At 54.1% G+C, this 58,445-nt stretch overlaps 18 protein-coding genes across 18 annotated transcripts; 12 read left to right on the forward strand and 6 right to left on the reverse strand.

Annotated features, from left to right (window-relative positions):
• Positions 1-841: 841 nt before the first annotated feature.
• On the forward strand, positions 842-2,710 carry M406DRAFT_273357 (uncharacterized protein; the record flags this gene model as incomplete). Its single annotated transcript, XM_040918183.1, has 4 exons — positions 842-925; positions 1,005-1,061; positions 1,152-1,784; positions 1,885-2,710. 4 exons carry the CDS (start codon positions 842-844, stop codon positions 2,488-2,490), a joined length of 1,380 nt encoding a protein of 459 aa, XP_040779820.1. The 3' UTR covers positions 2,491-2,710.
• Positions 2,711-3,242: 532 nt separating this feature from the next.
• On the forward strand, positions 3,243-4,187 carry M406DRAFT_250117 (FSH1-domain-containing protein; the record flags this gene model as incomplete). Its single annotated transcript, XM_040916674.1, has 2 exons — positions 3,243-3,273; positions 3,469-4,187. 2 exons carry the CDS (start codon positions 3,243-3,245, stop codon positions 4,185-4,187), a joined length of 750 nt encoding a protein of 249 aa, XP_040779821.1.
• Positions 4,188-4,690: 503 nt separating this feature from the next.
• M406DRAFT_44491 (uncharacterized protein) lies at positions 4,691-6,200 on the reverse strand (the record flags this gene model as incomplete). Its single annotated transcript, XM_040924251.1, has 3 exons — positions 4,691-4,801; positions 4,856-5,551; positions 5,643-6,200. The coding sequence occupies 3 exons, from the start codon at positions 6,198-6,200 to the stop codon at positions 4,691-4,693; spliced, it is 1,365 nt and encodes a 454-aa protein (XP_040779822.1).
• Positions 6,201-7,555: 1,355 nt separating this feature from the next.
• On the forward strand, positions 7,556-8,294 carry M406DRAFT_29250 (uncharacterized protein; the record flags this gene model as incomplete). Its single annotated transcript, XM_040919033.1, has 2 exons — positions 7,556-7,781; positions 7,895-8,294. Coding segments are annotated over 2 exons (626 nt in total), but the record flags the coding sequence as incomplete, so codon positions are not given.
• A 1,131-nt stretch (positions 8,295-9,425) lies between these two features.
• Positions 9,426-10,203, forward strand: M406DRAFT_327278 (uncharacterized protein; the record flags this gene model as incomplete). The annotated part of the gene is made up of 4 exons (XM_040920188.1): positions 9,426-9,525; positions 9,598-9,618; positions 9,702-9,820; positions 10,123-10,203. 4 exons carry the CDS (start codon positions 9,426-9,428, stop codon positions 10,201-10,203), a joined length of 321 nt encoding a protein of 106 aa, XP_040779824.1.
• Positions 10,204-13,312: 3,109 nt separating this feature from the next.
• Positions 13,313-15,314, forward strand: M406DRAFT_321043 (uncharacterized protein). The gene is made up of 3 exons (XM_040919465.1): positions 13,313-14,265; positions 14,411-14,695; positions 14,751-15,314. The coding sequence occupies exons 1-3, from the start codon at positions 14,173-14,175 to the stop codon at positions 15,258-15,260; spliced, it is 888 nt and encodes a 295-aa protein (XP_040779825.1). The 5' UTR covers positions 13,313-14,172; the 3' UTR covers positions 15,261-15,314.
• A 1,500-nt stretch (positions 15,315-16,814) lies between these two features.
• On the reverse strand, positions 16,815-17,506 carry M406DRAFT_44223 (uncharacterized protein; the record flags this gene model as incomplete). The annotated part of the gene is made up of 3 exons (XM_040924240.1): positions 16,815-16,952; positions 17,019-17,255; positions 17,354-17,506. The coding sequence occupies 3 exons, from the start codon at positions 17,504-17,506 to the stop codon at positions 16,815-16,817; spliced, it is 528 nt and encodes a 175-aa protein (XP_040779826.1).
• A 1,161-nt stretch (positions 17,507-18,667) lies between these two features.
• Positions 18,668-18,916, forward strand: M406DRAFT_243710 (heterokaryon incompatibility; the record flags this gene model as incomplete). Its single annotated transcript, XM_040916226.1, has 1 exon — positions 18,668-18,916. A coding segment is annotated over one exon (249 nt), but the record flags the coding sequence as incomplete, so codon positions are not given.
• A 1,943-nt stretch (positions 18,917-20,859) lies between these two features.
• On the reverse strand, positions 20,860-21,878 carry M406DRAFT_98787 (uncharacterized protein; the record flags this gene model as incomplete). The annotated part of the gene is made up of 3 exons (XM_040926425.1): positions 20,860-21,468; positions 21,550-21,766; positions 21,833-21,878. The coding sequence occupies 3 exons, from the start codon at positions 21,876-21,878 to the stop codon at positions 20,976-20,978; spliced, it is 756 nt and encodes a 251-aa protein (XP_040779828.1). The 3' UTR covers positions 20,860-20,975.
• A 1,082-nt stretch (positions 21,879-22,960) lies between these two features.
• On the forward strand, positions 22,961-24,290 carry M406DRAFT_286871 (4'-phosphopantetheinyl transferase; the record flags this gene model as incomplete). Its single annotated transcript, XM_040918702.1, has 2 exons — positions 22,961-23,068; positions 23,144-24,290. The coding sequence occupies 2 exons, from the start codon at positions 22,961-22,963 to the stop codon at positions 24,020-24,022; spliced, it is 987 nt and encodes a 328-aa protein (XP_040779829.1). The 3' UTR covers positions 24,023-24,290.
• Positions 24,291-25,242: 952 nt separating this feature from the next.
• Positions 25,243-29,320, forward strand: M406DRAFT_273366 (uncharacterized protein). Its single transcript, XM_040918184.1, has 2 exons — positions 25,243-27,786; positions 27,844-29,320. The coding sequence occupies exons 1-2, from the start codon at positions 25,402-25,404 to the stop codon at positions 29,032-29,034; spliced, it is 3,576 nt and encodes a 1,191-aa protein (XP_040779830.1). The 5' UTR covers positions 25,243-25,401; the 3' UTR covers positions 29,035-29,320.
• M406DRAFT_344837 (uncharacterized protein) lies at positions 29,289-32,367 on the reverse strand (the record flags this gene model as incomplete). Its single annotated transcript, XM_040922017.1, has 2 exons — positions 29,289-32,243; positions 32,334-32,367. 2 exons carry the CDS (start codon positions 32,365-32,367, stop codon positions 29,470-29,472), a joined length of 2,808 nt encoding a protein of 935 aa, XP_040779831.1. The 3' UTR covers positions 29,289-29,469.
• Positions 32,368-34,005: 1,638 nt separating this feature from the next.
• On the forward strand, positions 34,006-35,721 carry M406DRAFT_62893 (uncharacterized protein; the record flags this gene model as incomplete). The annotated part of the gene is made up of 8 exons (XM_040924804.1): positions 34,006-34,023; positions 34,078-34,333; positions 34,403-34,492; positions 34,522-34,583; positions 34,771-34,951; positions 35,057-35,275; positions 35,319-35,451; positions 35,517-35,721. The coding sequence occupies 8 exons, from the start codon at positions 34,006-34,008 to the stop codon at positions 35,719-35,721; spliced, it is 1,164 nt and encodes a 387-aa protein (XP_040779832.1).
• A 683-nt stretch (positions 35,722-36,404) lies between these two features.
• Positions 36,405-37,189, reverse strand: M406DRAFT_242058 (uncharacterized protein; the record flags this gene model as incomplete). Its single annotated transcript, XM_040916160.1, has 2 exons — positions 36,405-36,494; positions 36,557-37,189. Coding segments are annotated over 2 exons (723 nt in total), but the record flags the coding sequence as incomplete, so codon positions are not given.
• A 1,126-nt stretch (positions 37,190-38,315) lies between these two features.
• M406DRAFT_321045 (NADH dehydrogenase, alpha subcomplex, subunit 8) lies at positions 38,316-39,294 on the forward strand. The gene is made up of 4 exons (XM_040919466.1): positions 38,316-38,395; positions 38,528-38,755; positions 38,950-39,082; positions 39,143-39,294. The coding sequence occupies exons 1-4, from the start codon at positions 38,376-38,378 to the stop codon at positions 39,269-39,271; spliced, it is 510 nt and encodes a 169-aa protein (XP_040779834.1). The 5' UTR covers positions 38,316-38,375; the 3' UTR covers positions 39,272-39,294.
• A 7,240-nt stretch (positions 39,295-46,534) lies between these two features.
• Positions 46,535-49,213, forward strand: M406DRAFT_355061 (uncharacterized protein). Its single transcript, XM_040923067.1, has 3 exons — positions 46,535-47,019; positions 47,625-48,137; positions 48,235-49,213. The coding sequence occupies exons 2-3, from the start codon at positions 47,674-47,676 to the stop codon at positions 48,617-48,619; spliced, it is 849 nt and encodes a 282-aa protein (XP_040779835.1). The 5' UTR covers positions 46,535-47,019; positions 47,625-47,673; the 3' UTR covers positions 48,620-49,213.
• A 2,180-nt stretch (positions 49,214-51,393) lies between these two features.
• M406DRAFT_71842 (uncharacterized protein) lies at positions 51,394-52,173 on the forward strand (the record flags this gene model as incomplete). Its single annotated transcript, XM_040925505.1, has 1 exon — positions 51,394-52,173. One exon carries the CDS (start codon positions 51,394-51,396, stop codon positions 52,171-52,173), a length of 780 nt encoding a protein of 259 aa, XP_040779836.1.
• Positions 52,174-53,621: 1,448 nt separating this feature from the next.
• Positions 53,622-55,379, reverse strand: M406DRAFT_249085 (longevity assurance proteins LAG1/LAC1; the record flags this gene model as incomplete). The annotated part of the gene is made up of 4 exons (XM_040916585.1): positions 53,622-54,236; positions 54,301-54,588; positions 54,694-55,007; positions 55,262-55,379. The coding sequence occupies 4 exons, from the start codon at positions 55,377-55,379 to the stop codon at positions 53,622-53,624; spliced, it is 1,335 nt and encodes a 444-aa protein (XP_040779837.1).
• Positions 55,380-58,445: the final 3,066 nt, after the last annotated feature.

The raw sequence follows: 58,445 nt of genomic DNA on the forward strand, positions 1-58,445 counted from the left end.
AGCTTGCTGTAACAATGATGAATTTTATGTGTTGTAGTTTGTTGCTGATGTCGATTTTTGGTTGAAAAGGCCAAGTCTGAGTGAGGCTAGGGCGGGCTAGCAAAGACCATCAAGTGTGGAGGTCGGGTATGGCTCTTTCCGACCCGCTACAATCCAAATTCGTTAGTGGATCATCCAGGCTTGAGGTCTGTGCCTTGCACCGGCAATTTGCCCACCTCATCTTTCTCTTCCTGTTCCTTTTCCAGGTGCCAATGTAGAGAGGCATCTAGACGGCTCAAGAACAGGTTCGACTGACTGCTGGTCTCGAGTCAAATTGAGAATGTGCTTGTCATCAAAGAGTGCCCACAACACAAGACTGAAATCAGATCGGAGCTTGCAGCAAGCCTCGATCTCTGAGTTTCCATCTACCGAGAATGCATGACTGCAAGACTGATAGTGCGATGGGGCGGGGAAGACAACGTTCATGGGGAACGCAAGGTACAACAGACCTTGAAGACCCTTGTGGCATTAATTGCTGCTGCGACTTAGCTCATTGGCACTTGGCTTCCTAGAGCCTTGGCAATTTTGTGCAAGAGTACTTGAAGTGCCTAGGGAACTACATTCCCGGATTACCTAAGCATTTCTTACCTATTTGCCTGCCGCCTGCCGGTGGCACCTGCAGCAGGCAGAGCTCCCATTGCGACAGCTTCCAGCATCATCCATCAACACCCAAAAAATCCCCAGCAGCCATCTTCATTTCCACCAACACCCCAGGCCGTACGCATTTTCGTCGATTTCCCTAACCACCGAAGATCGTCCGCTTTCCATCGAACTTCCTCTCCTCACCAATTTATCAGTCAAAATGGCCAACACCTCGTTGAGACCAGACAAGGACTTCACCAAGGAGGTTGACCAGCAGATTCCCCAGGCCGAACTGCTTGCCAAGGTGCGTTGTATTGCGGATGAAGAGGGCCAACGCATTTCCGGACTATACGGAGCGCTAACCATGGGCTCTCGTGCCTCAGACCAACCTACAAGGTGCCATCGAGCAGCTTGGCCTCCTGGAGAAGCAGACACGTCAGGTAAGTCAAGGGTGTACCCTGAGCGACTGTTCTTTTCCCCTTCTCACATGCTTGGTTCGTTCTAATCAAATATATGGTATATTGTATCAGGCCTCCGATCTTGCGTCTACATCCCGCCTTCTTATTGCCATCGTAACACTCTGCAAGACCGCTGGCGACTGGGATCTCCTCACAGACCAGGTCACCATCCTCTCCAAGAAACATGGCCAGCTCAAGCAGGCGACCCAGAAGATGGTGCAGTCTGTCATCGACTTCCTGGGTGACATCTCTAGCATCGACAGGAAAGTTCAGGTCATAGAGACCTTGCGCACAGTCACCGAGGGCAAGATCTTTGTCGAGGTCGAGCGAGCCCGTGTTACCAAGATCCTGTCCGACCTGAAGAAGGACCACTACGGCGATGTCAAGGCCGCCCGCGACATTCTGTGTGAGCTGCAGGTGGAGACATTCGGGTCTATGGACCGCAAGGAGAAGACGGAGTTCATCCTCGACCAGGTTGCCCTCTGCATACAGACACAAGACTGGACCCAGGCAGGCATCCTCAGTAGAAAGATCAGCACCAAGTACCTGCAGAGTGCCGGCGACGCCACACCCTTGAAACTGCGATACTACGAGCAACAGGTCCTCCTGGCCAAGAGCGAAGACAGATACCTGGATGCGTGCAAGCACTACCGAGAGGTTCTCGACATCCCCTCTGTACAGGAAGACCAGACTCTCTTCAAAGCGGTACGTTATTGAAGGCGTGGTTTCCCCTTTGTATCCCCACCACCACCGCCAGCTTGGCTGTGGATTCTGGACAATTGACTGACTGACCGTCGCGGCGCAGACCCTCGCACGCATCATCTACTTTGCAGTCCTGGCTCCTCACGACAATGAGCAGCATGACCTGATGCACCGCATCAAGGCGGACGCGCGCAACTCTCAGGTGCCCCTAGAGGCCAAGCTCCTGGAGGAATTCACAGTGCAGGAACTGATGCGGTGGCCCAACGTCGAGCAGATCTATGGGCCACACCTTTGCCAGACCGACATCTTTGATGCCCAGCTCGGTGCTTCTGGGGACCCCAAGGCCAACCAGCGCTGGCAGGACCTGCGCAAGCGGGTCATCGAGCACAATGTGCGCGTGATCGCCAAGTATTACACCCGCATCCGGATGGACCGCCTCACACAGCACCTGGACCTCAGCGAGGACGAGACAGAGAAGTACATCAGCGAGCTCGTGACGTCTAAGATGGTCCATGCCCGCATCGACCGTCCCGCCCGTGTCGTGAGCTTTGCCAAGCCAAGGAGCGTCGACGACGTCCTAAACGAGTGGAGCTACAATATGAAGGACCTGCTCAACCACCTGGGCAAGATTGAGCACCTCATTACGAAGGACGAGATGATGGCCAGCATACAGCCGTCGGGAAAGAAGGCTGCTCAGAACAAGGCTTAAGGAGAGGATCTGTCAGATGACCTGGGGCTTTGTGTGTGTGGGTTGGTGGGTTATGAATTGGACCAGATGTTAGGCGTTCGGATAGACCTGGGAGCATTTTCTATAGTCTCAGGGGCGGAACTGGCAATTACGAGCAACATGGCATTATCATAATGACATAATGGTTTGACCTTGTAGTAAGAAGTATTACCGTCTGTAAGGGAAAAAGTACTTGCTTCTATGCGGGGTTTGCCTCTGTGGCCCGTGACATGAGACCTTTCGCAAGGAAGACTGTGCCCAGGGCGGATCGTTCTGGCGCGGGTGAATGACAAACGACAAGACGTGATAGCCAGTCAAGCATGAAATAGTTGCAGCACTTATATTCTTCCCCAGGGCCTGCTGCTTTGTCCTTGAAGACCCGGGTAGAAGGCCGTATGGTCGTAGGTCCCTCCGGTGCGGGCCGCTTACGGAGCACGAGTCGCGCGGATGTCGTTCGGCCGGTGGATCCTGGAACATTGGACTCCCCTCCCCGGTGAAACCCGGTCTTTTGCGCGCCTGTTGCGGCTTCATCTCACTCAATCCTTTCTCGACCTCGCTCATCCATTCGACTCACTCAACTCACAGCACGCGCCACCTTGATGTACGCCGTCTCGAGACTTGGGCGGCCCTATCTCAACTCAAGACAGAAATCCTCGTTCTTGTATATTTCCTGCCGGTGTTACACAATCATGGCCGACGTGGGTGCCTCGGCTCAGAAGCCCAAGGACGATGGTATGAGGGAGGTCAGAATACTGATGCTCCATGGTAAGATGAGTCTAGTTCCCTATTCCTCTCTCTCTCTCCGTCCCTCTCTCTTTCTCATTCATCAGCCTTTATGAAGTGTCAACTTCACTTCTTCAACAAGCTCTCAAAACGTCTTATTGCCCTTACAACAACAAGGGAACCGAAAGAAAAAAAAACCCCAAAAAAAAAAACCATCTAACACCACTAATCCCCTAGGATACACTCAATCCGGCCCTCTCTTCCACGCCAAAACCCGCGCCCTCGAGAAACTCCTCATAAAATCCCTCGCCCCTCTCAAGATCAGGCCCACCCTCCTCTACCCCACGGGTCCCAACCGCCTCTCGCCCAGGGACATCCCAGGCTACGCACCCTCCGAGGGCGGGGCCGCCGCAGGCGAGGAGACCGAGACGGACGCATGGGCCTGGTTCCGCAAGGACGAGGCGACGGGGTCGTACCGTCTGCTGCGCGAGGGCATGGACAGCGTGGCGCGCGCGATCCGAGAGGAAGGGGGTGGGCGCGTGGACGGCGTCGTGGGGTTCTCGCAGGGCGGCGCCGTGGCGGCGATGCTGGCGTCTGCGCTGGAGAGGCAGCGCGAGGCGACGACGGCAGAGGCGGAGGAGTGGCTTGCCCCGCTGCGAGAGGCCAACGGCGGGCGCCCTCTCAAGTTCGCGGTCGTGTACAGCGGGTTCTTTGCGCCGCCTGGGGACCTGGCGTGGCTGTATGAGCCGCGCGTGAGGACGCCGACGCTGCACTACATCGGCAGCCTGGACACGGTGGTCGAGGAAGGGCGGAGCCGGGGGCTGGTGGCGCGGTGTGAGGATCCTGTGGTTGTGGTGCACCCTGGGGGTCACTATGTGCCGGTGAGCAAGGAGTGGGTGACGCCGCTGGTTGGGTTCGTGAGGAGGTGGTGTGAGGATGATGCGGATGAGAGCTGAGTGGGGGGTGGTGGTTCGTAAGACCTCGGTCTGCTTCAAGATAACCTGCATAGACTCCCCCCCCCCCCCCAAAATATGATGGGCCTTTTCAGACGAGAGAACTCGAATACATGCATATGAATAAGTATTTTGCCATTGTGTTCGAATTTCTACAAGCTCATGCCCACGGCCAAATCAGTCTTGAAGCTTCATGTCCAGAAGACAAGCTATACATTATCCTCACCAACCTGCCCCTGAAGCCTCACATTCATCAACACCACATCGTGGCGAGCTCGTGTGAAATCCTCCGTCCTCTTAACGCCTACAGCATGTCATCCCGAACCAGCATGTCGTGACAAAGCAAATGTTGGATCCACCTGGTATGACAAAGAGAAAAACGCCAACCCTATGCTTCCAGTGGCTTCCGATCTTCCTCCGCGTGTTCAGTCGCTCTTCGAGACGACAACATACATGGTAAATATGTGTGTGTAAATATACATATGCGTATAGTAATTCACAATGGCTTAGTGAGCCACCGTAAAGAAGGCGTTCAGGATCAAGCACACCACCATGACACAGATACCATAGATGGCCAGACATAATGCCAACTGTCGCAAGAGGCCGTGCTCAATATGCTCTAGATCCCACCTCCACCTCTTCCGCAGCCGCGTCCACCTGGTTTGAAGGACGCTCCTGCTCGACCGGACGCTCCTGGAAGGCTCTAAGACGCCAGAGCCACTGGGCGCAAAGCCTGCATCAGGCTCATCATCGCTCTCGCTGTTTGCGGCATCCACGTCGTCATCCTCCTTGGCGAGCCGCTGATGGTGGATGCTGTCTGGGTCACTGATCTTGTAGTAGAACAGCCCCGGGAGAATAAAGCTGATGGAGGTAGAGCCCGTGGCACCGACGTACGCAAGCACGCGGTCGAGTTGGGACACAGTCAGCGCGGTGATGTACGAGAGCACAATGATGAAGGTGGTGAGCAGGGCGAAACGGAACTCCGAGATGCTTGCCACAGGCGCTCCATGGCTGTCGGTCTGCACCGCGGCGGTGGGGAGCATGCTGTGGCCGTTGGAAGAGTGCTCTCGGTTGTTGGAGCGGTTCGGTCGCCACTTCAGGACCGCGTCGAGGGACGCTCGGCAGGGGTGGACCTGCAGTGGCACGCTGAACATGACGAGAATGACGATGGCGGCTTTGCCGATGGTCGAGGCGATAGATGGCGGGTACATGCTGACGATGTTGCCTAGGACGTCGTTGCCAAATGTAAAATAGCCAGTGATGGCCACCAGGACGTAGATGCTGGCTGCGGAGCCAATACTGGTGGAGATAACGCCAACGATGCTACCTGGTGAGTTATCCTTGATCTCGTTGAGAACGGAGAACATCTACTTTCATGTTAGCCATGCTTAAAAAGAAGAAAAAAATGTAAGAAAAAGAGGAGTCACGTCTGGAGTGTGCAGCAAAGGCCAGACTTACGTTTTGGTGGCATGTATATGCAAACACCACCACTGGCAGACTGCTCAAAAAAGCAATCGGACCGTTCCAATGAATGATGTTGACTTCCCCCCGGTTCTCGATCGAGTCCGAGGCAAAATGATAGACAACCAATATGATCAGATATCCGATAGAAATCAGGGCAATGACGCTTGTGTACTTGAGCGAGTCCAGTCTCCGCAGGAAACTCAACGGTATGATCACCAGCATGAAGGCTGTGATCCAAAAGTGGCGGTCCATCAGGAAGGGATATGCATCCGCATTCGTGTTGAATCCCCTCATGACCCCCGGCATCAGATCCCCAATGATGATCAGGTACGAGACCCCCACCCCGAAACACTTGACAGCAATGGCAGCATCGAAGATAACGGCGGCGTTCGGGTAGGTGAGTTGTGACAGCGCGAAGAAGGAGGAGCTCCCTCTGTCGAGATAGCGGGCGCATCTCGACTGCAGGTAGAGGCCGAAGGCGGATGTGAGGCCCGACCAGATTATTATGATTGTTCCCAATAACATTCCCATCTGTGACATAGCGTGTGGCATGGCGAGCGTCCCGGCGCCAACGATCGTGTTCAGGAGGTTGATATTACTCGAGAGCATGGAGGCCTGGCCACCGCCCCCTTCCTTGGGGCTGCGCCCTCGTCTTGGTCTACCCAGCACACAAAAGAGATAGTCAGTACCAAGTCTTCTCCCCCGCGACAATGCAGAGGCGACTAGAACGACAACATGTTCCTGCAAGAGAAGACACTTTCTCTGGATTGTCGCAACACATATCCTTCTTCAACCAAGAGCAGAGGCAGAGGACATCTAGCATACCGTGCCATATCTCCGGGGTCAGAGCCGGATGCAGTTCCATCAGAGAAAGTCGAGTAGTTCGTCATAGCACTCGTACCGCAGCGCAGGCAGCCAGATACATCCGGCGCAAGGGAAAGTCCAGGTAGAATTTCGCAATGTCAGGTCGGCGTTCGTTGTGGCCTTTTGGAGGGGGGGAGGGGGTTCTCGCTCTGGTCTGTCGCCTGCTTCGGAGGCCTAAGAGAGAGGGGTCGCTTCAAAGGGTCGCGATCGGATGTGGCGATGATGTAGTAAGGCAGTTGTCGACACCGAGGACGAAGGAAGAGGAACAGGAAGACGTCGTTAGGTTGTTGAACAAAGATCCAACAGAGTAAAGTTGGTCGGGACGTGAACCGGCCTTTTGCCCCGGCGCTGGTAAACCGGCAACGCTAGACAGCGAACTTAACGCCTTCCTTATTCCCACACCTGGCCCAGTTGAGGGCCTGGTCGGGTGACGGCTGGCCTAGACCCAGAATTTTGTTGACGTGATATCAAAGCAAGACACAGTCAGCAGTCCAGATAAAGGAAGTAGTATATACGATAACAAAAAAGGAAGAAGCCGCCAAAAAGGGAATCAGAGCAGGCTGATGCTGGTCAGCATGCTTCAGGCAAGCTGCTGACCTGGAAAGAAAATCAGAGAAGAGTCAAGTTGCATGTTGACCTGGCTTTGTGGCCAATTTCAACCGTCAGCCAATGCAGATTGCACCAAAGCAAAAGAAAGACCCTCAAGGTGTAACGCCCCCGTTCTCCCCACACACAAACACACACTATACCCACAGTGAGACGGGGCAGTGGCCAGGGGGCCAGGTTGGCAAAGCTCGGCCCAGGGACCCCCGATCTGACGTAAGGAGAAGCCCTGAGCACTCTCAGGTACTTACAGTACTTGTCAGTGTGTTGTCAATGAACCCTGGCTTCCACTAGCCAATCCACTGCAGACGCGTTAATGGAGGAACAGCTCGCTATCACCACGCGACATCTCCACAACTTGTCGCCATTAGGGACAGCACCTTGAAGCGAAGACCATTGGTCTCATCGAAAGCTCAAACAAGTCTCATTCCAAGGCCGGGATTCAACTCAAAATGGACAATCAGACTCTAGACAAAACCACCCTCACCACCATCTCCCTCCTGGAGGCCCGCCTACTACGGATTGAGCAGCTCCTCTATGGCACGACATCAGCACTCCCCTCACACACGCCCTCCGAATCAGCCCTCAGCTCCCTAGGCGATCTTGAGCGGCGCTTCTCAACCCTCATCTCGCGCTTCCGTGTCTACGCTGACATACTCAAGCTCTGTGCGTCTCCTCTCCTCCCACGCTGACACCCACCTCTCTCTTTCTCTCTCTCTGTGTGTCTATGTCTATGCAAAACTGAGCTGTACTGACAAACAATGACCTTCCCTTCCCAGACCGCGCCCACCCAACCTTCTTCTCCCCACCGCCCGACCCCTCGCAACCCCCCTCCGAGCTCGATGCCCCTGCCCTACGCGCCACCGTCCTCTCCTTCGCCTCCTCTTTCCCCGGCACCGTCTCTGCCCTCACAGCTGTCACCTCCGATACCCCCGTCCCAGACCCGGCCCTCTCCGCCGAGCTCGTCGCCCTGCTGCCCAGGATGAAGGCCGTCGAGGCCACGCAGCTGGCCCAGGAGGCCGAAATTGCCGAGCTGAGGGCGCGGAGCGAAGGCGTGGTGGGCGCGTGGTATGAGCAGAGGGTCGTGGGGTATGGGGGCTTTGTGGCGGATGTTGAGGGACGGGTGGAGAAGGTGGAGCGGCGCGTGAGGAGAGTCGAGGCTGCGAAGGAGAGGGATGAAGTTTGAAAAGAAGTATTTTCCAGAGGATTGAAAGGGGCTCATTTTCGGATACGAGATGATGCTGGACTTCATGGCTAGGTGTAGCCCAATTAGGCGCTACAAGACCAGCCAAGATCCTACCTGATCAGTGAGCATGGCGCCCGTATCTCTTCCACCTGGCCCGGCGTGACTAGGACCCACGAGCTGGTCAGCACGCACTTTGGAGCACAAACCGGCGTGGTGAAGCACCGGGCCATCAAAAATCCGATGCCCGCAGAAGGCAGTCGGGGACTACAGAGGGCGGCACTTGTCGGTACATTGAGGCCGAATGGTACAGCACCAGGCCGGCCTCAACGACGGTGACATGACAAGTGGCAAGCACCTTGAGCTGGCCTACATGTCCTCACGGGTAGGACGTCTAGGATGCAGAACAATGGGCAAGTCTCCTCGACCCCATGACAAGATGGGCGATGACAGAGGTGGCGGTCGCGCCATATTCCAAATGGACTTCATTGTATTAAGGTCTTTGACCAATTGATGTCAGAACGTACTTGAACGTAGTCAAGAAAAAAAAAATTCAAAAAAATCAGAAGCTCAAAAAAACCGATGACGAGGGAAGCTAAATCAAAATGTCCTCGACAACGCCAGGCATGCAGATCAGATTGAGCTTGCGAACAAAATCTATATGCAAGACCAGTAGCCGCCTTCTAGGCCGCCTAGATAAGCGAGCTGTATAGTTTGAGGCTTATGAGCGGTACGTTCGAGTATGTAGAGAGACTTCAACATATCCTTGGTGGTGTTCTTTTCTTTCTTCCAATGAAAGAATGCGGAGGGCAGCAGTGAGAGACAGGGATAATCAGAACTTCTCACGATGTAAAACAAAGTGAGAGATCGATTCTCTCCCAAAACACTATGCAAGTGGTAGCCCCGGAGCAAACGCAACTTAAATCAAAGGCGTTTCTAACCAGACGTGCTCAGATCGTTTCTACAGATTGTATCACATCACGAACATGTCGAGTCCACGCTATCATACCCATCATGACGGGCTGTCCTCAATGCGTCTCAAGCCACTTCTCGGTCCGCATCGCAGCCGGGAAGATGGACCTCCGAGTTTCAGCAGCGCCACGCTGCCAACCTTATTTCATGCAGGAATGGATCGCCTCCGGTCCGAGAAACTCTCTCTCTCTCTCTCTATCTTTCTCAAGCTCGTTTGGAACGAATGGCCGAAAACGGAGAACCCCAGATTTCAAGGTTTGTTCGGTTGTGCTGTTGGCAAGTGAGGCTTGTGTGTGTGTGTGTGTGTGTGTGTGTGTGTGTGACAAGATACGCAGGGTATTCCTCACGGTGGGTCGGGAGGGGGGGGGGGAGTAGATGAGAAGGGAGAAGGGAGTCCTTTCGGGTTCACCCTGCGCCGCCGCCACGTGCAGGTCGTGGTAGCGAGGAGCAAGAAGAGAACCCGCGTGCCAACGTAGAGAAATTAGACGCAACGGGCGCGCGGAGTACAGAGTGGGTGATATTTGAGCCTTGGCAGGGGATCCGGTCCACAGTGCGTCGAGTGGAAGAAAGGATCCTACAGTACTATACAGCCTACACTGCGTTTAATGAACGAATGTTAAACCTTCTCCCGTTGTACGCAGATGAGGAGTATTCCATGGCAGTGGCACCTCATGAGCACATGACCGGCCCGAAACATTTGGTGTAGTTCGCTCTGATGAGACGAACTGCTATGAACTGCTATGAGCTGCCCACGCCAAATCTGGGGGCCTGGGCTTCTTAGACGCCTCTGCTATGACATTGATGTGATTAAAAAAAAAAAAATTTAAATAAAAAAAATTAAAAAAAAAAAAGAAGAAGAAGAAGAAGAAGAAGAAGAAGAAGAAGAAAAAAGTCTCCGGATACATCTTCTTGGTCATACATTCCCTGACCTGACGACTTGATCTGTACGATTTGCCCCGAGTGAAAGCTGGTTATGGTCTCGCCTCGATCGACAGGGCAGACCCACTTGTGTATCCAGCCCTATACTCAGGAACAGACGAAAAAGTCCTTGGCCCAACTGCTTGGGCGGATTCTACAGTCCGGAACTGGCCCGGATTGGCACCGTGGGCTACTGCTGCTGCAGGAGTCGCCTGCTCCCCTTTATGTGTGTGTGCTTGTCTAAATAGCAATCACCTGGTCAAAAATGCCAAGTTCATCTCACGACCAAAAGGCCCAGAACGACCCGATCCCATAGCTACAGTATGAGTACAGGTGTAATCTGCTGTGTCTTGCGTAAGACCCCACGGTCCCAATCAAGCCATCGGTGGAGAGCGAAGGAGCCGTCGCATTGGCAAGGTTATTTTTATGAACCACCTAATGCGAAGACACAATGTAGCATAGTAGAAATATCGAGACTCCGAGCCAAGAGAGAAGAGAGAGATAGGAAGGCCATGTTGAGGTGTGTAGATAAGCCAGTTTCTAGGGCCGGGCGCTTTGATGTCTGGCTCGCTGGTGATATGGTTTCGCACGCGCCGCCAACGGGACAGACGTGGGAGAATATCTAGTCAACGGGCAGCGATCCGAAAAAAGAAAAAGGATAAAAAGGCCGAGATGCTCGCTTCGACGAGGTCTAATACTGGGTCGGCTGGTCAGCTGGTCAGCACTATGTTGGGTGAGATTTTTGACGAGACCTGTTGGCTTGCGGGTGACGAGCAGGCATGGCCTGCAGGGACACTTTGTATGTAGTCCGTGTGATAAAAAAAAAAAAAACAAAGATCCTTTGACATGATTCCAAGCGAGAAAGTGTGATCGAGGAGGAACCTGACCGCTATGGGCAGCATGCGACGCTAGACTGGCGCTGACGCAGGAACGGCTTCAATGTGGGCCAAAAATCTGCCCCAAAAAAATTGTTGGTTCGGTATTCCACACGGTGCTCGTTGCTGAGACGATTCCCGCTGCGCTGCTTTGGAATGTGCCCAAATGGCAATGATGGACTGGCGAGCCGCCTTCGTTTCAACCTTTTTTGGCGAGAACCTATTCTCTTGCATAGTGCGTGGTGCTCGAATTGGGGAACCCTGTCAACCTTGTCGAACCGACTGCGTGTGGAATAATAATACCCTTGGCTCGGGCCCCCGCTGGGTGCGGTTGCGCCAAAGCCCAGATGACTGACGACAAAAGCTTACTCAAAAGGCGATGGTACAGCAGTAGCTGCCAAGTCGGGCAGCCGGGGCGTCAGACTTGTGCCGCTGTAGAGCGGAGGATTGCCTCGGTGTTGGACGATCTTCAAGGTTTCTGTGGTTGGCGGTGCGTCCACTGTGTATGCAGAGCAACGGGGCTACGGCATGCAGGAGCACGCAGTAGCGGCTCACACCTCTTCGCTGCCGTTCGTCCAATGAAACAGCGCGCGGTGATCGAAACCGTAACCCTTCTCCTCACGGGTTCCAGCAGCCCACGACCAGAAGAAGAAGCTCGCCAGTCCACAATCGTTTCCATCAGCTGCTCCCTCCCCCCCCCCCCCCAAAATGGTAGAGCCTGCTCATCCATGCTACTACTATGGTAAATACAGTAGATCAGAGTTTCGTCGCATCGCATGCTGTGACTGAGCCGACCGTGGAAACCTGGCGGGATGTTGAGGGTTCGTCCTGAAACCAAGACAGCTTTCGTCGCCGCCTCCCCTCCCCCCTGCATTGTCACATCCGAACCACGAGGACTACTAGGTCATGATGGAGAGCGGTGGGCCGTGGAGAGATCAAGCTACCGCACAGAGGCCAGTCAAGAAAAAGAAAATCGACGGATGAAAAGCAACCATCTGCGCGGATCACGGCTGGTGTCAATGGCAACGTCAATGTCGGGACCGGAGAATAAGTTGGCTAGCCACCCCAGGGGCTGGAGAGCGGCACATGGCCAGGGGCAGACTAGACAAGTCAACGATTTTCCTGTTCTTTCTTGCCGGAGGTTTTGGATTTGAGCTTGAAGCCAGACTGCCAGACACAGGACGTGCCAGCCTATCGCCCACGTGGAGTGCGGTGCCTATTGTGGGCATGCGATGCCCCTGGCTTATCCTCAAACGCGCTTAAAGGACGGTCCGGGTCAAGGCTATCCCCTCCAAGAGCCAAGGTTGTGGGAACCTGCTCAAGGCTTTGACCTCATCGTTGTCGAATAGGCAGGGGCTTGGATCGTACGTAGTGCTTGTCTGTGACCACGCTTTCTGCGACAACGCATGAGAAGAAACTGTTGTGGTCATTCCCAATCGATCGTAGTCATCTTCGAAATCTCCTTCGCCTGCTCGCTCAGCAGTGGATGAGTTTAGTGATCCATCCATCTATACGACCGGGTCATGGAAGCATTTTCCGACCCAATCTTTCATTTTCTAGTAAGCGTCCAAGGGCTGTGAGGACCTGCAGCAGATAATCAATATTGATGAGAGGCTTACGGAGCAGCTGAGATTGGAGCGGGAAGCAGGAGGGAGGGGTGAGCAAGAGATGGACCATGCCTCCACACACTGTCCATCTCTTTCCCTCTAAGCCTGCCTGTACTTACCATGGTAGGCAATCACCACCACGTCCTATAGTCGTATTTTTATGTACTAGGTACCGCAGCGAACGCCCTGCACAGTGCCACAGTGGGGTTGACAGGCCCTTTCCCACCCATAGGCTACCATGTCTTCCAATGTTACTTTGCGCCTACAACCCCTGCCTTGGCTGCAACTGTTAATCCAATCCCAACTGGTCCCATACCCACCCACCCGAGAGCCAAGCCCATTCTTCCTCTCCCTCCGGTTCTTCTCGTCCACTCCAGGAGCAGCGTATGCAGCAAACGAAGACCAGGCCAGACAAACGCCAGCCAGAGGTTCCCTGCAGGCTACCCTCTTCGCCCTCCCTCCCTCCTTCCTTTCCCCTGCTGGTCTCTCCAACCTGCATTCTCTCTTGCATTAACCCACTGACTTTGACTGTCCCTCGTGGCTGAACCCAAGGGCCTGGCTACTTTGGACAAAACCATTCGATTCCCTCCTTTCTTTCAACGCCTTCCCTGACCTTACTTGGACCTTGTATTGACATGAACATTTGACCCGACCCGAACCCACGGCCAATCCATCTCTCAATCCCTCCCTCTCCCTTCTCTCCTACCAAAACAGCCACCTAACAACCCCGACACGACAAACATTCCATCTTGTCGATAATTGTTCACTCCTCCCTACCACTATCTGATCCAACGTCGACCGATCAGGATTCCTGCGCTGTCTGGTACCGCGAGGAAGATTCCGCACTGTCTGTCGCTCGGGAGCCGACGTGACTGACTGCCAGGAGGGAACGGGACAAAGGGCACCGCACCGCTGATCATCTCGCAAGCGGGATCAGAGACTCTTGGAGATCGGCGGCTGTACGAAAGACAGGAAGGCAAAAGGGGACGGAGAATACACGGCCAGCAATCATCACCATTGTCATCCCCGCCGCCGTTCCAACCACCAAACCTACCTTCCGTTCTCCACTCGACGACAGCCCGGTCCTCAAGGCAGCTGTGCAATCGATCGAGGCCTCCTCGAGTCAATTCGCTCCTCTTTGTGCCGCTCCAATTGTGTTCCCCTCCCTATACAATAATCTCGCGGAGGCTTTTTACGAGTCCTCTTTTCCTCTCTCGTCAGAGCCACATTCCACAGGGCGGCTTCGCCAGCCACCTCGACGCTAACCCGCTGCCCACCCAACCACCAACCACCAGCACCATCATTGCATCACCGACCGACCGAGACACAACATCGTTTGCAGCCAGGCCCAATGCTGTATTGACATACTGTCTTCGCCATCAACTTCGTTCTAAAACCTCTTTTGAGTCGCGCTGTCCGGAGGATAGCCCGTTTCATTCCCAACTCGACCACCGCTCCTTATGCCGAATTACGGTTCACTACACTCACCATCCCTACGCAAAATGGAGAACAACAGACAATACGGGCGCCGCGGCGTCAGCATGGGCAACATAATCGGTGATCCATTTGCCCTTGCGACAATCTCCATTTCAGCGGTATGTTTGTCCCCTTCCATGTAGCCACGGCTCCTTTGTGCATCCTACAACCTCGCCCGCTTTCTGCCCCTCTCCCCCTCCCCCATGGCATTTCACCCCTGGCGATTCATCTTGTCAGATTTTCCTCAAGCTGACACTGTTCTAGCTGGCATGGGTGATATCCTTTATCGCTTCTATCATCGCTCAGATCCAGTCAGGCTCGAGCTTCCCGACCTACACTTGGTGGACTGTCGTATACTACTTTTTTGTCATTGGTGGTATCTTCATCGTGATCGCTTCCGATACTACCCAGACCTATCACGTCGCTGTGGTGGGCTATCTCGCCTGTGGCCTGGTTCTCACCACGTCCTCGGTCAACAGCCTGGTCTACTCGGCCAACGGCGCAAAGGAAGCGGCCTCTGCAGGATTTATTCTGTTGTCTATGGTGACAGTATGCAGCATCCATTTCTCTGTCTGTAGCAAATCCGTACTAACAGTCTTGGCAGATTGTCTGGATCTTCTACTTCGGCTCTGCGCCTTCGGCTGTCCCACGCGCCTACCTGGACTCCTTCGCATTGTCCAAGGACTCTCACATGATGAACCGCCAGACCATGGGCACGTATGGTGGCGGCCGTCCTGAGACCTCGACCTCTGTGCAGCCGCCGCAGATGTACACCACATCCGCCCAGCTCAACGGGTTCGAGAATCCCTCTCCTGTTGCCGGTCTCTCTAGCGCACCTGGGACTCGCAATAGCATGGCAGCCAACGGCTTCGGCAGCTCTCAGGGCAACAAGCCAACAGGCAACCAGGAGGGCGAGATTGTCCCTCCCACCGAGTACCCCTATCGCGCGAAGGCCATCTACAGCTATGAGGCGAATCCCGACGATGCCAACGAGATCTCGTTCTCGAAGCACGAGATTCTTGAGGTTAGCGACGTCAGCGGTCGTTGGTGGCAAGCCCGCAAGGAGAATGGCGAGACCGGTATCGCACCCAGCAATTACCTGATCCTGCTATAGGCGGTCGCTGTGAGAGACCCGTCCTGTTCAAGTGCCGCTCGTGGGGATGACTTGAATGTGGCGGCATAAGATGAACTACGGCCCCTGCAGCTGCGGCTACCCACCGCAGAAGGGGGCCTGACCAGCTGTTGGCTGCGTCCCACCGAGCCTTATTTCTCAGTCGAACATATACCCAGTGGCTCGGTGGGTGGCAGGATGCTTGATCTCCGTATGAAGAGACCAGGCACAGAGCCGCAGTTGGCTGGTACAGAACGGCAGAGGAGACGCGAGCCGGCCGAGACACCAAACAGCCTGAGAAAGGGCTCGAGCATACACCCCGACGAGACTATGAGACTCACGCTTGTTGTCCCGCCACTTTGGATGTGTAGGAGTGAAAAAGAAACCAAAAATTAATCGGGGCGGACGTTGGGTTTTAAGAAATGGTATTTGGGATACCCACTTGTTCTCTACCAAGGGAACCCGTCTGCACGACAGACGCCATCCTCTTCAATCGCATTCTGCTTTTTATCTTACTTTCATCGAAATTCTTTTATTTTCGTGTACACTGTGTTGTGCTATACGGATCAGTCGAGTCCGGGTTTGGCCATCATCATCAAAGCCTGTTCTGCTCTTATTGTTTGTTGGCCTAGGTTTTTTATCAACTCTTTTTTTTCTCGTTTCTTCTTTTCTCTTCCGATTTCTTCTTCTACGGCGTTCTCTACCGGTACATTACTACTACCCTTTTGAGGAAACGGTTCACGATTGTATTCATGCTCTCAGGGTACAGGCAGCAGAGGAAATGTTGAGTGCGTGGATGGGTGTATGGGTGTTGTAGAGCACAGCAGGCGAGACGGGTAGATACACATTGGGAGATGGGCTGTGATGGCACCACCACTGTACAGTGCCTGTGGTTGGAAATGGGAGAGGCGAATAGCTGTCGCTGGTAGCTAGAGTTGATGGAAAACAAATGACGACCAACTGAGATTTTACAATTTTATGCTTGCCTACTAGTGATATGTGTGGCATGGCCGAAGGATCATGGCTTGAGCGCATGCGATGTTTTGGTAAGTAAAACGGAAGTGATTGTGCGGTGTATGATACTGCCTGCGGGAGTTAAGTTATATGGGACACGAATCAACCTCGACTGTCCTGGTGTCGCATGTCTGTCACCCAGATCTATACTATCGTATAGGACGGGATGTGGTCAGGCAACCCCGGATGACAATGACCAGCACCAAAAGGTCATTCCAATAGGGCCACGACAAGCCCCGACTCCGGCTCCGGCCCCGGCCGCTGGCGAGGTCGTCATGACGAGGGCGTTTCTGAGGTCCAGCATCTGGCGAGTTCGAACCGTGATGCCTATGTGGACAGACAGCACCCTCATCTCCACATCGTATGAGTTTGACAGCTATGGCATCGCCCGTCACCTCTTCCGGGCATTCCAAGGCAAGACCGAGCCGTGTAAGCTGTTTTCTTTTTCGTTGTTGTGTTTTTTCTGAGCGCGCCAGCATTTCTCGGTTTGTCGCGGATTAGGCGACCCGATCCATGCAGACACACACACAAACTCGCACAGACTCAAGCGTCCTGCAGCCGCAGCCGGAGCTCCCTCTCCTTTTGCACCACCTCCAGCTCCAGCCTCTCGACACTATACTTGAGCGCCTCCTTCTTCTGCCGGACCGCACGCGCCCGCAGGCCCGCCCCGCCGTCGAGGGTCTTCCTCGTCGCCGCCGCCGGTGCCCGGCCGCCTCCTCTTCCCCTCCCCAGACCACCACCGCCTACCCGCTGACCCTTGGATGATGACAACGATGACGGTGCACTGCCGGGCTCGGGCGAGGGCCCACGGCTGAGGCGGCCTGCGTTCAGGTCGGAGCGGGCCTTGAGGGTCTCGATGCGGCGGGCCTGGCGCTCGACCTGGCGCTCGGCGCGGTCGAGGAGATGGGTGACGAAGGGGCCGATCTCGTCGCGGAGGGAGGCCTCGGCGGCGGCGAGGGTTGGTTGGGGGATGAGCTCGTAGTGCTGTGGTCCGGGTAAGCTATTTTATATCCAGCCAGGAGTGGAAGAGTGAACTGTTTGGGGTGGGAGGTTGAAGGAGGAGGGGCAGAGTTGTGACGTACGCGGACTGTCTTGAGCACCGAACCCAGACGCGGAAAATCGGCTACGCCGGAGCCCAGAGTGTCGACGGAGGACTCGAGGAGGGCGAGGGATGTCCGGAGGGAGGCGACGCAGTCGCTGTAGTTCGAGGGCGCAGGCGAGTGAGAGTGAGACATGATGGGTTGGGTTGGGTTTGAGGGGAGGCGCGTGGCCGTGATACTGCTATGTTCGTGTCTTGCAGTATGTACTTGTTTTCTTCTCTCGAAGGCAGAGTGCAGTGGTTGGCGTGTTTATTGTCGCGTCAAGAAGGGTTCTGGTGTTCCCAAGGGAAAAGGTGCGGGCTTGTGGATGTACAGCACTACCAAGTAAACAAGCCTAACGTCAGAACCGCGACCTGATTTGATGCGCACCATAGCAGTAGAGGGGAGGACGGGCGACAGGGTTTAGGGATCCCAGAGCCCTGTGCTGCTGGGATTAGTAGTGTGGTCTGGGGAAGGTGGGAAAGCCCCGGGATCGTAGCCGCAGTGGAGACTTGCTGTCACTCATCGAACCTCACTCTCGAGTCTGTTTGTTTCCTGGTCATCACACGCACCTCGCTCGTACTGTACGTGCTATGCAAGCCATTTTTTTTTTTTTTTTTTTTTTTTTTTTTTTGATAAACAAAACCCAGTCTTTTCCCGAGTATATGTGTATTTTTTCTCTCAACGATGATAGTTGTCTCACGCACAGGCGCACGGGCGCCGATGTATGTTTACATCTCCTTCTGCACAGGCTACACGACATCTATCGCAGGAACGTAAGCTGCAGTCGAGCTGCATGCGCCAGTACATACCTACGCCGCTCTCATTCGACATCGTCCTAGTCACCATGTGACCTAAGCGCCCTCGGAGGCCTGTGGGTGTGCGGGGCTGTTAAATATCAGGCCTGCTCCTATTCCAAGCGTCGCACTATCTTTCAGCGCATTTGACTACCTGATCATCATGATCGTTGCGCTCTTTGCACTTAGTAGGAGGGCGTACGTTACAGGTCTACACTGCGAGATGCACCACGACGGCGCCACGACGACGATGACGGCCAGCACCTCGCAGAATGCCCAGGAAATCATGGCGCGCGACTTCACGCAAAGCTTCCCAAGTCCGCATGCCTAGAGGACTATGGTATGCGCCAATCACGAAAGTCAGTGACCACCCTCTCTGCCTGTCCCGTCGACATCGATACCAGTCTCTCCCCAATGGCGATCACATCCGCGTGTTGGTTCTTGAGCCCGGCCAAGGCAGCGACGCTCTTGTCTGCCGTCTCAAGACAGTACAACTCCAAGATACCCTTCCCAGATCCAGTTCGAGGCAATCTCATATGTCTGGGGCACAGATCTCCAGGATCAATGCATCCTGGTCAACAACAATTTCTTGACTATCACCCGCAATCTGAGGGGCGCCCTTGAGCAAGTTCGCCTGCCAGACAGGCCTCGTGTCTTATGGGCTGATTCGATCTGCATCGATCAGCAGAACAAGAGAGAAAAGGGCCATCAAGTTGGGCTTATGGCGCGGATCTACTCGTTGTCCATCTGTACCCTGATCTGTCTGGGTACCAACCCTGCACACCGCACTGCTGCTGTCCATTTCTCTACCTTGATATCCGACATCAACCAGATGATGACGCGGGTTTTTAACGATCCTGTGTTCCCTTGGACCCTGAACAGCTTCCCTTGGCCTCGGGCGGACGACCCAATCCTTCAAGACACGAGATGGAGCTCTTACAATATCTTTTAAGGCTCTTCCGTGGTTTCGCAGAGGATGGGTCGTGCAAGAAGCTGCGCTGGGCTCCTGCGCGACGCTGTTATGGGCAGGAGTCCAGATGGATTGGCTTCACTTTCTCAGGGCTGATTAATGGCTCGACCGCGGCAAGACAGCTTGTGTGCTCTATTCTCAGACCCGCACCTCGCGCCTACATAAGCGAGCTTATGAGATCCGTCAGCTTCGTGAAGCCATAACGATGATCTTCACGATGTCTCGGATCTCAGAACCCGACTTCCCCAGCGCTTTACAAGAGACCTGGAACTTGCTATTTAGCGATCCAAGAGACCGGATATACGCCTTGTTAGGCATGCCTTTTGCCGAGAAGATGAAGCACCGGATAGTCCCGAGTTATGAGTGTTCCGTGGAGGACCTTTACCAGAAATTTGCCGTCGAACACATAACGTCCACCTCAAATCTAGATTTGTTAACCTATATACAACACAACGAGACAAGCTTGTACGACGTTCAGCTTAGCTCTTGGGCACCTCAATGGAGCAAGTATGAGAGGCCACCTACGATTTTTCCTCGCACAGAGCTGAACCATCGTCCACAATGCGACGGGGCTTGCATCCCGGCCTTTAAGCTTGAAGGTACCGGAAGGATGATCGAGGGCCAAGCATTGGTTTTCGATGAAATCCAGTATGCCTTTGAGACCTTGGATGGGAAGTTGGAGACTTTCGAGGATCTGGTACAGATTTATAGAGCTACATCTCAGTGGTATCAACAACGCTCGTCTGCAAACTATCCATACAACATGCCTCTGAGCCGGGTCATTGTATTTAGCATCTGCAATGGCTTGCAATGGGGCAACTCGCAGGTCTGGCACGAAGTCCTAGACTTAATATCTACGGCTCTCGAGGCCTCTGTCTCAGGCAGCCCTGACTTGCTCAAGCGGGACTTGCAAGCTCCTCTCATCCAGATTTACGTAAACCGACTTCGCAGGATATCCCACCGCCGGCGGTTTGTGATCTCGGAGCGGGGATTCTGTATGCTGGCACCATCGATCACGACCCCCGGCGACATTATTGCCTTTGTCGCTGGCTATGACGAGCCCTTGATGTTTCGTCCAGTATCCGGAACATTGTCGCCCTCGTGCGACAATCGTTACTATGTGATCGGGGGCTCACCCATGATAACCCCACATCTTCGCCAATCTGGGAGACCGCGGTGGGCTTACATGGGCTGTGGCCGTTGGCAAAGTCTCAGCAATTTACTAAGGACAATTCGTCTATGCTAATAAAGGCTTGGTGTTGTATTGTCTGAAAACCCTCAGCAGCTTACCGTTTGTTCTGACCTTGCGCAAAAGAGATAGACATAAGATCGGTGTTTCATGTATTTGATTCCGAGGTATGTCCATGGCCTCTTTTCATATTTTTGTTTGGTAGTATAAACAATAATTTGTTTTGCCGTTGAGGCGAGCTGGAGTAGAATGAGGCTCAGGTCAACGGGTGTTTCTTCGAAAACTATGAGTAGAACCCCATGTTTTCATGCCTTTCTCTCATCTACTAAGTACATAGAAAAGTCTCACAAGAGCATAACACGCCTGTTGGAGACAATTATGGTTGGTGAAACTTTGGTGAACTATTTCTCCCTATCTCAAAGATGCCTATACACACACACACACACACACACACACACACATATATATATATATATATATGTCTGGACGCCTTCACTTGGACCAAAAAAAAAAAAAGGTTCAATTTGTTTCAGGCATTGACAGAGAATCACTTGTCAAAAAGTAATCATACGATTCTACGGACCCATTTCAACCTGATCTGCCAAGGTGAAATGATGGTGTACACTGTCTGCTACCCGTCCCTGACATCAAAATGTACTGTCCAACCAACTACCAAGGATACTGTCCATCCGAAGAAAGAAACCCACCATGCTCATCATCCCGCTCGCCGTTGAGAATCCTGACTATCGGCGCAGCCCCCTCGCTCGTAGGCCGCGCACCGCTCTCCGCATTGTTATGCGGCCCCAAGCCCGACACCGTAAACCCAGGCGTGTAGGCAAACACCTTGACCCCCTCGGCGCCGTAGACGGCCGACTGTGCCGCCGTGATCAGGTTCAGCGAGGCCTTGCTCGCGCAGTACGGGATCCCCCACATGCCCAGCTTGTTCGTGCTCGTCGTCGGGTCGAGGCGCTTCCGGATCGACCCGCCGCCCGAGGACACGTTGATGATGCGGGGTGTGTGGGTGGACGCCTTGAGGAGGGCGATGCAGGCTTCTACGAGGAGGAAAGGCCCCGTGGCGTTGGTTTGGAAGGCCTGGGAGAATTGCTCGGCCGTGGAGCCTTCTGGCCAGCCCACTGCGGCATTGTTGACTAGCACATCGAGCCTGAAGAGGAATTGATCAGTCTATTTACATCAGGAACATCAACTCTCAGTCAAGGTCCGCCGACAGCTTGTGCATACTTACCGGCCATGTTTGTCTGTCACGGTCTGTGCGGCAGCCTCGATGGAGTGAGCATCGGCGATGTCCAGGTGCAAGAGCTCTACGGTGCCAGATAGGTCTCGAGACTGAAGATTCTTCACGGCGGCTTCACCTTTCTCGACGGAACGGCTGCCAAGGAGGACGTGCTTGGACGGGACGGCGAGGAGCTGTGAAGCGAGCTCCAGGCCGATACCTGAGTTGGCTGTTCGATTGTCAGTTCGTGATAATGTTCAGAGAATAAGATATGTATTCAGAGAGAGTGTATCACAATACTCACCACCAGTGATCAGGACGACAGTTTTGGCAGAGGCCATTATGAGTTCGGAAGAGCACTTACTACGAGATGAACCAGGTCCAGTCTATCTAGACAGGATAGAGGAGACTGAGCCTGGCTTTTATAGCCATGTTCTCCAAGTTATTTTATGTGCAGACTCGATATTGATGTTTGTCACTGCAGTATTGCTTCGAGAATCAATACGTTACGGTGATAGTGTTAAGCCCGGAGCAGCATCACGTACTATGAGCAGGGGTTCAGCTCTAGAGCTATATGCGGAGTTGACCAAGAAAGACTGTCCGAATCGATCCGCTTAGCATTAGCAAGGGTCTATTCGATGAAAATGGTGTATTATAGTTTTACAGAATCACCAGGCTTGTTGAACTGTTCTGCTATAGGATGTCTTTAACATTCACACTTGCCCATTTCGTCCTGGCGAGGCGAATCCCAGCCTGTCGAAGCTTTGAAGAGGGAATTTGCTGCTGATATGCAATCATAGTATTCAGACTGACCCATTGACTTTGATAATTGCCTTTCAATACCCTAGGCATGATATTGCGCCGTGGCTCGACAATTTTCGCTATATGCTCAGGAGTGTGCCTGGCAATTCCTCAACACAACGGAGTGAGTGCTTCGGCAGGGAAGAGAAAATTAGAAAATATATAAGCTTGGCCAGACAAGGGGTCGCTCGTTTATATTCTTCGTATGATTGACACCAAAATGTGTAGAAGACATTGCGAGACCTTGGTGGACAAGTAAGTACTTATTAATTACCAAGAAGTAGGCAGGTATGAAGAGGCAGAGAATGTGAGGTTGGGTTTACAGTAGCTGGCTGCAACTCCACCTCAGTCCTTGCTACCCCTGCAACGCATCGTACTGTACCTGCTTATATAAGTAGTCAGCAACTCGCAGCTTCCTTCAGCCTCGACCACTTCGGAGCCCGTAATACATAATTCGCCGAACCGATGTGAAAACATGCCTTCTTTAATGGCGAGTTCAGCTCATGTGTTCACGTACGAAATGAGCTGATTCATTATTACAGCTATTGCTTGTTCATAACATACAGTGCATCTCTGCACCCCCACATAACTTGTGACCATAACCAGGCGTTGCTTGCTGGCCATGGTGGAACCTCCGGCCCCAGGCACGCAGCCCGTGATTGTGCAGTGGCTCGTCGACACGCGCAAGCTATGGCCCAAGGCCGAGAAAACGGCGCAGCTCGAGACTGAGGTAGATATAAACCCATCCAAAACCAACATTTATCCTCACATCGCACGCCCTCACTGACGCCCCAAATACTCACAGGCGGCAAGAGCCCTGGCCCTCCTCAACCCCGAGGAGCGCAAGTCGGTACTCAAGTACCTCTTTGTGCGCGACGCCAAGATGTCTCTGGCCTCACATCTGCTTAAACACTACGCCATCTCGCGCCTCGTGGGGATCCCGTGGTCCAAGACCAACATCACCCGCAACGCCAAAACGAAGCCTGTCTACGTAGACCCGGCCACCGGCAGGTCGCCGCTCGACTTCAACGTGAGCCACCAGGCAGGGCTCGTGGCCCTCATTGCCGGTTATGGGTTTGGCCAGGAGGAAGCGACAGGTGCCGCCGCCATCGATGTGGGCTGCGACGTGGTGTGCGTCAATGAGCGGGAGGACCGGGACCACGGCGTTATTGCGCGCGAGGGCTGGCGCTCGTTCGTGGACATGCACGCCGACGTTTTTGCACCGGGTGAGGCCTCTTACCTCCAGCAAGGGGTCGTGGCGGCCAACTTCCAGCAGCAGGACGGGATGGGCACGGGGCCGAGGGCCCTCAATAGCTTCAGGCTGCGGTGCTTCTACACGCTGTGGTGCCTGCGCGAGGCGTATGTCAAGATGACGGGGGACGCGCTGCTTGCGCCGTGGCTGCAGGCGCTCGAGTTTAGGAACTTTGTGCCGCCGAAGCCAGCGCCAAAGATGAGCGAGGAGAGGGGGGATGGGGAGGATGTCGTGGAGAAGTTCGACATTGTGTTTGAGGGGAAGAGGGTGGAGGATGCGAATGTGTGTCTGAGGAGCGTTGGCCCGGATTACATGACCTGCTCGGCGATCCGCACGCCGCAGAACAAGGAGGTCGGGCTGGGGATCAGGCTGGGGCCATATGAGGTGGTGGAGATTGAGCAGATTCTGGATCACGCCGAGGCCACTCAATGAGGCAAGATAGACAAAGAAGTTTCTCTTATTTCTTTTCTTTTTTAGGCCCGCCGTGTTGGTGACCAGTGGGGGTAAGCCGCGGCAGGATGAGGCCATATCCAGACGCCAGCAAGGAGAGCGAGAGCGAGGTCCACACCGCTGAGACGCCGTCGTGCTGACTTGACTAACTACCGTCACCTCAGTCCGAAATCAAAATAGAATGGGGGAATGGCGTTCCTGCCTGCTTCTCCCAAAGTCTATAGTGGTCTTGTATTCAAATGTGTCAGCCAAGTCTGTTGAGATAAGGGAAGTACGGCCATAGTTCAAAGTGGCAAGCATAGTAGAAAGCATAGTGCAAGCATAGTACAGTAAGGGGACTATCACCCACCTGCCATGAATTTCTCAAACCACAGTGGCTCCAATCACAGGTGGCCCTTGATTTTAGGGTAGCAGGAGCCAAATTTAGCGCGGCAGAACAACGTCATCTTGAGCTTGGTGAGATGGACATGGGGTACCATGCCCACTCCACTGTACTGTGCTGTCATGGTTCTACTACAGGGCTACAGCAGGCCCAGCTGGTTGTCTGGGCCCTTGGAACTGGCCCTTGCAGTCATACATGGAGCTCTCTTTCTGTTGATCCTCTCCCCCAAAACAACCTAGATCACACACCCTCCTGTCCAAGGCCCTGTGTAATTTTGATATCTACTAACTATAGTAGATAGATTCTTTGAACCGTCGCCCTCCGAACCCCTCCTTTTCTTCCTTTTCCTTTTCCTTCCTATTCAGTGCAAGCACAGCACTGCTTTTTATCTCGTCAATCGATCGATGGCATCCATTCCTTTCGTGTATTGATTGAAGAAGAGAAAGAGAGAACAATTATCTTGGATAACAACCCAGCTTGTCCTCATCCTCGCCTCTGAGGCAGTTTACCACTGATACGAGCCACGATCATACCCCACTCGGGAGCCAATTTCCACTTTCACGTGCAGACTGAGGCCACCTATTTACCTGCCACCATCTGTCTCGACCAACACTGTTAGCTTTGCATGGTGTAGCATCCGAAGAAACGAAGAAAGAAAGAGAGAGGAACATTGTATATCTCTGTGGTAGAGTCAAGATATCCTGCCATGTCTGAAGCTGGTGAGAGGTGAGCAGGCAAACAACCAACCAACAAGTTCCCATGGCAGTTTCCTGGCTGAGACAATGTCTCTTGCTAACCACTGTGGGCCCCCTCTTTGTGTAGCTCTCACAAGCGCTCCAGGTCGGCAGCTGCCCTGTCCCTCCTACGGAGAGCCAGAGACTCGAGCGCCGATGCAGCCTCCCCCTCGAACCCCGTCGGTGCCTCTCCCTCGGTAGAGCTGCCTCCTCCTCAAGCCGCCGCCGCAGCCGCCACCGTCTCCATGTCTAGCCATCAGGCCAACAGGAGCCAGAGCTCTCGACTCTCCGCCGTCGCCTCCAACAACGGCAGGACGCCGTCAATCCAACCCCCTGCCCCCTCCGCCTCGAGGGCCTCCGGCAGCCTCTACGACAAGGGCAACTCCCTCGAGCAGTCTGTGCGCAAGTTCCGCATCGTCGAGGCCCTGCGCAGCGGAGATACCGCCTCCATCTCCAAGGCCATCCGCGACACCTCCGACAGCGGGCCCCGCGCCAGCACGTCCTCCATGAGCACCCTCGCCGGGGGCTCTCTCGAGGATACCACCGTGCTGCACCTCGCCATCCAGTGCGCCGAGTTTCCTGTCGTCGAGTATACCGTCTCCGATGGTGCAGGCTACATTGACATCAACGCCCGCGACAAGGATGGGAACACGCCTCTGCACATCGCCGCCACGCAGGGCCGTACCCAGGTCGTGAAGCTGCTACTGGAGCAGGACGACATCAACGATGCCATCACGAACAACCAGGGCCGTCTGCCCCTCGACCTCGCTCGCAATGCCGACATCTTCCAGTCGCTGCAGCTATCGCGCTCGCTGTTCGCCGAGGGCAAGATCAGACAGGTGCAGGAGCTGATCGGCAGACAGGACTATAAAACCCTCGAGCAGGTGTTGGAGGAGACGCGCCTTAAGACGGTGCTGGACATCAACAGTACTGAGTTCGTCCTCGACCCGGTGACGGTCCAAGCTGGAGGCACACTGCTGCACGAGGCGGCAAGGCGCAAGAATACCACGTTGATCCAGCTGCTGCTGCTGCACGGGGCAGACCCCTTCAGGCGTGACCGCAAGGGCAAGCTGCCGCAGGATGTCACCAAGGATGATGTGACCCGTGCCATGCTGAAAAAGTCCCCTGCCGCGGTGGCTGCACAGCGCGGGATTCAGGAGAAGGCTGTTCTCGGGACCGCGTCGCAGGTTGCCGCCGCCACCCCCGGTGACCCCCTGCTGGGCAAGGAGGCGAGAGAGATGAAGGGATACCTGAAGAAGTGGACAAACTACCGCAAGGGTTACCAGCTGAGGTGGTTCGTTCTAGAAGACGGAGTCCTCAGCTACTACAAGCACCAGGACGACTCGGGGTCCGCCTGCCGTGGTGCCATCAACATGCGCATCGCGAAGCTCAACATGTCTCCGGACGAGAAGACCAAGTTCGAGATTATCGGCAAGTCTTCGGTCAAATACACTCTGAAGGCGAACCACGAGGTCGAGGCCAAGCGCTGGTTCTGGGCCCTGAACAATGCGATCCAGTGGACCAAGGACCAGGCCAAGGAGGAAGAGCGCCAGCGTGCTGCCAATGCCGAGATGTTGAGCAAGGCCAAGGAGCAGGCGCAGGTTGGTGTAGGCGGCGAGGCACCGAGCGAGAACAACAACTTCCTTGAGCCGGTTCCCAGGGGCAGTACCCAGCTCAGCCGCCTAGCATCTAACAACAACAAGTCACAGGGTAAAATGACGAGCACGGGAGGAAGTTTTGTAGAGGACGATGACTATGCAGAGACGGAAAATGAGACCAGGGCCGGTATGTCTGTCATGCAGGAGGACCACGACGACGACGACGACTACGGCGAGGCGTCGAGCGGCAGGGATCAGCCGGGCGCTGGCAAGGACGCCTTCAACATCACTGCACAGTCTCTAAAACTGCAACTGGACACGATGGCCCAGGTCAACGCTGCCCTGGTCGCGGAGGCCAGCCAGAACCCGGGCGTGAAGTTGTCAGACCCTAAGACGGCCGGTGCCTTGGCTACGTACGACGCCGCAATTCGCTCTATGCTTGGGCTCATTGGCGACCTGATGAGGATCTCTCGTGATAGGGATGCCTTTTGGCAGTACCGTCTCGATCGGGAGACTGACATGAGGAGGATGTGGGAAGAGAGCATGGCTCACGTCGCCAAGGAGCAGGAAGTCTTGCAAGCACGCATCGGCGAGTCTGAGGAGAAGCGCAAGCAGACGAAGCGCATGCTTAAGGAGGTCGTCGGCAATGCCAGCATCACCGACAGCCCTAATCTGTCCGAGGTGCCAGAGGAGGGCGAGGTCTCGGCCGCAAACACGCCTGCCTTGTCTCAGAAGTCGCCAGCAAGGTTCTTCACCCGCCGCGAGACCGTGCTGACGGAACTTGCGAACTTATCCGAGGACGACTCAGATGTGGATGAGGAGTTCTTCGACGCGGTTGACTCTGGAGAGATTGAGGCCGAGCCTTTGCCTCCCGTCACTGCAACGACTACAGCAGTTACCACCGATGGCAAGAAAGAGTCGGCGGCCGATTCTGGCATCATCGACATCAGCAGCTCTTTTAGCGGATACGAAAATGGTATTCGTTCAAAACTGAAGATTGATGCCGACAACAGGCCAAAGATCTCACTTTGGGTAAGTCACACTTGTCTTTTGGGAGACCTCCTTAAATCTAACACGTCGTTTCTCCAGGGTATTCTGAAATCTATGATCGGCAAGGACATGACCAAAATGACACTGCCCGTCACCTTCAACGAGCCCACCTCCTTGCTCTACCGCTGCGGCGAAGACATGGAGTATGCTGACCTCCTGGATCTTGCTGCTGACCGATCCGACTCGATCGAGCGCCTTCTGTACATCGCTGCTTTTGCTGCAAGCGAGTACGCTTCGACCATCGGCCGTGTTGCCAAACCTTTCAATCCACTCCTTGGCGAGACGTTTGAATACGTCCGACCCGACAAGAACTACCGCTTTTTCATCGAGCAGGTCAGCCACCACCCACCTGTCGGTGCTGCCTGGGCTGAGTCGCCGAGGTGGACGTACTACGGCGAGTCACATGTGAAATCCAAGTTCTATGGCCGATCGTTTGACATCAATCCCCTCGGCACGTGGTTCTTGAAGCTGCGGCCGACATCGGGCGGAAAAGAAGACTATTTCACGTGGAAGAAGGTGACATCTTCAGTCATTGGTATCATCACAGGCAACCCCACCGTCGACAACTACGGACCCATGGAGGTCAAGAACTGGACGACGGGCGAGGTATGCTACCTGGACTTCAAGCCGCGTGGCTGGAAGGAATCGTCCGCATATCAGATCACCGGTAAAGTCGTCGACGCGAGTGGGCACGTGCGCATCTCCATCGGCGGCCGGTGGAACTCGAAGTTGTACGCGCGCGTCACACCAGGCTACGAGGCCACCGTCGAGGCACCCTCAGATGCCGCCAACGACTCGGCTTCCATCTACAAGGGCAGCTTCAACGACCCCAGCAAGGCATTCCTGATCTGGCAGGCCAACCAGCGGCCTAAGGGGATCCCCTTCAACCTGACGCCGTTTGTGCTCACCTTCAATCACATCGACGACAAGCTGCGACCATGGCTCCCGCCAACCGACTCGCGGCTGCGGCCCGACCAGCGCGCCATGGAGGAGGGCCAGTACGACTTTGCCGCTACGGAGAAGAACCGGCTGGAGGAGGGCCAGCGCGCACGGCGGCGGGCGCGCGAGGCCGAGGGAGGCGAGTTCGTGCCGGCATGGTTCACGAAAGCTAAGTGCGAGATCACAGGCGAGGAGTACTGGAAGTTCAACGGCAAGTACTGGGAGCAGCGGGAGAAGGCGGGCAAGGGGGATGCCAAGGCCTGGGAGGGACTGGAGCAGATTTACGAGTAATTTAAGCAAGGAAATTGAACGTTGAAAGGCAAGTGTTGTGGTGAGCATAACAAGAAATGGTGCGCGCGCGAGAGAGAGAGAGCGAGCCGGATGGAGTAGTATTTTTAGTTGACGCGAGAGAGGGAAGATGTTCCATCTTTTGGTGTTGCTCTGTTGTTGATTTTATTATGAGGGATGAAGACCCATGGTACACAATGACGGGCTCCTATGCATCGTCTTTCCTTGTATAGACAAGCACATAGCAGTCTGATTCTGAATATGATGTTCCATTGAACACCTTGATACCTTGAAAATTTCTTGAGGGCAAGAGGCATGATACACATCTATCCTTGTGAGAGAGAAATACAGTTTACCTGTTGTGAGACACTGGATATTGTTTGACTGCGACATTGATCTCGCACATGGCGATCATTCCGTGGCCGGAAGTCAGCCAGCTCAGACGGCCTCCCATCTACCCACCCATCCCGTCACCTCTCCAGCATTCCTCACCACACAGACACGCCCTTCTTCCCGACTGCCACCCGCCATCAGCAGCGACTCGAGCGCCTTCTCCACTGAAACGGCACCGATGGCGACGCCCTTTCCCTCAGACAGGCTGAACTCCCCCTTGGTGACGTACCCGATGAGGTCCTCCTCGCCGGGAATGAGAGGGTGGTGAGGATCGTTGTTGTCACAGGAGGCCATGTGCATTGCAGGCGGCGGGAAGGGGACCTTGTTGGCCACGAGGGACTGGACGAGCAGGAGCTTCTGTGTGTGGTGGTCCGCGTCCGTTGGGAACCGGGTCGGCTGGTTGGCAGTTTTCTTCTCCTTGTTGTTGTTGCCAGGGGCTGCCGGTCTCTTGGTGTTGGAGCCGGGTAGTTTGGCCAGCCACTGGTTGCGTAGGCCTGTGGGGAGCTCTTTGGTCTGTGGTAGCGGGTGTGTCGCTGGGATCTCAGGCTGGGTTGTGGACTGGGGCTGCTGGACTGCCGCTTTGCGTGAGGGGAGCCGGTAGATGCGGGCACAGGGGTTCACGACGCCGCGGCCGGGGAAGGTGATCTTGACGGAGGCGATGGAGTACTTTGGTGGTTGGGTTTCTGGAGATTTTGTGGACAAAAGTGTGTTGAAGGTGGTCTTGGAGAGGTGGTGGACGAGCGTCAGTGGATGAGGTAGTATTTCGTGTGTCTTGACAGGTTCGGCTTTTCCGGCATCGTCAGCCTCCTTTTCGTGGCTCTTATCCGTGTTCTCTGTTGCGGTATGTCCTTGGTCCGATTCGGGCTCCTGTCGAAGCCCAAACAGACTTTCAAACTCACAAGCCCAGCCAATACCAATCTCTCCTTTCCGGCCTGCGCCCAAGTCAAGGGATTCCCACGCGACGCGCTTCGATTTTGGCCTTCGCTCCCAGTCAGCATTCCTCTTCTGACGCTGTTCAAGCTCCCAAGCAGCACCAGCTTCCGTTCCTGGAAAGTCCCCTGGGAACCAGGGCAAGCCTTGCTCAAAGGTCACCTGGCGCAGCTCATCCAGGCCACCGACGCGAGGGTTGCCGCCAGTCGAGAGAGGGTAGTGCACCAGGCTGTGCCACAGAGGCAGAATACATTTCCACGGTGCGAGCAGCGTCCAGGTGCTCTGCGTAGATGTTTTCAGGCGCGAGGACAACAGGATAACGGGAAAGGGAGGGTCAGCCTTGCTGACTTGGAGAGGGTGGCCTGGTGGATTTGTGCCCCTGCGTCGGTTGAGAGCCTTCTGTGAGGGAAAGCAGGACGCTCTGAATCGTGCGTTGCGGTCAAACAGCAGGTATGGTGAGGGAGATCCAGCAGAAGATGTCCTGTCCGAGTCGTCTGGCTGGGTCGTATCCGCTGTTCGCGCTTGGACTGTTCGTGGAGGGTGTCTCAGACGTGGATCTTGAGCAGAGAATCCCAAAACAACGTCGGAGGGAAGAGCAGCATCATTGGCAGTGGCGAGGAGTGATCCAAACAGCCTAGCATGATCTTCCCTTTTCTCTGGTCCCTCATGGTATGGGTGAATGACACCCAGCAGCGCTTCAGTCGCCCCGGGGCCCGTGAGCTCAATGCTGCCAACTTCGAAGCGCAAGTCCTCGACATAAAGCCTCGGGGTCTCTCTCTTGATGAGTTTGGTGAGGATGTTGAAGACTTCAAGGAAGCACGAAGGATGCAGTCTTATGAACACTTGTCTCTCCAACTTTTTGGCTGGTTGAGACGAGTCCTCTGCATTCTGGACTGTGACTGGCTCAGGGTCCCATATGACTGTGGCTGGACCCACTGGTCGTCTGATATCTCCCTTCTCTTTGCTCAACATGCCAGACCACTTGCGGCGGCCATCCCTCCACTTTTTGCCTCGGTCATCCCATAAACTGCCATGAGACATACCCAAGGCGCCCAGGATCCTCTGGATGCCAGCCTCATGACCATAGAGGCCGATCGTGCTCATATAGCTCATGTCCCATACCATAGCTCCCCTGGCGGTCGATGCACGGTGCGTTGGCCTGTAGACCTTTTCGTTCGGCGTCAGTGGTATGGCAAACCTCCACAATGGGTCTTTTGGCGGGGTCATCTTTGCCCTCTTCGCATGCCACAGGTGTGTTGGCAGCCAGGTCTTGTCAATCTGGCGTTTCCTGAACCTTGCCTTGGGCCTTGGGGGTTCGTTCAGCAAGTTTCTCCGGACCTTAGGCCTTGCAGGTCTTGTCTCGATCAGCTGCCTGATCGCAGCTGACTCCTCCACTTCCACTTCCACTTCCATCCCCTTCCCACTATCTTCTCCCTCGCCATCCTCCCCAGCCCTTTTCCTCGCCTCCCTCAACTTCCTCTGCCTCTTCTTCTCCGCCAGGACCCCGAGCCTCCTAGCGACCTCGGCCCTGATTCTACCCCTCGAAGTCTTAGGCTTCCTCCGCCTAGTCTCGACGGTAGGTGTGTTGTCCTCTACCTGCTCCCGACGTGCCCTGGCCCTCAGCCGCTTAGGAAGCTTCTTGGCGTTGTGTGAGGCGGTGCGCCTCCGCATGGCACGGGGCACAAGCTGGAAGGCGCGGCGGTTGTTGATGTGCTTGGAGGCGCTCATGCCGGAGGTCAGAGCGCGAATCTCAAACTCGCGAGCGGACAAGAATGCCTGCAGGTCGAGCTCACCGTCGCGCAAGGCGGCGTCGGCGGGCTGAGCGCGTATGGTGCGGGCATCGTGGACCTTGGCGCGCTTGTGAGAGCGCGCACCACCGCCGCTGCCGCCTTCTCTGGCGTGAGATGGCCTGGACGACGAGGAGGCCCCTTGGTCATGAGGCGGGTCCTTGCGTTTCCTAGCAGGTCCAGAAGGCTGACCCCCTCCTGGCTTTTGAGAAGGTGGTGGAGCCATGGCTGAGGGTGGTGTGTTGTTTTGAAAAAGCTGTTGATATTAACACCTTGAAAAAAATTAAAGTGGTGTTGAGGCACGATGTACATAATTGCAGCAGGCACTGTATGGGCTAGCTGTCGCCCCCCCCAAAAGGCGTGTACCATGGTAGATTTTTGAAGAGCTACCCTGGAGAGCCTAGTAATGGAAGGGAGGGGGGGCACCGGGGGTGTAGCGCACGGGGGGTGTAGCGCCAGGGCCAGAAAAGGGTGAACCACAACTGCCCCTGCCCCTAACGGTAGAACCAGTACGCAGGTGCTATGTTTGTACAGTACAAGGTACAGAGTGCAAGGCAGCGTCGAGGTCGAAGCAACCAACTGCAGAGTTCCTTCCTCCTTACTACTTCTTTCTTGATATGACGTATGAGCTTCAACAACGAGTGAGCTGCTGCTTACTTACCCATTCACTCTTCTTTCTACTGTAATTGATAACCACTCAACAGGGCTACTGGACATCTCCATTTCAATACTCAAGTACTTTATGGTACAGTACTTGTGGTGTGTGTGCAGCCCTAAATCCTACTATACTCCACAAGTTCCAGATGAGCCGGTCACTCATCTCCCCGTGGTCAATCATCAATCTTCCCTTTATTTCTTCTGTCTTGGATTGGTCTCCAAGGGGGGGGCTGACCGGTCTGTACTCTGCATACCATATACATATTCAGTAGAGATTGCCAGCTTGACTGATGCTTGACAGACACACCACCATCCATCTTCCTTCTATCGTATCTTTTTCTTCTTCTCTTGAAACAAGGAAAGCCCTTCTCATTCTTCATACACTCACAGACTTGGTCCTGTTTCACCCTGTCATCGTTTCGGCTGGAACGGAACTAGGCCCGGGCCTTCCGACGTCACTGCCAGTCACTGCTGCTCACTAGCCAGAGTCCCATCCATCTATCGATCGATCCAGCCAAAACCAGGGCAAGCACACTTGATCAAGTAGCAGGCAGTATCAGTCCTCATCCACAGTACATATATAACGCACCTTTTGGCCCCCATGCGGATGATAAGCGATATCATCTTGGTCACCTGCATGTGAGCCTATGCGTATACGTGATGGCGCACCTCAGTAAGCCCCATCCCACTACTATCGTCTTCTTCATCTTTCTCTTGACCTTGTACCCTGTCCATTGAAGAGGGATAGATACTGTTAGTTGAGGGGTTCTGGGGCTAGCGAGCTGTAGGAGGTGGCTTGTGGCTGACGAGGACGACGACGGTTGACTTTTGACATTGCCTCTCCCAACCCGATTGTCGCCCTTGTCTCACTTTTTGTTCTCATTTCACACACACCTTTGTCTCTCACACTTGAACTCCATCCTCTTTACTGTTTCTGTCTTCCCCCGACAACACTTTCTCTCCCTCTCTCCCGCTCTGTGGCCTCAAACAACATACCATGAGATCTGAGCCAGCCACAGCTGTTGATCCTTCCTCGTGGCTAACATGAACTTGCACCTTCTCCCCATAGTCAACAAGGCTCGTAGGGTAAGACAATTCTCTTGCTTTCTTGCCTCTCCCAAAGAGGTCTAAAATTTCCTGGAATGAACTTCTTATCTAACTCACCCTCACTAGCCAAAATTCGAGGTACACCTCAAGGTAATTTACGATGCCCCTAACATCACCCGTTCCGTTCTCTCTCTCACAGACACAACACAACCATGCTGACCGAGCATCCTAGATCTATGATCTCAACAATGTTCCTCTGGTCCATGGCTCCTCTTACATAAAATGGCATCTCCCACACTCCATCCACAGCAGCCACCATGGCCGCACCGCCAAGTGTCCCATCGCCAATCACCGCGTCGAGTACAACTACGGCAAGATTATTCCTGTTCGCCTTGCCATCGACAAGACCAACAGCCTGGCCGAGTGCCCCATCGAGCTCGAGGTCCTACAAGAATTCCCCACAGCACCACCCTCCTCCGCCGGCCCCGGTGCGGGCGGGGGCGGGGGCAACAGCCGTGAGGAGAGGATCACCCTGGGCCGCCTGACGCTGAATCTAGCCGAGTATGTTGAGGAGAGCGAGGCGTTCGTGCGGGAATCGGGATTCCGGCCCAGGCCTTCAGGCTCTGGTGGCTCATTTAGTGGGAACGGTGGTAGCTCTGCATCGACGGCACCCAAGCCTCCTTCCTCCAGCCAGGCACCGCGAGGCCACACCCGCAAGAGGTCCAGTCTATCGACCACGTCGCCCGTCACAATCGCCGATACGAACGGGCCCACGAGCCCCAAGACCTCAATGGACAGCCCTAGGTCACCCTCTATCGGCAACGAGCAGCAGCAGCAGCAGCAGCAGCAGCAGCAGCAGCAGCAGCAACAACAACAACAACAACCTCCACAACCACAACCTCAACCCGACTTGGCGCACGTCGAGGACGGCGTGATCCGGCGGTATCTCATGACCGACTCCAAGATCAACAGCACCCTCAAGATCGGCATCCTGATGGTCCAGCTCGATGGTGAGCGCAATTACGTCGCACCTCCACTCAAGACCGCGCCCGTTTTCGGCGGCATTACAGGCATGGGCATCACAGGGAGCGCCTCGGCCGCAGCTGGTGAACTCGCTGCTGGCGGCCCCGGCGCGGGGGGCGATTTTGGCCAGCACTTCCAGGACGCCCACCCAGAGCACGATGCTGCGAGCCTAAGCGCTCAGTTCTCAGGTGTCGCCGGCTCCAAGCCCGGCGGCGATGTCTACGAGTTGCAGGACATGTATCGCCGCGCACTCGCCGCGTCGTGGGCCGGCCACCCAGGTGAGCTGGCTGCCAATGAGTGCATCGAAGACATCTTCCAGGGCGGCGACGGGTTCGGATCCGACAGCGACGATGTCAATCATCGTCAGAGCCCTGGAGACGTCACGCCGCGTGGCCACGGGAAGCGCGGTGGCAGCCTCGGACGTGGCAAGATGATGCAACGCGAGGACAGTGGGTCCTCGACCGGCGGGGCAGGTGATGACTTTCTGCGCGCAGGCGACGCCAGCAGAAGGGGTGGCGCTGGCGCTGGCGGAGGATGGGGAAATGCAAAGAGACACCACGCCCGCCACGGAAGCGGCGAGAGCGTGGGTGCCTTGCGGCACGAGGGTGGTGGTGGTGGACATGTGACTCCCCATCATCGGCCGCACAGACGAGACGGGAGCAGAGACAGCGAGACGGGCAGCCACCGGGGCGGCGGCTTGGGCATGCGAGGGCGGAGCGAGAGCCTGGCGAGCCTGACGACTATGATCGAGAGCGAGAGGGGCCGAAGCGGGTTCAAGAGCGCCAGGGAGCTGAACGAGTGGGAGGTTAGGGACGATTTGGTGGCCTGGAGATTACCTGGGACAGCGTCTTGAATAAAATAGTCGGCAGCAAGGCGTTTTCCGGTATGGAAACTGTGGGGATTATTACTGAGATGGACAAAAGAGGAAATCTGTCATCGTAATTACACGGAGTTTCACATGGTAGCATGAGGCTCGGATTGATCCTTGGGAGGAATCGTTTTGGTATTCATTGAGCGAGAACTCTTGTGTGCCTTCTACATGCAGGCTCCTTGTGTTCTCTTGTACGCCCTGAGCAAACCCATGGTTTGATGGAGCAGTGCTTCTATAGTTTCAGCTGGGCGTCTTGCGCCTCTGGGATGCGCCCTCTGTCTTCGAATCCCCAGTTGAGGCTGATACAGTGCACTCTTGAGAATCGAAGGCCACGAAGTCCGGGAGCTTCCCCCCCATCCCCCCCTCTTACAAGAAGGAGGGTAGTTTGATAACACAACCGCGATGATCTTCGGTGGTGCTTTCTTCCAGCCATATCCTGTGGCATGCTTATGCTCATTTTCCTTGCGCTGTATCATCACCGGTGCTTCTGCGACAGACAGACAGAAAGACAGATAGACATATGCCCCAAAAGTCTTCGTGGCAAAACCGTCGCTCTACATCTCCCACGCGCCATTAGCACCTCATTCGTCTTAGGCATTGTTTGTGAATTCTTGCGGCCTTGTTCCGTTCTTTTTTCAGACGGCTTGTTTCATTTTCGAGCTCGGATGGTCCTTTTCGTACTCGTCAAAGTCCTTCTTGATCAGCTCACACTCCTTTCTAAGGTGCTGAAGCTGCTTCTCGTAGTCTTCCACGATCTACCCATCTCGTTAGCTAGAATGGCCAAATCCCCTTCCTGGAATGGGAGCTTCAGACTCACCTTCTTGACCTTGACCTCCACCTCGCCATCCAGACCTTGATCATCGCCCAGTCCCTTCTTGGCCAGCTCGTCCTTCAGGAACTGAGCTTGCTCCCGCAAGAAGATCAGACGGCTCCACAGCTCGTCCAGCCTGGCGTTAACCGCAGGATCCTGCACAGCCTTCTCCATGTTCTCCAGCTTTATGCGCAGCTCGTCCTCATCGCCTGACAGCGCGTAGCCCCGATTCCGCAGCACTTGCACCTTTCTTGCGAGCACTAACGTCCGCCGCCGGAGGACCTCATGCTTGCGACGGGCCTCGATCATCTTGACGCTCCAGTCGAGGTCGTGCTTGCTCAGTATGGAATCCAGGCAGTTGTTGATCTCGTGCAGGCGCTGGTTGAAGATGCTGATCACGTTGCGCTGGTTCTTAAGGCGCTCTGCAATAGCAGTGAAACCAGAGGCCAGCACAGGCATCATACCCGGTGCAGGCTTGTTCTGCAGTGCCTCCTCCCATTCCTTGGGGTCGTCGTTAGGACCGGGGTGGAAGAAGGGGACGGTGGCCTCGTCCACCTTGTTGTAGAAGTAGTACTTGAAGGCGCACTCCGAGGTGCCAGGCTTCCATTTCTCGACAATAGTGTTGAGGCGCTGAGGCACAACCTGGTCGGCTTTTACGCGTCTGTTAGCCCAAAACGGAACCACGCAGGCCAGGTGACAGATCTTGCTAGGCAGCAAAATGGTTGAAGAGAAGAGACTCGCCAACAGGAAGAGATAGGTGGGAAGATGGAGAGCACATACTGTAGGGAACGCCTGTCTGGAACTGTAGACTGGCACCATGATTGGTTTGAGGTTGACCCAACAAAGACAAGCCGAATGATTGCTGTTGCTGCTGTTGCTGCTGTTGCTGTTGCTGTTGCTGTTGCTGTTGCTGCTGTTGCTGTTGCTGTTGCTGCTGCTGCTGCTGCTGCTGCTGCTGTAGTAGTAGTAGTTGTTGTTGTTGTTGTTGCTGCTGCTGCTGCTGCTGCTGCTGATTGTTATTTGGCCCGGCAGTGCTCTGTCCAAACAGACCGAGAGACTGTGTTGGCTGTTGTTGCTGTGTGGCAGTGGTTGACTGCCCGAATGGGTTGGAGGATGCATTGGTGGTGTTGCCGAATAACGACGAACCGCCTGCAGGTTTGCCAAACAGAGACATCTGAAAAGGTGAGACACGATCGGTTGAGGCGAGGATCGATGTACGGAAGTCGGTGGAGGAGAAGAGAGGAAGAGGAGGAGAAGGGGGAGAAGGAGGAACAGAAGGAGGAGGAGGGTGTTGCTGGGAGTACGAGTAACCAGGTCCGAGTCGACAGCAGCTGTCAAAGGTAACAAGATAAAGAAAGGGTATCAAACGAAGTAGTTGAGTGCTGCAGAGTATAGAAGCAGATGAGATTAGGAGCAAAGTGATTCAAGAAGCAGGCCTGCCCTGAAAGATGGGCCAGAGTGTTGGTGATAGCACGACGCTTGGGTTGAGATTATGTTGTTGTCGCGACTTTGGCAAGAAGCTAAGCCTTGGACCCGTGCGCGTTGCTCTGCGTGTGCAGGTGCAGAGTGCAGGCACAGCATAGAGAAAAAAAAGTCCAAGCTCTGGGGGAGGTATCCCTGCAAGCTTGGCCCTGGCTCTTCCCTCACCTCTGGGACTGTGAAGTGTGGGTCCTTGGAAGACGCTGCAACCAATTACGCCAACGCCAATCCGGTTACCAGACGACCTCACTCACTTGCTCAAGCTGGACGCTGCCAAATCCAAAGGGAAACCTCAACTGCCCGTCACCAACCACGACCATCTCCTGTCCCTACACAACTGCCAAACATGGCGTCGCGTCCGGCCCAGTAAGTCAATTGGCTCCAATCTCAGTCTCACACCAGCTCGAATCGAGCCTCGCCGGGGCACCCAATCCTCCTCCAATATAACTGCCGGGGCATTCTCGCAGCACCGTTGACTGACAATGCCCACAACGACAGGTTCTCGCAGCAGCAGCTCTACGACACCACGCCCCTGCCCGAATCGATCCCCAAGGTCAAGGAGCTTGGCGCTAGCTCCGCGCCCCTGCTGTCCGCCTCCTTCTTCATCGGCGCCCGCTGCAAGGATTACAATGATGATTTCATGCAGTGCAAGACCGAGAACCCCGGCAAGGGCGAGTTCGAGTGCTTGAAGGAGGGCCGAAGGGTCACGAGATGTGCGAGGAGTGTGTATGTTTACCCTATCCCGCGATTGCTGCATCCCGGCGGAACCATGGAGCGAACGACATCCTAGGTCAAGAGGGGGATCTGGGAGGGGACAGTCCTGAGAAGAATATCAAGGGAGAACCTCGGTCGACCGGATGAATCCCGGAGCCTTAGGCTGTGGATAGAGAGAGACATGACTGACGGAGCTTTCCACACAGGATCGAGGACGTGAACAAGCACTGCCTGGAGGAGTTCCGAACTCACTGGCAGTGCCTCGACAACAACAACCACCAGCTATGGCAGTGCCGCCCAGCTGAGTGGAAGCTGAACAAATGCGTCTTCCACAACCTTGTCAGTTCTCTCATTCCCTCTTCATGTTCTTCTATGCTGACGAAGCGATCTATCTTGCAGAAAATCGAGAAAACCATCCCCGACGCGGGAGGCAAAATCCCCGTTCACATGCGCTCACAACCCATCTTTGCACACGCGCCCGTGCCACACCAGCGGATCGCCAAGTATGAGGATGTTAAGGAGTCATAGACAGGCACTGTGGATGCTACATCAAGACGGGGTGGCATGGGGCGAATCGAGAAGATGGTGGCCATAGGTCCTAAGGCTCAGTGTGTGAAAGACGAGGCCCCGAGAGGCGTGTACACTCTAGACGAGGAACGACAATCACAAAACACAATTTAAAGAAAAACAGACATATATACCCGACACTATGTGTCCTACTGTGTAATCAGGAGAGAGCATTACCCCGGTAGCCCGACCACATCTGATCATGCCTTGAGAATTACTACTCAGAACAGAGTAGTGACGCTTCATTGCAACCCCCCCCCCACCCCCCCTTTGAATACAGGCATATGGAGAGGTCAGCAAATATCTTATCAGTCATTGGTTTTTCAACAACTCCAGTTCACTTTGTCTGACCTGGCGCGGTCGAGGTGGCATCCAGGGAGCCCACAGCATTGCAGGAGGCTTCCAACGAGGGGCCAGAAGCAGGACAATTGGACTTTAGAAAGCCCTCGTAAAATGCAGCCACAGTCTCATCGCCAACATCTTCCTTTACTCTGGCTCCCATATACAGAGGAGGCCTTCGGGGCGAGTAGAAGATAGGTCAGTATCATTTTGGCATTCACCACCCGTGGCTTAGTAAAACACGAGAGAGTGTCCCTACTCTCTGCAGCAAAGACATATTATACTCCGTTAGGCAGAATTCATAAGTGCGATCTGGCGTCACGAGCATCGACTGTTTCTCAAATAGCAATTGGCTTCCTTCCACATACTTGACTATAATTCCTTACTTTCCAATACTTGAATAAGATTTGACATGGCGTTCTGCCTGATCCCCGATAAAATTGTGCAAAAACTGCTTCAGCGGAGCCAGGCTCCAGCTATGGAGAAGTTCCTGGCCAGGCTGAGCACAAACTGTTCAGTATCGCCTGCAGCTGCAGCCCAAGTTACGCCTAGAGAACAGCGCCGGGAAACCGAGACCGAAGCCAAAGAATACCAGGTGAAGGCTCACAAGAGCATACGAACCAGACAAGTCAACTGAAAACACGAGAACATGTTCAGAATCCAGCCACCAAGGCGAACAAGTGGTACAACGAAGCTGCGGCCGCCCACGCGCCTCGGGCGTTTTGATTCTCTTCCTGTGGTACCCAATCACTTGGCCAAACATGCATCAACCGGAGACTGGCTACAGTTGACTTACCTGCAGCAGCCTGCTTCATCTTGGAGAATGCACAGGTGGTACAACACACCCCACATCCCAAGGTCCGCAAAGTTCACTCCGGAAGGCCACCTCGTCCTCCTCACCGCCCTTCAGCCTGACGGCAAGGCATTGGATAAGCGCTTGCACAAGAGAACAACACCCGAGAGGACACCATAGAGAAAGTCAGCAGCCTGATGAGTGGCTCTGGGAAAAGAGGGAGGGCACAGCAGACGGATGGAAGCCTCTGTGAGATTTGTGTCGTCCGTGTGGGCCACACTGGCGGCCTCCCTCCTGACTGCCGAGAATTCCTCCTCCAATCCTCAGACGTCTCGTTCTCCAGAAGCATTTGGCAAAGAGAATCAAGGCCATCTCCACTGGGAGATCAACGAGGACGGAGAAACCCCTTCAGTCCCATCATTCTCCCTCCTTCTCCCAAGACAACCTCAGCCGGCACTGCAAGTCCAACCCAATAGCCCAACACGATTCCCGAGACAGAACAAGGCCAGGCGACATCGCACGAGGCAGACTCAGACTTTACTCCGAGGAGCCTATCAGGACCAGATCCTGACAGGTCTAGATTTCACAAAGAAGGCTGCTGACCATCCCCCCCCCCCCTCTTTTCCTACCCTTTCTCACAGCCCAGGACAACCCCGAAACATTCCGACCTAGCCAAGGTGGTCTCTGTACTACAATAACAACGATAGATCATGTACTATAGCAGATGAAGAAACCGAACGTAGTGCGGAGTGTCGTGCAACCACATTGAACCTTCATCCGCATGTTGTGAAGTCTATATTGGTGTGTGAAATGTGGGGGGGGGAGGGGAATATTCCACATCTCGTCCCGCGTTCTTAGCATGTATACAGATATTTTTGCGTACTTTTTCTCTGTGGGAGGAAAGTTGTTAGCCTCATGGAAAGCTCATGGCGCAAAACCCAACCTCGTCGCGCCCCCCTCATGCGGGAATAGGAAAGCCCAGAGCTGTGCAGAATGTCCTCAAAGGAAAACCCATACTACAGGCGGGAAGCTTTGAGGACGACGTAGGAGAAGAAGAAAATTCAATTATGGGGAGAGCAAAGTTCCAGGCCGGCTGCTCGGCTCCCCCGCCTTGCGCCAAAGTGGTACGCGGCGTGCATTTCTCTCCCGTGCCGTGTCCGCACAACAGACGGCGTCCGTCTTGTTGCGTTCTCAAGCCTATCTCACTAGTCAGGGGCTTGGAGACCAACAAAAAAAAAAAAAACATAACTCCTTTTTTCCCTCCCATCAAGTGAGAGAGCCCTCGTGGCCATTGGCGTGGCGATGCTGTCGCGTTGTCCCCTGAAGCCTCGTCTGCGGGAGTGCGAGCATCTCGGAGATACTAACATAGTACTTGTGGAAAGGACATCGTCCTTCCGGCGCCGTCCTTTCGTTAGCCACTTAGCCACACGTGCTTGACGGTCTGGTCCCGTTTCCTTCTTCTTCTAAGTTCGCACAGCCGACTTTCGTCCCGTTCTCCTCCTCGTCGTCCTCCGGGCGGACGATTATCATAGCGTGGATGACCCTTCCTCCACAACGCTAGACTAGCAACAAGACACGGCGTCCCTCGGAAAGCCACGCGGTCTTGTGTGTATAGGTGCGTGTATTCTATAGATAAGCCACGCGAGATGATGAATGGATGGGCCCGATATACACAGCCGTAAGAATGGGACCGCACGTCTCCACCGACGAAGAAGCGGCAGCGGCAGCAGCGGCAGCAGCGGCAGCAGCAGCAGCAGAATGACAGTACACTCGCAGCGTTTCTAGGCCTCGTAGAAAATATTGCCTCGCTTCTCCACACCAACATGTTTTGTTGATTACTGGCCTGTGATGCCAGCAAGAGACTCAAGGTCACTCACTCCTTTGTGAGACCGACTCTCTTTCCACACTGAGCATCCAGAAACCGGCCAAGACGGCTGGCTGGTGGCACAGATCGCACCACCAAGATAGGTAGTTCGCGAGATATTTGGCGCCACGGCACGAATATAAGGCCCAGCCTGTTCTCGGCACGATTAGCGTTGGGCCATTGAGCACAGCAGCAGGTCAGCGTTACGAGACGAAGAACACACGCACACACTCTCTCTCTATCTCTCTCACTCCATCTACCGGTGTGGATATCTTCGTACTCGGCGAGGGTTTTCCTAGTTTTCTCGGTGTGTGTTCAGCGGACGGAACTTGGCGCAAGCACGCCGAGTAAATCTGCCACAAAAATTCCGAGTCATGTCACTTTTTGCCGGATCATGAGTTTGGACTACTCGAGAGGAGATAGGAAATTCCACCAAGTGGTGGGAAAAAAGGCTCCAAGCCATCCCTGACCATCCCTTGGAATCTTTTCTGGGCATATTTTTCTTTCGCCACGCTTCCGTAGTGCAAGAAGAAGGAAAAGAAAAGTCCAGACTCGCAAAAATGCTCCTATAGGGACGAGACGAGATGGTGGCCAAGGCGGAATAAGGGTCTTGGCCGGTACAGGTCTTGTATCGTCTCGTACCTTGACATGCATTTCATTTGATGGTTGGAGTCTCCGAGGTGGAACCAATCGCCTGTGTATGTATCCCCACCAATATGGAACAAAGGTGCGATCAGGTCTGCAATGGATGTTTTTTTTGGTGAGACATTGTCCGACGACGACGGCAACGACAACTTACTGTGTGTCAACAGATCTAATAGTGACTTTGGCCTGGGAAGGTCAATAGGCGGCACACGGCAGCCTCGTGTGGGGGCTGGCTGGCCTCGGTGGGTCCGCTTGGTTCATCGCTTGGGCCGGCCCCAAGTAGAGAGAATGAACAAGCACTGGGTAAGCCTCTCCTATCGACTACAGGACTGGTTGATGCAACGAGGCCCATTAGTTGTCGAATGCTGGGGGCGGGAAATATTCCACCATCCCACGCACCTACCTCCTCACTTACTTGAGAGAGCTCGGATCTGTGTAGTCGAGTTGGCCACGCAGAGTGCGAGGTAGAGGAGGGGGTGCAAAACCGAGAGATGACGAGCAACTCGAGGGCGCCTCGCACCGGTCCCAAGCCTACCGCCGTCCCGCCCCCATCGGCATTCAAAACACTGGCGCAACCAGCTGTTCAGCCAATAGACAAGTCAAACAACTGCTTCTGAGGGGGAGAGTGAATAGCTTGCTCTTCTTGGGACCTCTGTTAAATCTCTGCCGGTGGCTGCGCTTATTTTTCTGTGCAGGAAGGCTTGTCTTGGGGTGGTTTCAAGCCTCGGTTGTTTCGTTTGTCTTTCTCTCTTGAGCCCTTCAATATCGCCGGAAATGGCAAAGACTGAACAACTGTGACGATTTTTGGGGCCGGCGCATAGTAGCCTCAACGTGGTGGCCGCGTATTCCCGCTTGGTGAGGTGGGCGGTAGTCTAAAGCTGTGGCGGGGAGAGGGAGGGAGCACTGAGATCACATTTCTATATGCATAATATACACAGTACAGTAGCAGTAACACTTCCTTGTCCAAGACCGTCATCAGAAAAGTGTGTGCACTATGTATGTATTTGTTTGTGTCCACCACGGACAATTCTTGATGTTCTCTTGCAGATCTTCGGACAGATTCTTGGAAGGGCTGAGAGGATCAGCAATACTGCAGTGGCTGTTGCAAGATCTGGTGGATCTCGACATATTGCGATGCGTCAAAGGGAAGGGGGAGAAGAGAAAAAGCTTTCCGACCACAGCGAACGAGCCACCAGGAACAACTGTGTCTCCTGCAGCAGGGTACACAAATGAGCAGGGCGGCGTCGTGCTATTGTTGGTCTGAAGCAGTATGGCTGGGGGGATATTGCCTTGTTGATGACTGCCCGCCACCTGTACTCCCCTTTGTAACGTATAAAGTAGGGGGAATGGGAACACGTCTTGGCCCCAAAAGCCTCAAGCGCTGCCGAGCGTACGGAAACCGGCATGGTACAGGATTAAAATTCGCGCCACAGGAAGGAGGATCATCGACACACCGTTCGCCAATGGGCCCCCTCTTCTCCTCCTTCCCGTCCCGAATGTGCCGTTCCCTGTCCTCCCCCTGAGGTGGGAAGCGGTGGGATGAGCGATGAAGACCGAGATGAGAGAGAAAAAGAGAAAACAAATTCAGTCATTTCGCTATTGCATGACCATGAATGCATGCAAGTCATGGTTCTTGTTTCCTTCTCTCTGCTGGGGGGGGGGGGGGGGCCATCAAACGAAACAAGGCCAAACCCCGCCCAACAGGCGGGATGAAAAGTGTTTGTGTGTCAAGGTCAAGTAGATTAGATGGTGAGGGTTGAGGCCGGGAAGGTAAATTAAGGCTGTTTCAGGACCCAAGTCCCTGCAGTGCGTTGAGCCAATCTGATCCCACCCAGCAATATGGGGAAATAAACAGAGCCGCCCTGGCTACCCTGCAAAGAAAACCAGCTTGACCTTGCAGGAGATCCCGATCGTGGCAGGGGTCCAGGACTGTACTATGCCTGCTATGGTACAGGGGGCGGGCTGTAGGGCGTCAAGGGTTTCCAAGTAGTTGAGCTAAGGCAGGGGCAAGACTACGCACTTAATTTCAAAGGCAGCTTTAGACCAAAGGTCGATTCAACGAACCTCCTGCCCAGAAAACCATCACCTCACTTCTTGTTGCTCCCTTCACCTCCACACGGCCCGCCAGCCAGCCAATCAACCTTGGACAGGCCCCTAGACCAGGCCTACAGATTCTATGAGGAGAGGGGCATCATCAGGCTAGCAGCCCTGGGTATGGGGACGAGACTACTTACTCTGATCAAACCACAGGTGACGACTTCATGCAGACCAGGTAGGTGGATAAGGAAGGAGTCGACCACACAGACGGGCGGAGGAACATCATCAACTCCAACCTTATCCCATACCTTACCCGCCCGCGGATGGACCTCAACATGCTATGCACATACGTAACCTCACCGCCGTCCCAAGACCTTCCCAAAGAGCAAACGAAAGACCCCATGCGGAGAATATTCCAGGAATAGGGATCGCCGGGCGTACGACGCTCTGATATATGGCCCACGCTGGTGGGGCCTCTGCAGCAAAACGCCATGCTATGGCAAGGACCCATGAGCTGACACAACACGGTATTCCCTTCACCTAAAATTATTCCCTCACCAGTAAATTGGTCGAGGGGTAGTCCTCAGGCGAGCCGAGGACGAACAGGGCGGCGGTGGCGGCGGTGGCGGCGCTGCACTGGATCATGGGGAACCAGCCGTTGGGTCAGCAAAACCCTATTCCTGGCCAGCATGGGGCGAGGCTCGGGCCAAAAGGTTCAGTTCGCCCTTTGGGTGGTGTTGCCGAGTTTGTGGAGGAGGATCAAGGAGCGATGAGGATTGGTTTGACTGACTGATTGAACTGACTGACTTCACATCTTGACAATGGCCTGCAGCACATATTATAATCACAAAACATACATGCATACATGCTTGCATGCATCGGGCCAATGGTAGTTCTGTTTCGACCAGGGGGTTTCCCCAAGAATAGCAGAGAATGACTGACAGGACAACCAGAAAAGAAGCAGCAGCAGTAACAACAACATGTATGGTGACGACAAGACACTACGAGAACAGGCGGCACAAAGCCCCTTGCAGATAGATGCCTTCCATGAACCCAGCCTGAACCTGATGAAGGGCCTCGACCATGGTGGGGCAAACTGGATCAGAACCCAGGCCCAAGCCAAGCACAGCACGTCAGGTGGGGTACGTAGTTGTGGTACAGTAGGTAACCAGAGTATCCAAAGTATCAAGTATCATTTGATCTCCTGAATGATCTGGCCCACCTTGTCCCTCTCGCTGGGCCCGTCTGGCGAGGCCACTCAACGGCCCTGCTCAGGTTGCTCAAGCTGAACGAGTGGATCCCCATTTGCCGTGCGGGTTCCGCCACGACATTGGCACACATAGAGCAGGGCACGGCTGTAGTGGCACTGGGCTGCTGCAAGTGGCTTGCACGCGAGGGGGACTTGGCCCTGGTCCCACGATCTCCCCCCCCCCCCTCCATCCCGTCCCCAAACCTTAATATCTGCAGTGCATACCCGAATGTAAAGCAACCCATTTCTCTCCTTCCTCTCCTCCCTCCTTCTTTCCCTTTCCCACAGCGCTGTGATAACCTTTTACCTCCAAAAAGGGCTTCTTCATTGAGTTCGCTGCTCGGCCAGTTTTTGCGCCATCCATTCCTTCATACATTCATTCATTCATTCTCTTCACAAAAACCCCCAAACGCACTCTCGCTGCTTGTTCAGCCGTCCGTTCCTTCGAGGCACCCTTATCCCACACGAAAACTTTCGGTGCAACGTTCAACTCGAACCCAAGTCAAAAGTCACGATCCCCTCGATCATTCCGAGCCTCGACTCTTGTCCGACAACGTCTGGACTCTTGTGTGATTCGTTTTCAGGGCCGGCTAGTCTCGCCCCAGATTCAACCTTTTCGAACCAGTCTCAATCCTAGACGGATCACAAGCTCAGCAGTGCTGCTCTTCTTGCCTGTTGTACTCTTTGAGAGGATATCGTTTATAACTGTCCCCTCACTTTCCTCCTTGGTTCCATCTGTCGACAAGGTCTTTTCCCAAGGCTCATCACAGGGACTCAACAAGGTACGTCTAACTTTGACTATTTCTTTCTTTCTTTCTTCCCGTCTGGGCCTATTGTGTCTACCTAAAATAATGTCTTCTTGTCCCCACTTGTGATTTTCTATCATGGCCCACGTCTGCCATTGTTCTTGTTTCTACCCGCAGAGCACCAATCCCCGCCGGCCCTCGCCAGTGGAACTCGTCAACGCTTGGCTTGTTGGGAAGAAGAAAGAAAGAAAGAATGTGCCGTCCCATTTAAGCACGTTGTCGTAGCTTCGAAAAGAGGGCTTCTAGAAGTACATCTGGGAGGCTAGTTCGGGCCTATTGCGTACAATGACACGCAACTCATGATTCACTCACCCGCCACACCAAATTCTCTCTTTGGAATATTTGTATCCCTTCCTTTTCAATATATGCCCTCCCCCCTTCGTTCGTTTTCTGTTTTTGCCTCGCTGCCATAATTCCTTAACTTTCTTTCCTTCTTTCGCTTCTTGCCCTATCATTCTTGAGGCTTCTTTCCTGTCCTTAATTTCCCCTTACCTCACACTACTTCTTTCGTTTTCTTTCTTTCCTACTATTCCCTCTTTTTGGCCCAAAAATTAAAACAACAGAGCTGACTGGTCGACCAGCCTTCGATTCTTCTCTGGTCAATATCGAAAGCAAAGAGAATCAGCCAAAATGAGGTCTTCTCTTCTCCTGCTCTCCGGTGCCGCCGCGACCCTGGCCAGCCCCCTGAGGGCCCGTGAGGTCGACGTCGTCGTTGAAGTTGTGACGCAGACCACTGTCGTCGACGTTCAGTACACCGTCACCGACGTCGTTGCCGCCCCTGCCGCCACCCCTACCTCTACTGAGGTTGCAGTGGCTCCTGTCGTCACCGTCACCGTCGCCCCCAGCTCGACTGAGGAGGCTGGCAACGTCAATGTGATCGCTGCTCCCACCACTTCCTCCAGCTCTGTCGTGGTTGTTGCGGCCACCACTTCAGCGTCCTCTGCTGCCACCTCCCCTACCGACTTTGCCGGTATCGCCGTGTACCAGCACAACATCCACCGCGCCAATAGCTCTGCGCCTGATGTCACTTACAACGATACGGCTGCTGGCTATGCTGCCACCCTGGCTGCTCGCTGCGTCTTCGAGCACGACGTGTAAGTTATTTTCATTTTCTCGCCACAAATTGGATGTCCCGACACGCGTGTGTACCGACCCAACAAAGTGAAAATACTAATTCTGGATATCTTTTAGGACCATTGGCGTCACTGACGGACAGGCGTACGGTCAGAACATTGCCTACATCGCAGGCAGTGACCTCACCACGGACATCAACACCTTCCTCGCCTCCAGCATCACCAACTCGTGGTTCGACAACGAGATCGAGCTCTACCCCGGCTACGGCTCCGAGCCCGACATGACTCTCTTCGACAGCTGGGGCCACTACTCCCAGGTCGTCTGGAAGGGCTCTAACTCCATCGGCTGTGCCGTCCAGGCCTGCGAGGCGGGCACTCTGGACGCCGACTACCCGGGTTTCTTCTCCGTCTGCAACTACTGGCCTGCCGGTAACGTGGAGACCGAGTACGCCGACAACGTCCTTGCTCCTCTGGGCCAGGCCAACGTTTACATCTCTTCTTAAGGAACAGTGGCGGTCATCGAGTCTGCATAGCCAAATGAGGGGTGGGAAGGGAATTGGGGGTTTCCCTGGTTCCCGATCTTGTTTTATCTTCCATTCCATCGCACTGGCGGCACAAGTCAAATATATTCCTGATTCCTTCATATGACACACGTGCATCAAAAATTCTACAAGCCGTCCTGGACACACATTTGCGCCCCAACATTTGTTTCTTTCGGCGTCTTGAAAGGCATGCATGCTTGTTCTGGCATTACGACAATGTGAATCCTTCTAGGGATATGGATGATAACGATGCCGGCCTATGACAATTAAGATAGGAGATGGACGCGAGACGGAATAAAAGGGCGAGGATAGGGACGGAAACTTTCGAGGGAGGGAGGCCACGTTGTTGTGCCTCTTGACGCCCGCACAACCACTTGATTTCTTTATTTTTTTGCTTTCGTTGGCGAGTCGCTTCTTCCTTTTCTCTCTTTTTAGCGCTCGACCCCCTCTTCAAAGAGCGTTGTTTTTCTTGCTAGATGAACAAAGAATCAAACTAGTGTCTTTCGGTGTATATAATTGCTATTTCCTAATCAGGAATCCATATTTTCACGATCGACCATGGAAACAAAACTTATGATGTGCATGTATGTTTTACTTTTCCATTCGCGTTTTGAAACTTGGGCTGCGCTGACTGGCTGGGGGGGGGGGGGGGCAATGGTGCGTTGTGGCGCGAGTAACTGAGGTGAAACATTGCCTCGACACAGGAAACTGTGACTGCGCGCCTAGAGGCCAGGATAACCATGCCGGCCTCTGTCTGGTATGGACAGTAACTGGGACTGAATGAATTGGGCGGCACACACCAGCCCATCTCAACCACGTGCGGGAACAATAGAGCGGGCGGGGCCTTGCACCACTGTGCCGTGTCCGCCTCCCTTTCTTTCCCTCTGTTAAGCAAATTTGAATTTCAACAGGAATGTTTGTCAATGTTAGCGCTTGGCTTCTTTGTGGTTTATTTCAATTATTTCTGGAGGAGGGTACTTTTTTCTCCTCATTTGATTTTTGTTTCTTAAGATTATTTGAAGGGGGTTTGATTGGTCAGGTTTGTCGATTCACCTCTTGGCACGGCTTGCAGGCTGGGTGACTCAGCTGGTTTTTGGGGTGATAGCCTTGCAGTGCTTTCATTGGTTTGAAATGGTAACTTGCAGGGATTGCTGGGACGAGGCTGAGGGTGGGGAGACCTGCTGGGCTGCGCAAGGCTGTTATGAAATGACGATTCTTTTGCCCATCTCAAGAGTCAGAGAAATAAAATGAGAACCGCAAGGCGATGATAAATAAATAGTGCGTACTGGTCGCAACAATCATTGAGCCAGTTCTCTGCAGCCAAATTACAGAGGTGACGGTGAAGAGACAGACAGCTTGCTCGATATCAGCCAAGAGTCTCTGACGAATAGAGGTCCCTAACCAAATGTTGAGAAGGATCGAAAGAAGAAGAAAAGTTCTTATTGTAAATAATTCAGAGGGTCGACTCATTTAAGATTGATGACACTTCGCAACAGTTGGTTCACCAAAGTATTGTCTCCATGGATTTTCGTGTATCAGACTTCAGGATACTTAGTTAGGAAGCCTTTAGAGCTCATGGTAGGCATTTTTCTCGTGGCATCCTCCCCCACAAATCTATGACATGATGATTTATCTTCATTTTTGGCGAACAATCTGCCAAATGTGTGTTCTGCTCCTGGTAGAATTCGCGGGTGGCTCGACGGCGTTCATAAGTCTACTCGTTCCGATGGGTCAAGGGGAGGCGGTCTTTGACTCTTAAATAATTTCCTTGACTGTAGAGATACCATTCATACCTAAATATTCTATTCGGCCACGGTACCAATGTGTATCTTACTCATGACTCCAAGATACCAGTTCGATTGACTACCGGCGTATAGACCATCTCCTGTCCAGACTGCGTATCTCCTCATCACGAGCCTTTTCTAAGTGAAAAATTAACACGATCTCCTCCTCTACTCTCATCTATCCACTAAGTATCTGGTCTGGACCGATCGTACGTCGAGCCTAAAAAGCCTGAGCACTCAGCCGAACCTGAGGTCTAGACATCAATGACATGAATTATCAAATCGAGGCCCTCGCTACTTGGCCCCGTGTATACCTAGCGTCCTATTGTGATTGCTGCACGACCCCAATTCGTATAAGCTCCCGTATGTCCAGCCCTACCCGGCGCAGAGCCTCAAGTATAGTCTGCATTGCACGGCCGCGGTGCGTTAATTACTTAAGTATTAGTTAATGGTGATGGTCGGGTCGAGACTAATACGCCTACTGGCTTGGAAAATTACATTCATCACAAGATCTTGCATCGTCGACTCAGAGGACTTGTTGACTAGGCAACTCTTTGGTTTGATATGAGGACAAAAGGGCACATTGGAGAGTCGTCAGAAGCGAGACTTTCTGTTCGGCACTGATGTCTACGAAGATTTAGTGTCTTAGCACAAGAGGACGACGATCAAAATCACAAGAGCACATAGACCAAGGCTAGAGGTCTAGTCGCTTGAGCCATCGAAATTCTAGGCACGAACCAGCACTTCGAGCACTTCTTCCTCGTGTGTTATTCCAGTGCCCAAATAATATAAATACCTCCGCTCCCTCCCCCAATATCACTCCCCTTCTTCTTTTTCCCATTCAACATTATCAACACACACCCTCGAGACTTGGCACTGGCCCAAAGAGACTGAGCCACTTCTTCTTTTTTTCTCTTTACATTTAAATCTTTACACCCAGCATCGTTTAAGATGATGGGTTTCGTCTTCTCGCTCTTCCTGGCGGTCTGTGCCCTCCTGTCTGGGGTCCTCGCCGCCCCTGCCGCAGCTGCTCCGTCCGGAGCGGCTGTGACCTCCACCGCCCTGGCTTCTGTCCTCGCTTCTGTCTTCCCTGTCGTGCCTGTCCTGCCCGAGGTGTCGATCCTGCCCATCGACCCAATCGAGCCCGCCGACCCCGTCACCGTCCGCCCGCCAGGCGCCCACCCGCCCCCGCCCTGGTTGCCCATCGAGTGTATTCCCGAGGGCCCCGAGGGGAAGATGCCCATGCCGTGCTACTTTGCCAGGCATGAGGCGGCGCGGTCGGCCCCGGACCTCGAGGCCACCACGCCCATCACTCCCGCCCCCGTCCCCGTCCCCACCCCCGAGCCCTCCTCGTCTCCTCTGCCGACCTCGCCTGCCCCGGAGCAGCCCACCGGCTACGATTGGGATGCCAGGCCAGACTGGGCCGTCGGCCTGAGCGACGAGGAGTGGGCCGGCCTGCGCGCCAGGCTGAGCTCCATGCTCGGGGGCGTTCCTGTGGACACGGCCACCGGGACCAACGGCGGGGCCTTCGTCCTCCACCGCGACGTGCCGTCCGGTTTCCCCGAGGGCATGTTCGCGAGCATCCTGGCGGCCCGGCAAACGGCGACGACCCTGGCCACCGTCACCAGGACGCAGGAGCGCGGCCAGGTTGAGACGTTCCTGGCTAAGCGAGAGGACGGTTGTGCCCCGGCGTGCGGGCCCATGATGGAAGCTGGGCCCAAACACCCCTAGTCCTTCCTCGGGCACTGGTCGTTGGTTGGGGCTTTGTTTGGTCTGTTGAGGGGGATGAGCAACAGGAAAGTGTTGGCTCATTTGTAGGAAGACGGGAGGATGAAAGACCTGTGTGGTGATTTTGGGACCGAGGCGGAGTTGAAAAGTTTGCTTGATTCTTAGCTTATTGGAGTTTCGTTTGAACGGGTAACGAGTGAGAGCATATACGGAATCATTTCTCACTTCATAATGGATACCTAGCTAGCGGTTTAGCGGTCTTAATTTTGATAAAAAGTACCATTTCAAAAAGTTGGTGTTCAAGTTAGTACAGTAGAAGCCTTCCTCACTGTGGCTGTGACTTCATCAGGAGCCTCCATCCCACGTAACGGAGACCATTTGCCCACAAAGACCATGTGCCACATGGCACGCTCATCTGATGGTAGATGATCCACGTGTGTTGTAGCGAGTGCTCAAGTCTTGGACACTTTTCATGATCGTTAGTTAGACTTAGGCCAGGTCAGTCACCGCCTTCGGCCCTGGCGTCATCCACATGTCCCTTCTTTCACTCGAGGTAAGGTAAGCAGACAGTCTAGTAGACCAGTCCGTGTTGATTTGGCGTAGTCATTTCCAAAGGATCGTTCGCTGCCGGGGTTCTCTAGGTGTAGTCGATTCAGCGATACTTGCTTGCGCTTGACGCCCTTCTTAGTGATTCTTCATGAGCCCTCTCCTGTCCCTTTGCTTGTCTTTTCGGCGCCCTCCATGTTATCGCAGTGGCGATGTGAACGTGGTTCTGGGCCACAAGACCAATAAATAAGTTCCATTCCAGACCCTGACATGAATGGGCATCCTGCCTGCCGGATGCCTCTGGGTGGGGCGGGTATAGGTAGTAGCTATAGCTGTTTCGTGAACCCAGGAATTCTATAATCGAAATTGAGAGATGACTTGCAGATGACTGGCACGTCGAGACAAAAAGGGGAGAACCCATACAGTCCAAGCCGTGATGTCTCCAATCAAGAAAATCCCGACCACTTTTCCCTTTTCCCGCGCAACCACGTCAACCACGCCTTTTCCCGTTCCATATAAGTAATGAATCGTACAGACTCCTCTCCCGCCGCCGGAAATCGCTCATTCGTTCATCAAGAGCAGACAGAATCGGGAGATATCTAAACCAGAAGTGAAAACTCCGCAACGCCAATTTTTGGTCTTGTGGTATGTGGTATGTGGTATGTACGAAGAGAAGATCAGATGTCGCCTGGACATCACACAGACCAGGAGAAAAGTCGTAAGATGGTGAGGTGTTCTCATCCATCACGTCGTGCTAGGAGTCCGTAAGGGCGAATCCGGTCCACGCAGACTTCGATTGCCGTCAAGTCCACAGAGGATCCCTTCTAAGGAACCTCGAGGTGCCCTGCCAGTGGGATACGGCGTTTGGCATCGGTCCTTCGGCACATAGGAATGCTGTTTGCAACTCAGTCGACCTGCTTCTCACAGCCAATCCGGCCCAACAATTCCTTGCGGTCGCTGTGGCCTGGCAAGCTGACTCCAGTTGCTGTGGTAGACGTCCTCTTGACACCGGTCCTCCGCTCCCAGCTCTTCAGATCAAGCTCCTCAACGCCCACCTCTTCCTCAAACGGCTGGGCCTCTTCATACACAAACTCGTCCTCTTCCTCCTCTTCATCCTCGCATTCGTCATCGCTCCGGACGTCATCGGCCCCAGCACCTCGCACGACACGAATGGCAACCTTGACAATCATGGCGAACCAGACAATGCAGATGACCTGCAGCGCAAGCAGGAGTGCGAGGAAGCTGTTTGTGACGATAGGCTGCCAGCACACGAGCCCATCGGCCTTGAGAAACGGCTCGAAATAGGGACCATACCCCGCAGGCTGCTCAAATGGCCCCTCAAGTTCGCTCTGGGGTCCTCGGAAGCATCCACGGGTGAGAATCTCAGAAGGATGCTTGTAAATGGACCAGCAGACGATGTTGAAGAGTACATGACGGTTCACGAACCACGACAGCATGAAAAGACCAAACCCGACATCGCATGCGTTGGTGAAGCCCGCATATTTCAGGCATTTGGAACCCTACACAGCGAAGATTATTAGCTTCTTCGGCACCATAGAGTCGACATCCGAGAGTGGAACATACCGAAAGAAGGATGTCACCAAGGTCGAACAGTATAAACACGGCGTTACCGATGTAGTTGAAATGATACCGGTACGACGCGTGAATCAGGACAATCGTAATGAAGTGATGGCTCAGCATCTGCCAGTGATCCTTGCGGCGCTCCTCGATATTGATCACAAACACCTGCTGGAACCAGAAACCTAGCTGAGTGAGGACATAGAACTTGAACAGACCTCCAAGCTCCCGATTCGGCCAGGTAGCCCACAAATTTCTCAGATTGAGCCATGCTGGGGAGGTGTAGTGAAGATACTGATTAGAGGGCCTGGGTTAGCGGCTGAGTCGCAATGACCATACAAGAAACAAAAAGGAAAACCCCCCTCAGCAGGGACTTGAAAACTTCGGCAATGTACTCACGACACCCAGCGACCAGAAAACCACGCAATATATCACCAGCCAAGCCTGTTCACTGAACCGCGTCACCTCCTTCTTCTTGCGGAGGCCCAGGTAATTAGCGAAGGGGGCCAGGATGTACTCCATGGTGGCGGCGCGCAGGCCGGTAAACAGCACGACAACAAAGAACACATAATATGTGTCGTCGAAGCCAAGGCCATATTTCTGAGACTGCTCGTTATAGTACTGCAGGGTGAAGAATTTGGACGTGTAGGCCTGGGAGCGAGGAAGTAGATAGTGGGCGCAGAACAGGAGGGCCAGGAGATTCAAGGAGAAGCCTAGATGAATAATTTGTTAGTTCTCGGTCCCAAAAGCTCTTATCCACAGGCAGTGCTCGACCCAGAATGACAGACTGCCGCACAGCGCCCCATATCCAAAGGTATGCGCTGCTATGCTGCCGCCGTTATCTGTACTTGATGGGGAGGGGAGAGGAGGGGAAAAGAGATGGAGTTTGAGGGACTCTTTGTCGAGGGGCAGTTCTGTTGGGACAGTGATTGTGGCCTTGGGTGAAGGAGGCATTGAAGTAGCATACCAATTTGATTCTCGACAAACCAGCGGGCCAATTGTTTCGCGGGGCTGTCTCCCCTCCGCTTGACGCGCCGGACGAGGACAGTGCTGTTGCAGGACTGCATGTAGAGGGGCCCATTCATGTTCTCCTTCTTGTGGGAGTAGCTGTGCCTAATGGAGCTCGAAGATGGTCGTTTGGACTCGGTGCTCGACCTGTTGGAGTTTGAAACTCCCAAGCGCTCTTGTTGAGGGGCGCCTTTGACGGTTGAGGAGGACATGATGGCGTGCTTCGAGTACAGAACGTGAGAATTGGCGCGATATATTGGGGCCCGAGGGGGGAGAGGGGGGGGGGGGGCGAGGCAGTGGAAGAGGCAGCGGTAAGTCGTGACCAAAGGAGGCCAAGATAGGAGATGAGCCGGGTGCCAGGCCAAGCCTCTCAAGGTGTGCGACCAGATCGAGGAGAGGAAAACGACGACTCGAGGCCTCACAGAATGGCGACGGATGGATGGTCGGTCGAAATAATTGGTGGAGGCGGTTCGCAACAAGAGAAAAAACGAGTGTTTGGATTCTCGTGCCCGCCCTCAAGGTCCACAGGTGGTGAAGCAAACTCAAATCGAGATCGATTGTGGGGTGGTCAGTTCATCTCTCGAGCTGGGGGAACAGAGAGAGGCTGGCGACAAATCGGGAGGTTGGATTTGTCTGGTTGAGGCGCACAGCTTCGAGGAAAAGCGTAGACGAGCAATCAATTGAGGGGAGCAGTGGCCACCTCTGTGCCTAGACAACCTTGAAACTGCAGAAGCGAAGCTGCAAGTCAGTGGAGGACCCTGGAAGATTTTCTTGGTTACAGGTTCCTCCCGGTGCGGTCTCACTGGCTCAACAGTTGAGACCCCTGATCTGGTACAGGTCCGTGTCGCCTGAGGCGGCTCTAGATTGGCCCACAGGGTTTTTGCCCTGGGGGGAGGGGGTTTTCTCCCTCAGAGGGGTCCGCGGGACGGGAGCTTGGAGCAGGCGGTGAGTTAGCAGGTCAGGAGTGGGCACTTGGGGACCCTGTGGAGGGCACTATCGCAGTGCTGCAGCGGGCTAGAGTCGTATGCTCCAGGCCTAGGGGCTCTTCTCTTGGAATTTCCAATTCTGGCCAAAATTTCAGGGCTCCCAGAGGCGGGGAAATGAGGGCGGTACTATAGTACCATAGTAGATGCAGCCTGCAAGTAATACTCTATCTGTAAATGTTGAGAAGATCCCCGCAGCTCGCAGATCCAGCCACGCCAACCCAAATACAATCTCTTCTTTCTCTCCTCTTTTCTTCCTCTCCCCCCTCTCGTCGTTAGTCAGTCAGTGGATTCTGCATACAACTTGAGATCATTAATTCCCAGGAGACTTTCTGGTTCTTGAGTTTTTGCCTCCCAACAACCCTCCCTTGAAGCAGAAGCCTATGCTTGGTCTATGTGGCAAGCTAATCCAAAGCTAGCGACTGTTATGGACGATCTCTATATACTATGCTATATACACCGTCGCTAATGACTGATCTTCGTATAACCCATGGTACCGTTGTAGTACGGCAAGTGGCGACCTGGTGCTCGAGTTCCCCGGCATCTTTGACCGCTCAATGGTTGGTGAGACGTCCTTCAGTACGGCAGTTACACAACTATAGTAAGGGCGGATTATCTGCAAAGTCAAAACTTGCGTGACAGCAACCAATGATGTGCATATGATCTGAATTCTCGAACACAAACCCCCTCTGCCTTTGGGACCGATTCACGCTTCAACAATACTTTAAGCGATAATTATGACTATACAAGGACTGTGGTCGCCCCATCATCCATGGACCTCCTCGGTGCCGGTATCAGAGCCGCATATGAGAATGAGACCTTCAGACGATTAAGGAGTGATCGAATTGTTCTGATCATTCGGTGCCAACTTGGTCTCTCCTCTTCGCACAATTTTTGCCCCCATGTCGGCCTCATGAACAAACATTCTCAAGTTGAGGAGGGTAGAATCACCACGGTCAATAATTAAAAGTTCAAGCATCCTTTTACCAGTCGGAACCACACAAATATGCATCCCACCCTTCTTCTTCTTCTTTTTTTCTCTTTCGCTTTTGCTCGCCCCCCTTGAATATATTAAGCATCTGACTGAGAGCCTTTGACATCACAGCAAATTTTCTCAGGTCACCTCATCTCTATACAGATGCTTAAGAGATTGCTCGAAAAGTGGAGCCGCACTTAAAAGATCATGAAAGTTCACTGTGAGATCAATAAGGGCACACCCGCACCCTGTAACTTCATGCTGGCATTTTTGTAACATCGAGATTTGGAGCTCAGATACATATCGGGCAGATTTGCTTACGCTTGCCGAGATTCGGTCTGTCCCTCCATCCATCTCTGCAGGATGATGGATCTCACATATCTGAGGCACGCGGTCAGCAACATCATCACCCCTGACAATCGTCGCGGATCCATACATACTCGTAGACAAAAATAACCTTCACCAAAGGGAAGTCCTACTCGATCTTCGTCTAGTAGCTCAACACTGTGTCAACTAATACAACAAAAACCCTTCTTGGGAGTTCGTGGGCCAAATACTATATATAGATTGTGTTAATAATTTCATGTAGCCTTGGGCAAAAAGCCTCGGGAACGTAAGGCGTTCTTAGCTGGTAGAAGTGCAAGAACAAACTGCTTAGTCAACATAGTTCCACCACAAGTCAGTGACTGACGCCCTAGCACTGCCTGAGCCCAGGTTCAGGGTGGCGCCGAGGTGAGCCGCAAATCATCTGGTCATCGTCGTCACTAGCACTATTGTAATAGTACACAGCCCGTTCACCTTCTACAACCTTCTGTGGCTCTTGACTCCGACGCCTCATCCGGCTGACACTCTTTCTCTCGCTTCGCACCACCACCTATAGACTTTCCTTTCTTCCTCCATCTCGCGTTTCAACAACATCGGCGTTCCATCACCACCCTGACGACTGCATCCTCCCGCCATCCCCATATTCGAACAGGAGAAACAGCTCGCCACCATGTCCAGCACCAAGTACACCCCCGCCCCACAGCACGACCCGGACGCGGTACCTGCAGGTGGTTCCGCCCCGGCTCCGGCCTATAGCCAGGCGCCTCCTTCCTATCAAGCCGACGATGACGAGGCGCGCCTGTTCGCTGGCGGTGATGGTGTCGCTCGGTCTAGCGAGGACAATGTCCCGGACGACTTCA

The sequence above is a fragment of the Cryphonectria parasitica genome (assembly GCF_011745365.1).
Source record: "Cryphonectria parasitica EP155 unplaced genomic scaffold M406scaffold_2, whole genome shotgun sequence".
Lineage (NCBI taxonomy): Eukaryota > Fungi > Ascomycota > Sordariomycetes > Diaporthales > Cryphonectriaceae > Cryphonectria > Cryphonectria parasitica.

What these genes read in the sequence shown, in the direction of transcription:
- M406DRAFT_321043 (XM_040919465.1), top strand. Translation starts at nt 14,173, where the DNA reads ATGGAGAACAACAGACAATACGGGCGCCGCGGCGTCAGCATGGGCAAC. An exon ending in CGACAATCTCCATTTCAGCG is followed by an intron (nt 14,266 to 14,410) that starts GTATGTTTGTCC and finishes ACACTGTTCTAG; the next exon opens with CTGGCATGGGTGATATCCTT. An exon ending in TTCTGTTGTCTATGGTGACA is followed by an intron (nt 14,696 to 14,750) that starts GTATGCAGCATC and finishes CAGTCTTGGCAG; the next exon opens with ATTGTCTGGATCTTCTACTT.
- M406DRAFT_273366 (XM_040918184.1), top strand. Translation starts at nt 25,402, where the DNA reads ATGTCTAGCCATCAGGCCAACAGGAGCCAGAGCTCTCGACTCTCCGCC. An exon ending in GGCCAAAGATCTCACTTTGG is followed by an intron (nt 27,787 to 27,843) that starts GTAAGTCACACT and finishes TCGTTTCTCCAG; the next exon opens with GGTATTCTGAAATCTATGAT.
- M406DRAFT_321045 (XM_040919466.1), top strand. Translation starts at nt 38,376, where the DNA reads ATGGCGTCGCGTCCGGCCCA. An exon ending in ATGGCGTCGCGTCCGGCCCA is followed by an intron (nt 38,396 to 38,527) that starts GTAAGTCAATTG and finishes CCACAACGACAG; the next exon opens with GTTCTCGCAGCAGCAGCTCT. An exon ending in ACGAGATGTGCGAGGAGTGT is followed by an intron (nt 38,756 to 38,949) that starts GTATGTTTACCC and finishes CTTTCCACACAG; the next exon opens with GATCGAGGACGTGAACAAGC.
- M406DRAFT_355061 (XM_040923067.1), top strand. Translation starts at nt 47,674, where the DNA reads ATGAGGTCTTCTCTTCTCCTGCTCTCCGGTGCCGCCGCGACCCTGGCC. An exon ending in TGCGTCTTCGAGCACGACGT is followed by an intron (nt 48,138 to 48,234) that starts GTAAGTTATTTT and finishes GATATCTTTTAG; the next exon opens with GACCATTGGCGTCACTGACG.